Source organism: Myotis lucifugus, unplaced genomic scaffold (assembly GCF_000147115.1).
Source record: "Myotis lucifugus unplaced genomic scaffold, Myoluc2.0 scaffold_1305, whole genome shotgun sequence".
In the NCBI taxonomy this organism is placed as follows: Eukaryota; Metazoa; Chordata; class Mammalia; order Chiroptera; family Vespertilionidae; genus Myotis; species Myotis lucifugus.
The window spans coordinates 6,289-68,660 of record NW_005872353.1 but is presented as its reverse complement, the minus strand read 5'-3'; the positions used below and the strand labels follow the sequence as shown (position 1 = coordinate 68,660).

General features: G+C 58.3%; 2 protein-coding genes across 5 annotated transcripts; one reads left to right on the top strand and one right to left on the bottom strand.

Moving 5' to 3' along the window:
• Positions 1-1,846: 1,846 nt before the first annotated feature.
• LOC102418231 (WNT1-inducible-signaling pathway protein 1) lies at positions 1,847-6,148 on the top strand (the record flags this gene model as incomplete). The annotated part of the gene is made up of 4 exons (XM_023748353.1): positions 1,847-2,120; positions 4,206-4,399; positions 5,587-5,885; positions 6,052-6,148. Coding segments are annotated over 4 exons (864 nt in total), but the record flags the coding sequence as incomplete, so codon positions are not given.
• Positions 6,149-12,872: 6,724 nt separating this feature from the next.
• Positions 12,873-50,714, bottom strand: NDRG1 (N-myc downstream regulated 1). 4 transcript variants are annotated; one of them, XM_023748354.1, is made up of 17 exons: positions 50,567-50,714; positions 37,764-37,844; positions 35,539-35,574; positions 28,407-28,512; positions 26,533-26,571; positions 26,288-26,408; positions 25,723-25,785; positions 24,666-24,726; positions 24,109-24,195; positions 21,597-21,653; positions 21,288-21,391; positions 20,347-20,403; positions 19,516-19,567; positions 18,205-18,252; positions 17,282-17,317; positions 16,437-16,488; positions 12,873-14,562 (listed from the first exon to the last, which is right to left on the bottom strand). In XM_023748354.1, the coding sequence occupies exons 2-17, from the start codon at positions 37,824-37,826 to the stop codon at positions 14,321-14,323; spliced, it is 1,224 nt and encodes a 407-aa protein (XP_023604122.1). In that variant the 5' UTR covers positions 37,827-37,844; positions 50,567-50,714; the 3' UTR covers positions 12,873-14,320. The 4 variants fall into 4 exon arrangements, with proteins under 4 accessions (XP_023604122.1, XP_023604123.1, XP_006107684.1 ...); XM_023748355.1 differs by having other exon boundaries at positions 37,764-37,840; positions 50,567-50,704; XM_006107622.3 differs by lacking the exon at positions 26,533-26,571 and having other exon boundaries at positions 50,567-50,713.
• Positions 50,715-62,372: the final 11,658 nt, after the last annotated feature.

Genomic DNA, 62,372 nt, shown 5'->3' with positions numbered 1-62,372 from the left:
AGAAAAATCCAAAAAACCCGGAATGTGGGGTATAAATTTGTACATGTTTGCAACCGAGTTTCAGGGGAAAATTTTTGAAATTCCCCCGGGCCCAAACTAAAACCCGCCTCGAGCAAAGAACCCCCCCCGGGTGCTCTCTGGCTGTTTTTTTTTGTGCAAACACTGGGCCTTTGGATGTGTGCCCCCCCAAGGCCGGTGGGGATGGCTGCCCCCCCGGGATCGGAGGCCAAGGCAGACATGGGCTTTACGTCCTGGCTCCGGCTCGCCTGCTACGTGAGCTTGGGCACGTCCCTTGCGGAGCGTGTTCAAACCAGCCCGTGCGGCCCGTGAAGCCTCAGACGTGAGCGGCTGCGCCCCTGTTCACTGTGGTTTAACGCTCCCTGTGGCGGTCACTCAGCCCCGCCCCCGGTCACCCCCGGAGGAGGGGCCGGTTGGGGTCCAGGCTCAGACTCCCCGGTGCGAAGAGTGAGGGAGGAGAAGACTCGCCAGGCACGGTCTTTGGAGCTAGAGAACTTGAGTTCGAATTCCGGCACCAGAACTGACCGGGATGACGGGGTTAGGCTAGCCCCGTAACCTTGTAAGTGTTGCTCTCCAGGGAAAAGTGACAAATCGTGCCTCTCTCTTTAGGTGTCAAAACACGGAGTCCAGGCCACCCCCACCATCTGGCCATGGCATGGAAATCTGAATTTTATTTTCTCTCTCTTTTTTTTTCTTTTTTTCTCTATGTTTTTCTTTTGTTTGTATGTATTTTTTATTTTTATTTTTATTTTTATTTGTTGGGCATTCAAATTTTAAAGCGCTCCCCAGTGGGGCCTGGTGCAGTGCCGGGGAACCACAGTGCCAGGGCTCCTGGGCGCCCAGCACTGCCTCCTCCGTCCATGGCCCCTCACACAGGGCAGAGGCCCGGCAGCTCTTCCTTTCAAATGTCTCCAAAGCCGAGCCCTCCTCCTAGCGGCTCTCGGTCCCTCCCTGGCCCGAGCATCACCCCTGTCACCTGGATGGCTGGGGCGGCCTCCTGATACCCCCTTACCATCTCCCCTCTGTCCTCAGCTCCAGGGGTGCTCCCCACAAGTGGAACTCATCTCATGGAGTCAACAGTGGCCTGAGCCCCTCTGTGCACCAGGCACCGTTCTAGGCTCTAGGCTCTAACTGCTGTGCGCCTTCCAGTGCACCTGCAGGGAAGCTGCTCTCCCCTGTCTCTTGCCCCCGCCCCCCACAGGCCCCAGGCTGCCCCACCTCAGGAGGCTCCTCCCCCAGCGCCTGGACCGCTCACCCCGCACCTTCCTGCCTCTGGGAGGTCCTGCCTGCCCCCCTCATGTAACTCAGGCACTGCCCAGCTCCCACGCCCCCTCCTCCCTGGCACGATCCCCAGCGACGTTCTACGATCTGTTGGTTCTCCCTGGTCACCCCCCCACACACACAATGTCAGCTGCGGGAGGTGTGGGTTTCCTCTGTCTGGTTCACTCCTGGATCTTCAGCCGTCAATACACGTGGACTCAGTGGGACCTTTGTTTCCAAGTGTTCCGGATCGGTTCCCCCTGTCTGCCCCGCTGACAGCCATGAGCTCGGAGACACGTACGTGTCAGTACCAGGCTCGGTGCCATGTGCTGGGGGCAGGAGCGGGAGTGGCTGCCTGGATCCCCCCCCTTCCCCCATGCTTTACCCTCTGACATTGGCAGCAGGTGTGACTCAACCAGCAGCAGCTGAAGCTGTGACAGCACTGCCCGCCCTCTGCCCAGCCCCTCACGGGTTGGGCCTGGGCCCTGCCCCTGCGTTCTGCCCCACCGTGGGTTCAGGCGAGGAGCACCTTGGGAGGCGGCCTGGCGGGCCCTGGGCCTGACGGCGCCCTGTGTTCACAGAGGTGGTCGGCGTGGGCTGCGTCCTGGACGGGGTGCGCTACGGCAACGGCGAGTCCTTCCAGCCCAGCTGCAAGTTCAACTGCACGTGCGTGGACGGCGCGGTGGGCTGCACGCCCCTGTGCCTGCGGGTGCGCCCCCCACGCCTCTGGTGCCGCCACCCGCGGCGGGTCCGCCTGCCCGGCCGCTGCTGTGAGCAGTGGGTGTGTGACGACGGAGCCCGGAGGCTGCGCAAGACGGCACCGCGCCACACGGGGGACCTAGGTGGGTGCTGTGCGTGGGCGCGGGAGGGTGGGCCTGGGGGGAGCCGTCTCCTCTGGACCTGCCTCCCGGGGTAACCTGGGAACGGCCCTGGCTCTGCCGGTCCCACGGGGTCCTCGGAGACTGACATGAGGGAGGGCTTTGTGGAGAGCAAAACCAGGCAGGTGCGGCTCATGGCGATCCCACGTGCAGACCAGGTGAGGGTGCAGAGGGCAGACCAGGTGAGGGTGCAGAAGGCAGACCAGGTGAGGGTGCAGAGGGGAGGGGCGGGGGGCGAGGCCTTCGGCCCAGATCCTTCCTTGTGATGGGCTGCAGCCTTGTGCACTGTGCGATGCTAAGCAGCATCCCGACCCCTACCCACCAGATGCCCATGGCACCTGCCACTCAAGTGGTAACAGCCCCAAAGGCCAGCAGACCTGGGGGACACGGGGTTCCCTGAGCCACTGCCATGTGTGTGTGGCGAGGGGGAGAGAGGGAAGCTGAGGGCGGCAGATCCCAGAGGCAGGCGGGCACAGGAGGGTTTGCAGAGGCCAAGAGAAGAGAGTGTTCCAGAAGAGAACAAACGGGAAGCAGGAGAGCAACGGTGCAGAGGGGCCACCCCAGGAGGTCCCCCCCACCCCCTGCTGGGGTTCAGGATTGCACAGCCTCTGTGGGTGGGGCTGGGGTGCCCCAGGAAGGAGCAGTCCCTGTGGGGAGGATGTGACAGGAGCGCTGTGTCCCTGGCAAGCCCAGGGCAGCAGTCCCACCATGGGGGTAGGGGAGGGCGGCTGTCTGCCCGCTGTGTGTGGCCCAGTGACCCCATTCTGACCAAACACCAGCAGAGCCCCTGCCTGCCTAGCAGGTGACCCAGAAACCAAAGCCCTTTATCCTCTCAGGCAAATCCCTCCCCTCCGCCCCTCCCAGCCCAGCTCACCCAGACCCACCCCTCCTCTGTCCTCCTCTTTTCCTCCTCCCTCTCCCCTCCCCTCCTCTCCCCTTCCCTCCTCTCCCCATCCATCCCTCATTCATGCATCAATGTTCCCTGCACACCTTGGGCTGGGTATGAGGCCTCACCCTCCCCTTTCTGATCCTATTAGATGGCTTTTCTTTCCTATTTTTGTCTCTCCCTCCCCCATTTTTATCACCTTCCTCTCCCAGCCCCTTTCTCTCTCTCCCACCCCCCACTCTCTCTCCATCTGTCTTCCCCCCTCCCCTCTGCCTGCTCCTTTCTCTCCTGCTCCGCAGGGTGAGACTGGCTTCCTCCTGGGGTCTATTTGGGTACCTCTCGGCCCATCCTCTGTGCCCCGGCCTCCATCCCGAGCTCACGGCATTCTCCATTTCTCAGGCCGCCAGAGAGCATTCTAGATGCCAGGAGAGAAACATTAATGACCCACCCAAGAGCTGGTGTTTGTCGGCCGATGGTTAGGAAACCCTGTGAGCTCACATCGCCTGAGGGCTCACTGGCCTGGGGCGAGCCCACCTTTCCACCCACAGCCCAGGAGGGGGCGCTACCATCACCGCTTCCCCCCTGCCCCCCCCCCACCCCGCCCCGCTGCCCCGGGCAGGTGGGCCTGCTCAGAGCTGCACCCACCCGCTCCCTCTGAAGCCTGTGTGTCCCCTTGAGCACCGTGCCCTCAGCCTCACCCAGAGGAAATGCTGGGTCAGGGGTAGCCACTGGCCTTTGACCTTCCCCCAGATAAACGTGACCTCTGAGGACAGGAACAGCGTCCCCTGGCTTCTGTCCCAGCCCCAAGCAGACGCCGGACACTGCTCAGTCAGTGTCTAGGTTACCCTCAGGGCCGCCCAGCCCGCGAGGCCGCTGGTATTGTCTCAGTGAGGAGGCGGGGCCTGGCCGAGATGTCAAAGGTCACACAGTGGTAGGTGGCCGAGCGGGATTGAAACGCAGGTCCACCTGTCCCTGAAGATGGCCTTCCCTCCAGAGAAGAGGAGGGACTCGGAACAAGGCCTGCTGTCCCTGGGGACCCATGGCTGTTAGAAGCCGACTGGCCACCTCCGTCCTGGCCGAGTTTCAGGGACCTCGGGTGGCGGTGGTGGGGGTTGAGGTGACGGAGGCTGGAGACTCATGGGGGGTCTGGTGTCTGTCCGCAGCGGTCATGGGCGAGGCCGAGCCCTGGCACGGGAACTGCATAGCCCACACCAGCCCCTGGAGCCCCTGCTCCACCAGCTGCGGCCTGGGCATCTCCACACGGGTCTCCAACGCCAATGCCCGCTGCTGGCCGGAGCAGGAGAGCCGCCTCTGCGCCCTGCGGCCCTGTGACGTGGACATCCGCCCGCTCATCAAGGTGGGTCCCCTCCCCGGGCGGGCGGGGCGGGCGTCTCGCGCTCCACAGGGGAGCTGGGCTCTGAGCCGGGCTCCCCAGCTTCCTCAGGGGGCCGCTGTAAAATGGGGGTAAGTAAGCCCACCTCCTAACCGTTATCGGGGAAACGTGTGTCACCGGGTGGGCGTCTTGTGAATTTCACTGAACGGAGTGATCGTGGCGACTATGTTGTTAGCATCAGGGTCTCTCTGGAGAGAACCCAGGGACCCTCAGAACTGGTCCCCTGGTGATTCTGGGGGACCCTTGTGACCGCCATTCTCCTCTGCCCCTGTGCTCACACCACCTGTGTGCACCTCACGCCAGCCACGTGAGTGACAGAAGCACTAGACGGGGTCGGGGACACTGGCATCAAATGCCCGCCTGCTGCTGACTGCACGTGACGGTGCCCCAGGACCCACGTCCGTAACATATGGGGGCCTAGACCTCCCGTCCAGCGCCTGCCGTGTGCCAGGCACGGAATTAGACCGATGGCGCCCAGAAAGAGCCCTGCTCTTGAGTGGCCCGAGAGAGAGACAGAGCAACTTTTTTTAAAATACATTTTTATTGATTTCAGAGAGGAAGGGAGAAGGAGAGAGAGAGAGAAGCATCCATGATGAGAGAATCAGGCATAGGCTGCCTCCTGCCCGCCCCACACTGGGGATGGAGCCCGCAACCCCGGGCATGTGCCCTGACCGGGAATTGAACCGTGACCTCCTGGTTCATAAGTCGACGCTCAACCACACCGGCTGGGCGAGCTACTTTTAAATAACACCAACTCAGTTGAGTAAGTGGGTGTGAGAGGCTGTGGGGAGCAGAGGAAGGGGAGGGAGGGTAAAGCGCGTACCCGGTCACTAGTTAGCTGGGCACTTGGTTGATGGGGGAGCTGCAGGGGTGTCCTGTGGGTGGGGGGCAGGCAGAAATGGAGGGAAGAAGGGAAATTGCAGACTGCGAGGCATGACCTGAGCAAAGCCTTCCGGTCTGTGGGCCTCAGTTGACTCCTGCGTCGCACAGGGGGGTCTTGCTGGGTTGGGGGAGGGCCTCCCCAGCTTGAAGGTGCTGCGGATCTAAAAGAAAGAGGGTGAGAGGGGGTGAGAGAAAAGGGGCCGTGAGGCTGGGAGGGCAGAGGTGGTGGTTCGTCCCCTGAGCATCCCACCGACACCCCTTTCCCGCAGGAAGGGAAGAAGTGTCTGGCTGTGTACCAGCCGGAGGCGCCCGTGAACCTCACCCTGGCCGGCTGCGTCAGCACACGCGCCTACAGGCCCAAGTACTGCGGGGTCTGCACGGACAGCAGGTGCTGCATCCCCTACAAGTCCAAGACCATCGACGTCTCCTTCCAGTGCCCCGACGGCCCGGCTTCTCCCGCCGGGTCCTGTGGATCAACGCCTGCTTCTGCAACCTCAGCTGCAGAAACCCCAACGACATCTTTGCTGACCTGGACCTCTACCCCGACTTCTCAGAAATCGCCAATTAGGTGGGGACCACATGCAGGGCTCGGGCCTGGCCCAACGCGTGCCAAGCAGCCAGCCCTCGGAGGCCCACGGCTGGGCCCTCCCTAGTCCACTTCCCGTTCATTTCCGGTGACCCTGACCCAGACCCTTGGCCCCTTCCCTGTCTCTGACCACCCCATGGCCCACTAGGCTGCTGCTCCGGCCCCGGCTGTGGGTCCCGTCCTTGGCAGCGTCCTGCGTGCCCTCCACAGAAAGTGCCTTCTCCATCTGGTCTGGGCCTGTGTGAGTCACTGTGTGTCCTGAGTCCCATGGAGCGACTCAGCTGGTCCCCCCTTGAGATGCCAAACATGAGACTCCTTGGGTCCACGCAACAGGAGCGATGGGATTGAGGACAACGGATCAGTCTATTGCTCAGGCCCTGCCGAGGGGCCCTGTAATAGACAGTTCTGACCACAGCACCCCAAAGTAGCTCTGATCCCAAAGATTTACGTACCCCGAAGTCACCAGACATCTGCCACGGGAGGCCCATGGTTCCTGGGCTTGGATTTTTCACGGAGAATTGTGTCCATGAATCCGGGCCTTGCTGAGGCTAAGTTCCTCCTCACTCCTGCGCTGTGAGGGGTACACGTTGGGGTCATTTCCTTAGAAATGCCATTTGGTCAATTTCATTCTTGTTCCTGGGGAAAGTCCCCAGTCAGGACTCCAAGGGCAGAGCAAGGTCAGCCCATTTTCCGAAGGAGCGACGGACGCAGCACGCACCCGCTGCTGACCACCAGGACGTCCACGGGGGATGGGCCAGGCTCTTCCCCAAAGCCAGACCCCCACCGGCCTGGGGGCTCAGGGGAGGTGGGGGAGCCCCTGGATGGCCTCGCTCACCCCTGAGAGTGGTGTTCTGGGACATTCTTCTGCACTTAGGGACCTCAACTGACGTCCAGGCCAGACCCTCCTGCAGTGGCCGAGGTCCAGGCCGGGGGTGGGTCAGGCCAGGGGGTGGGTCCAGCCTGCATCAGCCTGGGTGGCAAGGGCCATCTCTTCCTGCCTCAGTGACCCATGTCACAGACTTCAGGTCTGCCGACCCACACGACCCCGTTCTGACCCACAAGACTGAGGTTTACCAGTTGGTTAGAAACAGAAACCTACTTCACAGGGATCAAGAGCCAATGGGGTTGCAGCAAATAGCACGACACGGCTGTCCCCGTGGCAAGGAGGCCAGTATTCATTTTGTTGGTGAACTAGAACTCTCTACTGTTACCTTCTTTCACTCTGTACCTGCCACGCGCCGTGTTCTCGGTGCCTCCCACGCGCTAGCTCACGGACACGTCAGGGTCGTGTTGAAAGGTACCCATTACGATTCCTGCTCTTACAAATGTGAAATGGAAGCTCAGAGCCGCGAGGAAACTGGGCCACAGCCGCCCAGCTGGTCCGTGGGGGTCGGGATTGCAACCCCCGCTGACTGGCCTGATCACCCCGATGTCTTTCCTCCTCTCAGAGCTCCCAAGCGCATCAGGGCAGGAGAACACATCGAAGTCAGCGACTCCTCACTCTCGTTTTTTTTTTTTTGCCCTTCCTCACTGTCTCTCTAGGGCAGTGGTTCTCAACCTTCTGGCCTTTTAAATACAGTTCCTCATGTTGTGACCCAACCATAAAATTATTTTCGTTGCTACTTCATAACTGTCATGTTGCTACTGTTATGAATCGTCATGTAGATATCTGATATGCAGGATGGTCTTAGGCGACCCCTGTGAAAGGGTCGTTCGACCGCCAAAGGGGTCGCGACCCACAGGTTGAGAACCGCTGCTCTAGGGCCTTTTCCAAGAGAGGGGAACCTGGCATTCAGGTCACTGAGGTGCCGAGTGCCCAGAAGCGTGCGAGATGGGCAGAATCCCACGCCTCCCCTGCGGACCGTCCCTCCTGCGGCCCAGAACCGGGCCCTGCACTCACAGGCGGCGTGGTTCGCCCAGCACTGCACACTGTGTGATGCGCGTGGCCTGCAGAGGGATTCCCCACCAGGACACAAGGGCCAGACTGTGTCCTCCGCACTGGGGCCTCCTGAGTGCCTGGGCCGTGCCAGGCGTCCTGTGGTGCGCACACAGCTGGTGAATAAAAGAAACGGCGTGTGTTCCTACCTTTACTCAGAAGCTCTCCTCTTCCACACGTGTGTGACGGTCTCATTTCTATCCGCTGACTCTTCCTTTAAGGGCCATAGGAACAGAGACATGGAAAATGGGTTATTGGGGGGGGAAATTATGTGTGAGGAGAACTGAGCCCATGAGTAATCTCTTCTAGTCTGTGTGGGCCGTGCCGGGTTTTCTCAGGGGGAACTCACCTGCCCTCTACCAATCACAGACTCCGTGACGGGGATCCCAATTCAGCCGAGACCCAAGAGCTCAGTTCTCCCTGAAGAGGCACTCCAGTTTGGGAAACGAATCGTAGCTCCCGGGGTCACAGGAAGCCTGGTGGGAGGAGTTGGGGGTTACCCCTGGAGTGGGTGGGAAGGGTTGGGTCTCCAGCTGCTGCCGAGACCCACGGATGAGGGCACGAAACCAAAACCGGCAGCCAGGAGAACAAAGGTGGAGCCCAGCTGGCAAAACAGCCTCCGGCCACCGACTCCAAATAGCAAACACCTGCACACGAGGGTCGCTCCCTCCCTCCGTGGAGGCCTGAGCCCGGGAGCTGGTGGAGGCAGGTCCAGGGTGTCTGTGCCGGCTCCGCCCCAAAGCTGGTGTGTGTCCCACTGCGCTGCCCAGCACTCGCTGGTGTTCCCGTCACCTGCCTTTCCTCTGCTCCGCTCAGGAGGGGACAGAGAGGCCCTTACTGTGAGTGCTGAATCCGCAGGAGCCTGCGCGCTGCCCACCTGGGCCTGGAGCCGGGCTTCCTCACCTGGGGCCTCCGACCAGGAATCCACGGAGGGAACTCAGGGGCCACGGACTGGACGGGAGAACATGCCTCCTGGTTCTCACTGACCTCTAGCTGCCATTGAGCATTTCGCTCTGTCTCCACACAGACACGAACCCTGACCTCACCAGCTGAGGTCACATCGGTTTTCCCAGCACAGCTGTGGTGGGAACCCCAGGTATTGTGCGCATCACCGCTTGGCAGTTCCACGGAGCCCGCCTCCTCGTTACTATCTAACTTGTTCGTAAAGAAGTACGTGTTGAGCCCAGCCGGTGTGGCTCGGTGGTGGAGCATCGACCTATGAACTAGGACCGTGGTCGGCAAACTGAAGCTCCAGAGCCACATGCGGCTCTTTGGCCCCCTTGAGTGTGGCTCTTCCACAAAATAACACGTGCGGGCGCACGTACAGTGCGATTGAAACTTCGTGGCCCATGCGCAGAAGTCGGTTTTCGGCCTGGGAGAGTCTACCGTGGGGCCTTGACTTACAAGTGTCCCGATTAACGAGTTTTTTGAGACACCAGCTGTCTCTCAGCCGATTTTTTGCATTGAGTTGATAGAGTAATTTGAGTTAACGAGCTCCTTAACGAGCTCGGTCTCGGAACGAATTAAATTTATAAGTCAAGGCCCACTGTGTTTTGAAGAAGTACTGTTGATATTTGGCTCTGTTGACTAATGAGTTTGCAGACCACTGAACTAGGACACCAAGGTTCAATTTCCAGTCAGCGCGCACGCCCAGGTTGTAGGCTCCCTCCCCAGTAGGGGGCGTGCAGGAGGCAGCCCATCAGTGATTCTCTCTCACCATTGACGATTCTCTCTCTCTCTCCCTCTCCCTTCCTCTCTGAAATAAAAATATTTAAAAGAAAAGAAAAACAAAAAGAAGTACGTGTTGCTGTGTCCCCCGATTGCCACACTTGGGCAGTTCTCCTTCCCTGTAAGTGGTTGCTTTTGTAATCCTAGGGGTTTTATTTTAGGCGTCTAACCCTCTCCCTGCCTGGCTTCTGGCCACATACAACACACACAGTCACCCGCCCGGGTCTGGACCACGGCTTTCTCAGGCAGGCACACGTCTCCCACCCTCCGTGCTGTTGTGCACGCGGCCCCCCGGCTGGGATGCTGTCTCACCCTCTGCACTGAGTCAGCAACTCCCAGACCCATTTCCTGAGCCACGGGCCCGACTGCAGCCCGTCCACTCCGCACCCCGCGGCCGGCTTTGTGTTTACCGCCGATGACCCACTCAGACACTCCTCAGGGCAAATGAAGAAAAACCAGAATGAGTGACAGCATGGCGCTGTTTAGGGGGGTGGGGGTGTGTGTGACTTGCCCGGCGGGTGTGGCTCAGTGGTTGAACACCAGGAAGTTGCTGGTTCGATTCCCCATCAGGGCACATGCCTGGATTTCAGGCTTGACTCCCCCAGCTGGGGTGTGTAGGAGGCAGCTGATAGATGATGTTTCTTTCTCATGGTATTTCTATCTCCCTGTCCCTCTCCTTTCCTCTCTTTCTAAAAATCAATTAAAAACACATTTAAAAATGAAATAAAAGGGAGGGCGTCTTAAGTGTGGGCTGTGTTTGGTGCCTTGCTTGGAAAGGGGAGTGGAAAAGGTAAGGACAGCGGAAAAACCTGGCAAAGGCTACCTGTGCCAGGTGATCAAGGTTAAGCTCATCGGCGATAAACGATGCTGACCCACCATGAGAAGGGCCTCCAGGGCCTTCAGTCCGAGGACGCAAACTCTAACGGAACCAGAGGAAAGCATGGTGCACACCTCCATGGAGGCCGCCCCACACAAAGCCTGGCCGGGCTTCTCACACTCTCCAGGTCACAACAGCGAGTGAGAAGCTGTTACAGGCCAGGCGCTAAGGCCGCGTGACTACAGGCCCTGGGTGTCCTGGGGCGGGTCTTGGGGCAGGAAGGGACGGTGGGGCAAAATTCGTGCAATCCCAATAAAGCGTGGAGCTTAGTCAATAATAATGTATCAGTGTCGGTTTCTTAGTCGTGACCGACGTGCCACAATAACCTAAGACATTAATAAGAACAAGGGGACTCTGGCCGAGTAGCTCGGTTGGTTAGAGCCGTGGTCGGCAAACCGCAGCTCGAGAGCCACATGCGGCTCTTGGCCCCTTCAGTGTGGCTCTTCCACAAAATATCACGTGCGCGCACGCAGGTACAGTGCGATTGAAACTTCGTGGCCCATGCACAGAAGTCGGTATTTTGTGGAAGAGCCACACTGAAGGGGCCAAAGAGCCGCATGTGGCTCGCGAGCCGCGGTTTGCCGAGCCACAGTTTGCCGACCACTAGAGCATCGGCCCAATGCACCAAGGTTGTGGGTTCCACCCCCGGTCAGGGCATATACGCGAAGCAGCCAAGGAATGCATGCGTCAGTGGAACAACAAATCAATGCTTCTCTCTCTCTCATCAATTTAAACATAAAAATAAAGTTAAAAATAATAAGGGAAACTGAGTGTGAGGCGTGGACTAAAACGGGCCACATGCGAACGTGACTAACTCAGGGGGGGCCTGCGGGCGGCCTTGCACACTCAGAGACCTAAAGGATGATCTGCCGTTAAAACTTTTGAAATTAAAAAGTTTATAGTGGGTAGTCATGTCCTAGGCCAGTATCTTCCCTGACAAAGACCAACTATGAGTCTATGGTCTTTCTGCATCTAAGGTAACATACCTGTGGAATGTCGGGGTAACTTGTAACTTCCCTTTTCCGGGGCCCCTCAGGGCACAGCCAAGGCGCTAGGGCGGGGACCACAAACTCCCTCCTGTTATCCTGTTCATTGTTGACTGTTAACTGTCCTGCACCCGAGTAAAGGAAGCATGTGTCCGTCATTTCACTTTTTATCCAATCCCAGAGGTTCCCTGCTTTGCTTTCTCCCGCCTCCCTATCCTATCACCAATGGAGTTCATCTCACCCACTAAGGTCTCCTCCTTCGATTGCAATGGATAGAACGTGGTGCAGAACCGCCCTTCTCCAGAACATTCTCTCAATGCAATGAGATTCTGCTTCCCAGCAATTGTCGACAGGTTGGCTCCAATAAACTCACAAAAACGTTTAATGTTTTAACATTTTGAATGTTTCTTACGTTAGCAGGGGTCTCCGGGAGCTCACCGTGCTATCTTTGTCACTGTTTTGTGAATTTTAAACTGATCTTAAGTTGAGACAAAAATGAGAGGTTGTACTAAAACCTGTTGGATTTACTTTTTCCTTTCTCAGTAGAAACACGCATTCGAGTGGTTGTGATTGGGTGTGAGGAAAGGAGTGGCCTTTCCACAGACATGTCTAAAAGGAAAAGAAACTGTACAAAGGCTATTTCCCTGTCTGTGCAGGTCGAGGAGCCGTACCCACTGCTGCTGTGCCCCCCAGGCTGCTGGGCACTGGCCTGGGGTTGCTGTGGTGTGAATTACACGCTGGTTTTGAGGCATAAAGAAAAGAATGACACCCCTGAATGACTGTTACACTGAGTCTACGCTGAAACGGGAGTATGCCAATTCCCTGGGTTACATGCATTGCTAAAGTTAAATTCACCTTTTCTTTCTTTCTTCATGTGGCCACCAGAAAATGGGACGCTGCCCGGCCGGCATGGCTCAGTGGTTGAGGGTCGACCTATGAACCGGGAGTTCACAGTTCGATTCCCGGTCAGGGGCACATGTCCGGGTTGCGGGCTCGATCCCCAATGGGGGTTGTGCAGGAGGCAGCCGATCCATGATTCTCTCATCATTGGTGTTTCTCTCTCTCTCCCTCTCCCTTTCTCTCTGAAATCAATAAAAAATATTTATCTTAAAAAGAAAATGGGAAGCTCACGTTGCATTTTTATTGGGCAGCGATGCTCTATGAAGCCACAGGCGAGGGACCAGTGGCCGGGGCCCAGGGAAGGAAAGGCCGCCCTTAAACCTCGGCGCCGCACGCACGCTCTCCGCAGAGAAAAAGGACACCTCACTGCAAAGTTACAAATTTATTGGTCTGGAAATAAATACAAATATCTCGTTAAGAAACTCCTCTGGAGAGACGTGTACACAGCAGTTTTCTGTCTGGATCCAGCCACTACCCTCTGCTCGAGGTCAGGGGACACCTCCCATAGAAGGCGGCAGGTGGATGGACTCGTTCATGACGGACTCGTTCATGACCCCTCATGCTGCCTGCAAGGCCTGATTACTCCCTTCCACCAACTCCAGGGTCCCAGCGGCCGATTCACAACGTCCCATTCCCTCTGACCAAACTCCCTAGCAGATGCATGGTTAGCCGGGATGAAAATCGAAAGGCAGTAGTATGGGAACGTGACCCAAACATGTCAGTGGTGCCGCCCCATTCAGAGAGGGGAGGTTAGGGGTGCAGGGAGGAGCGGGAGGCAGGAGAGGGAAGGAGATCCCAGGGGATACACATTCCAGAACCCTTACACCTGCTCCCCCACCCCCCGGAGTCCCCATCCCGTACAAAAGCCAACAGGTCTATCTGAAGATCCGGGAATGTAACCGGGTCAGAAAGGTTGGGCCGTCAAGCTCAGATTCAACCATGATTGAACTCAATCACAGAAGGTCTCGCTCGAAACCAGGAGGAGATCCACAGAAATCACAACTACCCTGGATTCCATCCCAACCACAGGAGTCTGTTATTTACATCTGGTGCCCAAACCCCGCCCCCGCCCTGCCCCGCAGCATGGACATTCCTGGCAGCGGGCACAGCTGTTGGGAATGTCCCATCTCCAGGAAAGCACCCCCATATTTAGAGGCTCTTCCCCGCGAAGGAAATAACCATTCGCTCCTGTCTTGGGGGTGGGAAGCAGGGGCTGAGGGGGAGGAGGAGAGAGCAGAGCCAAAGCTTTAAACCCATGATGCCAAGCACTTGCCGACGGGTTTTGTTGTTGTTGCAGCAAAGCCAGGAGGATCTGTCCCCGCCTTTGTGTTCATGAAAAACAAATGTCAGGAAAGCAGGTCTGCGTGCGCACGTCGGCATTGCAAAGTGTGTGCATGCGCGAACTTTAAAAATCGATTTCAGGTGAGCTATGTAGATTTGCTTTTCCAAACTCTCTGAGCCTCCCAGTAAGCTCCGCCTCTTTTCCCTCGGCCTGTTTTGCCTACACCAGCCCACCCCCCTGGGCTCGCTGCTCCCTCCTCCCCAAACCAGAGGAGGGTATTGTTTCCAGAAACTGGGTGGGTTTGTCTTTAGCAGGAGAGGAAACAGAAGCAGGTGGGCTGACTTCCCCCAAAGGCCCCTGAGAGCCCAGATGCCCCGGTCGGCCTAGGCCTGGATTAGGACCTATTTCCTGCTGTGTTTCTTGTTTGGGGCGGTTTGGCATCTCGGAGGGAGGGGAAGCCAGCGGCCACCAGGCCACTCTTCAATGCACAGGGGACACTGAGATGCTTTGGTCCACCCCGCCTGGCCCTGGAGGGGGCGCCCTGGACAAATCCCATCTAAAGTCATGGCCAGAGCTCCCTCGTACAAAACTAGCTTGGGGTTAATACCGAGTTGCGTGCGGTATGGCGGGCGGGGGCTGGGGAGGGCGGGAGGAGGGGGCAGCTACTATGGTCCCACAGTCCAGGGGGCGGCGGTGCTCGCAGGCCACCTAGCAGGACACCTCCATGGACTTGGGCCCGGCGTTGTTCCCAGTGGAGCCGGAGTTGGGGGTGATGTCCAGGCGGGCGCCCTCGCTGGTGTGGGAACGGCTCCGGGTGCCCTCGCTGGTGTGGGAGCGGCTGCGGGTGCCCTCGCTGGTGTGGGAGCGGCTGCGGGACCCCTCCAGGGACGTGACACTGGAGCCCGAGGCCGTGCGGGACCGCATCAGGCGGGTCATGCTGGCAGAGGGCACTGGGGAGAGAGGAGAGCGCCGTTAGGGTGGGAGGACGCTAGGAGCAGCCACACGCCAGCCTGGGGCCTGCTCTGTGCCCACCTGGCCGAGCATCTTTTTTTTTTCTATGTTTTTATTGATCTCAGAGAGGAAGGAAGAGGGAGAGAGAGAAACATCAATGATGAGAGAGAATCATTGATCGGCTGCCTCCTGCACGCCCCCTACTGGGGATCAAGCCCACAACCCAGGCATGTGCCCTTGACTAGAATCGAACCTGGGACCCTTTAGTCTGCAGGCCGATGCTCAATCCACTGAGCCAAACCAGCCAGGGCCAGAATTCACTTTCAGAGCAAAAATCTGAGCCCAGCGGAGGCCTAGGTAAAGAAGTCGGGCTCGCACCCTGCAAGGTGAGCAGGGCGGTGGCGCTATTCCCATGGGGAGAGTGGCTCAGGCCCGCGGGCAGCTGATTTCTGTTGGCAGAGGGCACCTGGGGACACGGACCCCACCCGCTCTCAGCCTCACAGACACCAAGCATGACTGAGGCCCGCCTGGGAGCTGCGGTCAGACGCACTGTGACTATTTTAAACGAGCAAACAGCTGAAGCCTCCGAGAAAAAAGTGAACGACATCAGACGTACAAAGACGCCCCTGTTCAGATGGGCACGTGGATTATAACCCGAGCAGTGGGCAGGAGAGCCAGAGACGCCACCTCGGGCCAGGCCACAGCCCATGCCCCTCCGAGCACCAGCCGCAGGACGGCCCGGTGGGGTGTTCGGCCTTGGCCTTGTCTGTCCGGGTCCTGGGCTGCCTTTCCAACAAGGACTGCACGTGTCTGATGAATACACGTGAACATGACACAGGAAGCAGCCGTTCTTGAATCATGCCACTGTGTTCCCGTCAACTCCCTAATCTAATGGGTTTTTTGCTGTTGTTAATTCTAACCGGAGGATATTTTTCCATTGGGTTTTTTTGTTTTGGGGGGTTTCTTGGGGGGCGATTGTGGAAGGGAGGGGGAGAGACACAGAGAGAGAAACATTGATGTGAGAGACACATCCATCGAACAGGCCCGGGATGGAGCCTGCAACCGAGGTAGGTGCCCTTGACCAGAATCGGACCCCGGGCCCTTCGAGGGCCAACGCTCTATCCAGTGAGCCAAACCGGCCAGGGCCCAAATGTAAAGTTTTAGCAAAGACACGCTCGGTCCTCATTAGCAGCAACTTGATCACCCACTTACTCAGAGCTTTATAGTGGTTTGTTTTTGTTTGGTTTTTTGAAGCTTTGTATTTTTTAAAGAACTTTCACAGATCCCTGCTCTGCCCCTTGCCTCCGTTTTGTCACTTGTAAATTAGAATTAGAGTATCTTGTGGGATTACTGGGATGGCTCAATGAGAAAAAAAAAATGAAGGATTCATTAATAATCCTTCATAACCATCAGCAGCAACAGCCTCATCATCACCATCATCGCGACAACGGAAAGTCCCTTAGGAAAGCAATAATCAGAACTAAAAAGGTTTCCATGGTCTGTCGCACTGTTTGTTGTCGTCTTGGTGCCTAGAAGGCTAGGCTTCCCCTAAAGCTAAAAACACCCCCTGGTGTGAGACAACTCTGCTCAAGCCTGGAGGGCGAAGGAGCCGCTGTGGGGCCAGGGAGACTGCCCAGCTCCCCTCCCTGCACCTCTCTCTCCCCGACCCGCCCGTGTGCAAGGAGCCGCTGTGGGGCCAGGGAGACTGCCCAGCTCCCCTCCCTGCACCCATCTCTCCCCGCCCCGCCCATGTGCCAGGAGCCGCCGCTGGCCAGGACGACACAGAATTCTCATCCGAACCCGGTTCGGGGCATCGCATTCCCAGCTCCCACCCGGCCCTGGCCCGGCGCCTGCCGGGAAATGCCATACTTACTGTATCCCATGCCCTGCACGAAGTACTTGAAGGCCTCCGCGAGCTTGGCTGGCTGCGAGAGAAAAGAGGGGACAGGGGAGTCAGTCCCCGGGGGTCCGGGTCACGGATGGCCACGTGAGCTGTGGCCGTGGTCACATTCATGAATGACCTGGGCCCAGCTAATTTCGGTCCCTACAATGACCGCACACAAAGTACAGGAAGGAGTATGGGTCATCGTAGGGACCGAAATGAGCTTTGACGAGGGAGGAAAAGTCAAATTCGCGGGGCTGAGGAGGGCCAGGGAGCTCTGCAGGGCCCAGGGGAGCAGGAGTGCGGGCTTGGAATGGGGGTGCCTGGGCCCAGACGGCTCCCCTGGGAGACCATGGGCAATCTCTCCCCTCTGCTGGTCTGATTTCCCTCTTCCTGACCTGGAATGGAACTGCCACCTCCTGGTTCATAGGTTGATGCTCAACCACTGAGCCACACCGGCCGGGCATGACTCTCCCTTTTCTATCTGACAGCCCTTGAAGTTAGCGGGGCCCCATGAATCGAAGAGCTGGTCCCTACCCCACAGGGTCACTCCTAGCTGCACGTGGCAACCTGTGGGCGCTGGGTCGGGCAGACCTAGACCCCGGCCCCCGACTGCCCAGCTGTGTCCTCTGGACGAATGCCTCACTCGGGGCCCCTGTCATCTCCTCCCAGGGGCTTCTGGGAGGTCAGTGAGTCCTCACATTCAAGCGCTGTGAACGGTAACGTGCGTCATCAGAGGACATGGGCGGGGGGGGGGGTGACCAGGCAAGGAGGGGAAGCAGCGACAGGTCTCAGGGGCACAGGCCTCCACCCGGGCGGTGGCAGGAGGGACTCACCTGGGAGATCTGCGGGAGGCCGCCACAGTCCGCCATCTGGGAGAGAGGAGGCTGGTTAGTGCGATCGCCCCCGTGGAGGCAATCCCCCTCTGCGAACCGGCTCCAAATGTGCAACGCCCTGCCTGCCTCCCTGCCCACCTCCCTGCCCGCGCCCTGTCTGCTGCCTGTGCTGCTGAGGGGGCTGGCGCAGTATGGGTGGCAAACGCCCAGCCCCACCCAGCAAGGCTGCTTTTACTTCTATCGGCCCCGGCACTGCCTTTCTTGGCCCGTGACGTGCACCTTCTAATATACCCATCGATCATTTTACTCTGTTCCCCGAGAACCCAGGGTGGGCACTGTCCCACCTGAGCGGCAGCAGCTGGGCCAGGCGGAGCTGGAGGAGGCCCCGGCACACGTGCCCTGCACAGACCCCCTCGGGAAGAGACTGCCAGGCTCGAGACCTCGGCCTCAGGGGGCTCCTGATGGGCCGCCCTGGGGAAACGTGCCCACTCCCCAAGTGGCTACAAAATCACCAAACCTAAAGCCCTGGGCACTTCTTAAAGCCACTCCAGTCACGTGTGGCATGTCCCCGGGAGGGGTGATGACGGGCCTGGCCCAGGGGCCCCCAGCAGCAGCGCACGGATGGCTTTGAGGGAAACGGGCCAGAAGGGGTCAGTGAGAGCCGGTGACTCGGGCCCACCCTACAGCCCAGGGTCAAGGTCAGATCCCAAGGGCAATAGACTCCTGGGGTCCCACGGAGGGGTCCTCTCCTCTGACCTCTCACCTTACCAGCCAGCACCCAGGAGAAGTGTGTGAACAGATAGTAAATCGTTATTTCTATCTTGTCTGACCCCCAGCTTTGCCTAAACCAGGCACAACTCAATTTTTGCAGAAAACCCATGAGTTTTAAGGGCACATGCCAACCCTCCTCACGTTCCCTGTACCTTGAGGAGGGTGGTCTTGGTTGGGTCCAGCTTTGAGTTGCACTCCACCTGGACAAGGAGAGGGAGGAGAAATCTGTTAATTTTCTACTGGAGCCCAAGTCACACCTTCTCCCCGGGCTCTGTTCCCCCTCCCCCCCCCCCCGGTTCCCTCCACCACCATCCTCAGGCACTCCAGTGTTCCCATGGGCACAGAAGAAAGAACGTGGGCTCTGAGATTAAACAGATGTGGCTTTTGCCCGGCCGGCATGGCTCAGTGTTTGAGCGTGGACCTATGAACCAGGAGGTCACAGTTGGATTCCTAGTCAGGGCACATGCCTGGGTTGTGGGCTCGATCCCAGCATGGGAAGTGCAGGAGGCAGCCCATCAATGATTCTCTCTCATTGATATTTCTCTCTCTCCCTCTCCCTTCCTCTCTGAAATTATATCTATAAAGTAAACAGATGTGGCTTTCAACTCCAGCCCTGCCATCACTAGCTGTGTGACAAGTTACGTAACTTCTTTGAGCCTCAGTCCCCGCATCGATAAAAGGAGGCTGCTATAGTTGAGGGGTGGTTAGGAAGACTCCCGAGTATGCAGAAGGTGCTCTAGAAATATTCACTAAATGACTGGCCTTCTTCAGCCACCTGAGGCCGGTGAGTCTCTAGGTCGGACACCCCAGGCCCAAACATCATTCTTCATACGTGACCCCCTGCACCAAGCTGCCCCCTGTCTTCCATGTCCCGGCCCCCCTAACAGCACATGGGCACCGGGCAGAAGGCCGGCTCGTGCCCTGTGATGTGCCAAGTGCCTGTGGGAGAGCCTCCTCTCCCCATATGTGAACAATACACCTCTATGGGCGCATCTGCCCCCGGGGCAATGACAACAAAGGCACGTCTCTGTGACATGAACCAGGGCGGATGCTGCTCTGCAGTCCCCTGGTGGGAATTAAAGGGTGACAGAAGCCGGAAAACCATGCCTAAGCCCAGCTCCCAGGTGCCCCTTGTCCTGCCAGACAGTCAGGCACCAGCCAGGCCTCCCAAATGGGAGGAAAGCGTCTTGGCCAGGAAGCCAAGTGGGAAACACGCTCATAGAAACAAGCCGGCAGGAGGCAGATGGGCAGGGAGGGGGCCTGGGAGGGGAGGCGGAGGGCCCATGGCCAGGCACCCAGGCTGACAGTCGCCAGGGAAAGAGGCTGGTGGCTGGGCCTCTGCCCAAAGGCCAGGGTGGCATTTAGAAGATGTCACCTGCCCGGGTGGGTGGAGGAAAGGAGAGAGATGGGGAGGGTGTGGATGCTGAATTAAGCACAAAAACCAGTGGTTGGTGTCTACGTACCACAGCATCCACGGCGGGAGAACTGTCCCCAACCACCAGCAACACAGGACACCTGGGGGCAGGGGAAGAGGGGGGTTAACACACGGTTCATTGAAAGACCCGCACACTCCCAGGCCTGCCAAGGTCCTCACAACATTATTTTGTTTTCTCCAGGGCCCTTGGCTCATTTCCCTCCATCCTCTGCTTTGTTCTTAGAATAAAATCGATCGGTAAGTCATTGACACTTTAGAATGAATTTCACCAGAGAATTTCTATGCTCTGATGTTCTTCTATTTTAAACACCCTCTCCTCAAGGAAGGCTGAGTAGGATGTGGTCAGCAATCAAGCTCAGAGACACCAAGGACAAAGCTGACAGGGAAATGGCATGTGTCGAGTGCAGGTGTGGGATAACACGGCCCCCTCAAGGGACCAAACAATGACAGTCACTTTCGGGGGGACACAGCTGCTTGTTTCCGAGACTGTCTTCTCCCCCTGGCTTAGGAGGGCTCTTAGGGTGGGTCCCGTGCCCCCTTCATCCCCAGGCGCTGTGAGGCAAGGCAGGCACAGTATTCAACGTCAAGTAGGTGCTTAATGAATTCTGTCCAAAGTGCAGTCAGCACTTCTCTGAGCCCCAAGCTCCACCCTGGGTCTTGGGGCCACCCGGGAGCTGAGCACCTGCACAGGGAGAAGAGTGAGACTGGGCGTGCCCTGCCCTGGGGGGAGGGGGCACATCCGGTTCTCACTGCTGGCGATGTCCTGGCACAGGGCAGTCCTGCCAAACTCGGAAAGAAGGCCGTGCGGGCACCTGGGCGCCAAGCAAACCAGACAGAGACGGGGGAGAAAACAACTCACTGCAGGGTGACTGTGTGCACTCCCGGCATCGGCCGCTCGATCTCCAGGTCCCGCCGGCTACAGAGGGCGGACGAAAGCACCATTAATTACATCAGCAGGGCCGCCCCATCCACCGGGGAAGCCCTCCCACTGAGCCAAAGCCAGGAGGTCCTGCCATGGGCCATTCGAGGAGGAGACAGAGCCCGTGAGCTCACTCCTGGCCCCTCTGAGGGGCCGGGTAGCGCTCGCTCCGCAGGCTGAGCGAGCTCCCCAAGTTCCAGAACTTCGGGCTCGCACCCGTGGCCCCGAGCTGCCCCTCCTCCAGTGAGCTCCGGACAGGCACCCAGTTACGGATAAGAGGCCTGCGTTCTTGCCAGAGGCCGTGTGCAGGCGTTACGTATCGTGGCAATGACTCACCCCCTCCCAGCAGCCTCCCTGGATTCCTCCCACCCCCATTGCTTTGCTTCTCTCGCAGCTCTCCCTCACATCTGTGCCCACATCTGTGCTCACACCTGTCCTCACATCTGTTCTCACACCTTCCTCACACCTGTCCCCACACCTGTTCCCACACCTGTCCCCACACCTGTCCTCACATCTGTGCTCACACCTGTCCTCACACCTGTCCCCACACCTGTCCTCACACCTGTCCCCACACCTGTCCCCACACCTGTCCTTTCCTAGGGTCACCATGGGCGCAGGCACGTACTCCCAACTCTGAGGGTGTGACTGGGTCCCACTCACGTTGGCTTCCCCCGGGTGTGGAGTGGTAGCCCGGCTCCTGGCCTAGGGCTCAGCACTCCAGGAGACACCTGGCTAAGGGCACCCCGTCCTGTTGCTCCATGTGCTCAAATTCAGGGGCTGCCTCTCCTACAGTTACTACAGCCCCCTCTGCCTCACCCCACGCTCCAGCCCTACGGAGGGAGCCCGGCAGGCATGGCCGTGCGGGGCCGCGGCCCCCGTACCTGTTGTAGGCGTTGATGAACAGGTGCAGGTTGCCCGGGTTCATGTCGTTAAGGATGTGCTGGCGGTAGGTGTGCACCACCTCCACGTTGTTCTGCATTTCCTCCTGCAGCGAGAGGAGACGTGTCTGTCATGGACCCCGCGATCAGAGGCGGCCCGAGCCCGAGTGGGAAGAAGGGGGCCGATGTCAAGCCCGAGCTGTTGTCAAAACCGCTCTCGAGCATTTAAGCGACAAAGAGGCCAACTGGCTGTTCAAAGAAAAGATCAGCCAAAGAACCTGGAGAACTGACCGAGTCCAGGCCCCTACTCACCTTCCCGAAGAGGTGGGACACCACCATGTCCGGAAGGGCCTGGGTCCATCCGGAGATCTGGGGAGGACAACAGGGGGATTAGGAGGAAGGCGTTGCAGGGGCGAGACAGGCCAGCCCAGCCCCGTGCCCTCGGGGCTCCAGCACTCCGTCTGAGGATGCCCCAGGGACGGGAACTGGTCACAGCCTCTGGTTACCTTCCAGACCTGCAGCCCCCAGAAGGCAGGGCCTGGCTCTCCACCCATCACTCTGCTCGGAGCCTGGGCGCAGAAGGTGCACGCACAGCTGTGCTGAACGCACCCGCCTGCTCCCAGCTTTCCCTGCGCCGGAGCGCACTAGTCGTCAGCAGGAAGGACCCCGTGCATTTGCTCTCAACACAGGCTCCCGAGTCCACACCTCAGATCTGCGCCTCTCTCCGAATACACTGCGGTTACTAAAGAAATCAATGACCTTCCTTCTATCTCTCTAACAACAGTGCTAGGCTTTCTATCTCTCTAACAACAGTGCTAGGCTAGGTACACAGGAGGAGCTCCATAAATGCTAGATATACAGTAGGCGATCCATAAAATCTAGGCACACAGAAGGAGTTCCATAAATGCTATGCATACAGCAGGAGATCCATAAATGCTAGATATACAGCAGGAGATCCATAAATGCTAGGCACACAGCAGGAGATCCATAAATGCTAGGCACACAGCACAAGCTCCATAAATGCTAGGCACACAGCAGGAGAACCATAAATGCTAGGCATATCACAGGGGCTCCCTAAGTGCTAGACAGACAGCAGCAGCTCCATAAATGCGTGCTGACTACCAGGGCCCCACTGTGTGGCCCAGGGCAGCTGCAAAGCCTCTGGACCTCCGACTGCCGATCGGTAGCTGGGGCTGCCAGGAACTTCAAAGTGCCCGGCCACGATGAGGATTATGGGAGCGGCCGCACATGTCACAGGATCTGACCCCAGTGCCTGACTTACAGTAGACCTCTGATGTAGGTCTTTTTTCTCCAGGGCTGGGGTCGAAAAGGAAGGATATGGTGCAGATACTAAAACCCCACAAACATTCCTCAGGCTGCACGCAGCCAATGGCTGATGTCCCCAGCCCTCCACGTCTGGCTCAGAGCAGTTACCCAGGAGCCAAACTGGCTGAGTAGAATGTCACTTCCTTTGCTGGAAAATAAAATAAAAAACAGGGAGTGTGTTCCGCTCCCAAATGTCACGCAGGCCGGAGGGAAGGGCTCCCGCCTGCTGGCCCAGTGCTCCAGGGAGAAATGCAGTCTCAGGCCGGCCGGCCAGGACGCGGTGGGAGGGGGGGAGGCGCACGACCCCTTTCATCTTCCTGTCCCCGCCGGCCACCCCAACATTGGCAAAAATACACGGTCAAAATGAGACGCCAGGATCACCCCTGGTTAAAAGGCTCTGTCCTGCTTCAATTAGAGCGGTTTCCCCATCTCCTTGGCAAATACAGGGGCTTTTATGAAAAAAACAATCATCATTTTTAAATAAACAAGGAACCCTAGGCCACCAGCCAGAGCAGAGCTTCCCGAGACAATGAGGGCCCCTCGTGTCCAGGAAGGGACATGCCCAGCCCTTCTATGCCCAGCCCGGCGGCACTGGGGTGGGGGTGGGCCTTGGACACCTGCTGCCTGGGAGCTGTGAGCACAGCCCTGGGGAGGAGGCGGGGAGGCCCAGGGCTCTCCAGTCAGCCAGTTCTCTTTCTGCACAGCCTCCTTACCCACGGGGAGCCTCAGTTTCCCCCTCTGTGAATGGCATGACAGCCCCACCTCCTGACGGTCCCAGGAGGATTCAACAGGCCAAGCACACATAGCAACAGGGAGCAGAACTAGCACCTGGTAACCATCCAGGGGCGGGGCCCTTTCCCTGCCAAGGGCCATTGGGATATGCATAGCGTCATTCACAGGCCACACAAAATTATTAACTTAAAAACTAGCCTGCGATCCAGGGTCCAACATTTAATTAACTCACCCCTGATGCCTTGGCAGGGCCCGACCGAACGATTTCGGGGGCCTTACAGGGCCGGCGGGCCGGAGGTTCCCCACCCCTGCTACATGCTAGCTAATTATTATTGTCGTCACACTGAGTGGCATAGGGTCAGTACCAAATGCACATCTGGTACCAAATGCACATCTGTTTCATTAGGAATAGGAGGGTCCTGGGCTGAGAGGCGTTGGTCTTGCTCATCTTTCCATTCCCAGCCGATGCTCCGTCCCCGGCAAAGACTCCTACCCAGATGATGCTGGTACGAGCCGGCCCGGGGACCCTGACCCTGTGGCCCTGACCCTGCTGGCTTGGCCCGCACTGTCTACGGGTGCCCAATGGCAGATGTCTGGGGTCACGCACTGTTCTAAGCAAAGCAGAGGAACCTGCTCTCTTTCTGGGGGTGGGGAGTCGCAGAAAAGGGTGCCACTAGGCAGGGTCTCAGTCCCACAGTCCTCAGGGGAGGGGGGAGGGCTCCCAGCCCCTGTGTTTCGGGACCCCACCGGCCCGGCCCAGGCTCACCTTGGAGGCCGCCCAGTCCATCCAGCCCTCGGCACAGGGGTTCACGTTGATGAGCACCAGGCCCTCCACCATCTCGGGGTTGTTCAGCTGCAATTCAGACACGAGGTGAGAGACAGCCCGGCAACCTGAGACAGCATGAACTTCACACATCAAAGCAGAGAGGGAGCAGGACTGGGAGAGGACTCGCGTGGCCCCAGAGCACGTGCTGCTCTCAGAGTCTCCAGCCCCCAAGGAGGCGCATAAGGGGACCTGCCACAGCCGGCTGCTGAGTGAGCAAAGCCGACGATGGAAGAATACGACTTGGATGGCAGGTCAGTGCAGGAAAAAGCTCACACACACACACACGTGCACGCACACACACATGCACGCACACATGCATGCACACCACACACGCATGCACAACTCTGGACCACACAACTATGGTTCTCCCTTGGGAAATGGAATGATGGATCATTCTTTTTCCCTCTGGGGATTTTTGATGCTTGTCCAATTTTCCTCCTTCACCTTGAATTAATTTTACCTAAAACGTAATTTTTTAGAAATGCCCAGGAACTCACAGCGAATCGAGTGAGGATGTAGGCGCCAGCCCCGGTCCCCATGCCAATGACGCTCTTCACCCTGGAAGCAGAAATTGAAAGCTGATGTCACGGAAGATGTGAGCGCCAGGAGCCCTGCGCACCCTCACCCCTCCCCCACGCCCTGTCCCCGGGGAACCTCGGCTCCCCCAGGGTCTGTCCGGGTTGCCACTGAGGAAGGCTAGCCGGCGAGACAACGTGGGGACCGCCGGCCTGCTGGGCCCTCCAGACCTAAAATGCATCACGCCTTATGGACTCACAGAAGGCCGTGACCTTGAGGGACTCGTCCCACTTCCCCCCTTCTCTCCTGACTGCCCGGCATTTACGGGAAGGCCTTCCCGCTTCTTCCCGCTCCTAAGCTTTATTTTGGATTCGAAAACTTGGCATGAAAATAAACCGGGCAAGAAGTCTGAGGTGTCATCATCACACCAAAGGCTCACGTAAGAAGGAAATGAGCACTGGAGGAAGAAGGGCCTGGGGAGAGAGGAGCTGAGGGCTCAGGCAACCCAGAACGTTCCATGGGAAAGAGAAAACAATGAAAGAAGAGAAAGCAGGAAAGGATGGGGGGAGCCTGGCATCGGGTGATGTCATCACTCAAGGAGAAAAGCCCTGCTCGCAGGAAGCAGTGGGAATAAAGAGGAAGCAGAAATCAGCGAGGACAGTGAGCCAAGAGCATTTCTTCCCTGAGCTTTAAACTGCAGCCTGGCCCAGCTGGCATGGCCCAGTGGTTGAGCATCGACCTATGAACAGGAGGTCATGGTTCGATTCCCAGTCGGGGCACATGCCCAGGTTGCAGGCTCGATCCCCAGTGTTTCTATCTCTCTCTTCCTCTCCCTTCCTCCCTCTCATCATTGGTGTTTCTATCTCTCTCTTCCTCTCCCTTCCTCTCTAACATCAATAAAAATATATTTAAACTGCAGCCTATGTCGGGGTCAGGCCAGATGGAGGCTAGAGGAAAAGCAGATGCGGGAAGCCGCTCTCCCTGCAGGCTGGGGTGGAGGAAGTGGGGGGCGGGGGGGAGCGGATCCCTCACTCTTACCCAAACTGGTGGAGGACTCCCGGCAGCATCTCGGCCAGCTGGTCCATGGACGGGTACATGTACCTTGGGAGAAGCCACACAGAGGAGTTAGTGAGAGCCCGGACCCGAGGAAATTAACAATGTCAACAGGAACAGGCCGGAAGGGGAGGGACCATGGGCAACCTGGCCCAGGTGTGCCGACGCCCCACAGCGCCCCCCTGTGGCCCTCACTGCGAACACCCCTCAGGGTACACAGCCTTTTCTGATGAGCAAGAATGTCTCCATCCCTCTTTCTCCACCTTCCTCTTTGTAAAGTAAGCCTTTACGACAGCTTCCTGTGTGCCAGGCCCCACCCCAAGCATTTGGTGAGCTTTGTAAGCTCCTTTAATCCCTGCGACAACTCGATGGGGTTGCTATGCTCTCCCCCCATATAAAGATTATAACTGTCACTGAGGCTTGGCTCCACGGAAGAGTATATATTTTATCGCAATAAAAAAATGAAGAGCCAGTCTAGCGCCTCCCCCACCACCTGCTTCCACCCTGTAAGGCTTCCTCCCCCTCCTGGGGCACCAGGCTCCCCACTCACCCCACGGGGAAGGACGCCGCGCTGTCCTGCTGGCCAGGGGCGTCCACGTGGCAGACGGCGAAGTGCTGGGTGATCTCCTGCATGTCCTCGGAGTTGAAGAGGGGGTTGTAGCAGGTTTTGTCTGCGGGGGGGGGGGGGGGGGACAGGAGAGGGGTGAGTGAGGATGGAATGAGCTGGCTTGCTCCCTGCAAAGCGCGTGCATGTTTGCTTGTTTCGCTCCTATTCAGCAGAAGGAAACGGCTCACAGCACGGACGCCCATCTTTTGTTCCCCTGTCCCACTTTCCTGTGGCGATAAAAGGCAAGAACAGGCCACGGCAAGGGAGTGCTCGGGGAGGTGGAGATGGTCCATAAACCGTACTGTACCCCCTGGTGGATGAGCTTCCAGTTTAACCCCAGAAGGGGCCTCCTGCTTCTTCCCAGTCACTCATGGCCATCATGGCCCCAGCAGGAGGGGGGGTTACTCCACTGACATTCTCTCTCCCTGGGTTCCCTAAACTCTCACATCGGGGACACTGGCCAGGGCACAGGAGCTGGAGCATAGGCGATAAAGCACAGATCTCCCACTTCCTATAGACCGTGGATGAGTCTCCTAACTGTTGAGAGTCTGAAGCAAAGATGGCCAGTTTTTCTTCCTGGGCCACACAGATGGACTACATTTCCCAGCCTCCCTTGTAATTAGAGGCGGTCACGTGATCGGGTTCTGGCCAATAGCCTGTGATGCTTGCTGCTTCCCTGGAACACCTGCTCCCCAATCCTCTGGGTTTCTCTCCCTTCTGTCATCTGCCTGCCAGATGCAGAGGAGCCAGCAGAAGCCTCTGGGGCTCCGGGGGATGGCAGAGCCGCAGCTGGAAGGAGCCTGGGCCCCCGAACCACCACGTGGAAGGGGCCACAGCGAACGCCCACTGACTCGTTAAGTGAGGGAGAAATATCGTATATGGGATGAAGCCGCAGAAGTTCCGGGTCGTTTGCTACAGCCATTGGCTTACTCTACCCCTGAGCCTCTCTAAAACGGGGTGCATCACACCACATGCAGTTCCATCCCCTCATTGGGGTGCGGTGAACGGAGGTGACCTCTATCAAAGTACCTAGCAAGCAGCTGATACATAATGGCCCCGGGGGACACCCGGAAAGAAGAGAGGTAAGAGACGTGAGGGTGAAGAACATCAATGGTTTTCAGGGACTGCCATCAGCTCCAGCCTCAAGGGTATGAATAAACTGTAGGGGGAGGTACATTAGGCCGTCTGTCAATCAAACATCGAGCACGTGTTCGGCTTGCCACGTGCAAGTTTACAGAGATGACTGGGCCAGGACAGCCTGCAAGTGCCTTCCGAACCATCACAGGACGTCTCACCGTCATCTGCATCACGTTAACACAGAGTCGCTCTACTCTGCGTCACTGCCATGCCCGTCTGTGGAACATGGGGAGCCCAGATGGGTAACATCTTGGAAATTCAGTCTAAACATTCACAGCCACACTATTCACACGGCCAAGCCAAGGAAGCAACGATGTCCACTGACTGAAGAGTGGGCAACAAACGCGGCCTCTCCGCACAATGGAAGGTCACTCGGCAAAAGACACGCCGTCCTGGCATGTGCTACGTGTGGATGAGCCGTGAGAACAGCGTGCAAGGAGCCAGTCACGGAGGACCACATGTTGTGTGACTCCATTGCTCTAAAATGACAGGACGGGCAGATGCTTCCAGACAGGAAGTAGACAGTGGTGGCCAGGGGCTGGGGGTGTTGGAAATTGGGGTGAAAGGTAAGACGACAGGATTTTTTTTTGAGTAATACTGTGCATAAATGGATTGTGATGATGGTTGCACAACTCTTCAAACACTGAAAACCATTGTATTCCTTCATTAAAAGAGGTCACTGTCACACAGATGGACGGTGGGGGGCTCCCTGAGTTCCCAGCAGCTCCTGGCACACAGACAACTCCGGGCCTCTGGGCACTGCATTCTAGAATCTTCTAGTCTGTGGCAAGAGTTCTTCCCAGAATAGCTCCGGGAAGGCCCAGCAAGAGGGAGGCAGCCGGGCTCCCTGCCACCCGCCCTTCCTAGCCCCCCGCCCCCACCTGGGCGGGAGCGGCCCTCTGGCAGTACAGGGCCCGGAACGTACGGTTCATGCCAATGTCGTGGTACGTGAGGATGACGGGCCGGCTTCCCTTGGGGGTCCCGCACAGCGTGACGTGGATGGAGCCATGCAGAGTCTCGATGTCCTGCTCCTGGGGAAAGATAGCAGGCGGAGGGGTTGTCACACGAGGCGTGCAGGTCGGCGTGGCTTAAACCTGATGGGACACCAGCGTCCCGGCCTAGAACACGGCTTCTGAGGATGCGCCCAGGGCCTTGCCCTTGGTCAGGAGAGCACTGGGCTTCAGGCGGCAAAGCAAGGTCCAGAGAGCCCTGCCCAAGGGTCAGGGAGAGAGGGGGAGGGGCAGTAGCCAATGGAGAGCAAGAGGTTTAACCCGAGAGAGGCCGCAGGGCTGGGCTGAGGGGACCAGGTAGGCTCCCATCCTGTGGAAGCCATGGCTGTCCATCTGAGGGACATGGGGAAAGGAAGGAAGGAAGGAAGGAAGGAAAGGAAAGGAAGGGAGGGAGGGAAGGAGGGAGGGAGGAGGGAGGGAGGGAGGCAACCCCAATTCCCAGGCTCCGCCCCACCCCCTTCCAGAGCAGGAAGGGAGATCATCTCTGTTTTTACAAGAACCCACTTTCTTCAAGTCCCAGGCAGAGTGACGGGCTCCCTGGCCCGCCCTGTGAGGCCCCAAGGCAAGCAGGCCTGACGCTGGTAAAGGGGGCACCTCTCCCCGGGCCCTTGCCTGTGGGAAGTGGGCCATAGGGAGCCTCGCAGTGTGGCAGGGGAAGCGTGCGTGCTTATGACCTGATGTTGATGGGGGTAAACAGGGCACAGCATGGGGAACCCCAGCTCCCCAGCCCAGGGGTGCTCCTGGGCCACTGAGCTCGGAGCCTGCCAGATGCCCTGACCCGCCCTGACCGCCTCGCATCTCCTCCGTGTCCAGCCCTGCACTCCTGCTGTGGAAACACTGGAAAAACCCAGACCCTGGAGCAAAGGCCCAGCCCCAGTGGGGGCCGGGGATCATCTGCCCGCCCAGCCCAGCCCTGAAGCTGCTGCAGGAACAATGGTCCATTGTGGGGGCCACACTCTCCATTGTCTCCCCAGCTGACCCAGGCGCCCTCTAACAATAGGCCTGGCCAGGCAGGCCCCCACCAGCCTGGGACACCAGGGTTCAAACCCAATGCCACCTTCCCCCAGCCCTGAGCCTGGGTCAGCACCTGTAACAGGACAGTGAGCCACGCCCCCTCCTACCCCCCAGGTTCCTGAGCGGAGGAGGTGAGCTTGGGGCCTGGCGGGAAGGGCATTCTCAGTACGTGGTGGCCTGGGCACCATCTTGGTGGCAGGTACGGGACGCCCAGCCCAGGCTGGCATCAAGGATGCCTGTCCCTGGCAGCCCCCAGGGGTGGGGGTGAGTAACAGATGTTGACTCATCACTTGGGAGGCCTTGAACTTATACAGCTGTGGAGCCCGAAGCGACTCTCCGAGAGGCTGGGCTGCCTCGGCCTGCTCAGTTACACACACACCCCCTCCCCCCACACCCCCACCCCCCCTCGGGCCTGGCAAAGCCTCCTGCTCACAGCAGGTGCTCAGGATCCATTCGGTATTGACTGTCCCCAGGAGACGGAAGTCCAGAGAGGGTAAGCAACTTTCCCCAGGCCACACAGCTGGATGGTGCAGCAGGGGCTGAACCTGAGACCGCCCAAGTCCAGAGCCTGTGCCTTTAAAAAGTATGTATTTTTATTGATTTCAGAGAGGAAGGGAGAGGGAGAGAGAGATAGAAACATCATTGGTTTCTATCCCCACACACAGGGGATCGAGCCCTCAACCCGAGCATGTGCCCTGACCGAGAATTGAACCATGACCTCCTGGTTCATAGGTCAACGCTCAATCGCTGAGCCACACTGGCTGGGCAAAGCCTGGGCCTTTGACATCTGTTTCGCACACTGTGCCGGGTGCCCGGGAAGACAGGGGACCTTTAATGAGTCCCGTGCACTGTGACTCCCTAGAGAGGGACGCACTGAGGCAGGTCCCCCCGATGGGGCTGTGGATGGCTCTGTGTCTCCCCAGCGTCCCCGTGAAGCTGCTAGCCCCGGGCACGCCCTGGGGTACACGGGCACACAGGGTAGAGGCCTAGCCTCCGCTGCTCCCCAAACCTGCCTCTGGCCCACGCTGCGGAACGTGCCACAGGTGTGCCGGACAAGGACACAGGACACCGCGGAGCAGGGCAGAGGCGGCACAGCTGGTTTCACCTTGGCCCAGATGAGCGCCACCCCCATCGGCCACGGGGTTCGTTCTAAGTCCCAGCGACTTCCTAGGAAGCGGGGCTGGGGGAGAGGGCGCGGAGGGGGGGCCGGGAAAGGGTGGGTTGAGGATGCCCAGGCCTCTGACTCCTGCCCCGCTTCAGCCAGGGGGGCGGGAAAACAAGCAGCGACTGTGTGGAAAGCGAGGAATTAGGAAAAGGTCACCGTTGCCCTTTTCCCCGGGAGCGGATCTGCTTCCAAGTGAAGGGAAGGACATCAGCCTCCCCACCCCACCCGGCCCCCAAAGGGATCAGGTGGCCCCCTGGCCCAGTTCCGCCAGGCAGGGCTATCCAGAGAGGCGCCAGACCTCCGCGGACACTGCCCACCGCCCTCCTGCCCCAGCCCCTCCGCTCGCTCCCTCCACCGCAGGAACTCCGCTCCCTGCCAGCAGGGCCCTGGTGAGATGCAAACAGATTCCATGGAAACCAAATCAAATCAGACCATCAGAACACGGAGAGATCCAGGTGGAAGGAATTAGAAGCAGCCACTGCACCGGGAGAGTGACGGATGCTGTTCTCCGCGCTGCTGCCCCGCCCCCCATTGGTTACATGGACTTTGGCTCCGGCCGCTGAGACCGGGTCCGATTGCATCATCTGTCTCCTCGTTGAGTGACACTGAGCAAATCCCTTAAGCCCTCTCTGGGCCTGGCTCTTCAGCTATAACATGAAGACAGCAGTAATTCCTCCCGTGAAGGGCGGTTACAGATTACAGGAGACGATGCAGGAAGAGAGGTCAGGCCGGTTTCTGGGGCACAGACACCAGCTAAAGGGCTCCCGTGTTTATTGCAGATTTAGGAGTCAGAGGAGCCGAAATGGAGGACTAGCTCGACAGATCCTCTTGGCAAGTTTCTCCAAACGGGTCTGGCACCTCCCGCTTGGCAGGCAAGGCCTGAGGGATGAGTGGGATGCAAATATTCCCTCGCTCCCTCCCTCCCTTGGGGGCCTTCCACAAAGCCCTCCACCTGGAGCAGAGGGGGAGGGCTGAGTCACACAGCACCTGCCAGCTCGGGGACGCTTGGATTCTAGAATTCCAACCGAAGAAAAAAAGCCGGAACCCAAATACTCCCACCGACTCCCCTCATCAAATTGGCAAACACAACTGCCCAGAACCTGACGCCAGATGGTCTCGGCAAAACCAGATCACAGGCGTCCTTCCTGCGGCCACGGCACCCCTGGCCAGCAGCCCACCCAGGCCCGCGCTCCCAGGGCTCCGGAGCCTCTCCCAGGGGCCAAGGCAGGGTCCTGGGAGCAACCGGCAGAACTCACAGGTCCGGGCACCAATCGATTCGCCTTAAACCGTCACCCAGGCCAAAACAAACAGCCCACCCCACCGTGATGTCAGCCGGGAGCGATAAGGCGAGAGGCCATCTGCTCCGGCGGTTGTGCCGTCTCCTGAGACGGGCCACCCAGCCACTGGGCGCAGACCCGCCCGCAGCGCCCCGCTGCCGCTGGGCTGTGGGCTACCATATGTTGTCTGTTCTGAGTCATGTGTCCGTCCATCCTCGACTACTCTGGGGAAGGAAGAACGAGTCCGCCTGCGTCGGCACCAAATATTTTTCAAGAAGTAACGTTGGCTGCTTTCAGACACACCCAGTGAGGCCACTCTGACTCCTTAAACTCGACTCCCAAGGCACGGGCCAGACGGGGCCGTCTCCATGGGCCGTGAGAAGCTACTGAAGGAACAGATGTAAGCAGGTCCCCATGAAGGTGTCTGGACTCCAGTCCATCCGAGTTCCGTGCAGGGGGCCTGCCTGGGCAGGGGGGCTTTGATAGGAAGAGCAGAGGTGAGCTGAGGTCTGGCCCTCAGGCCCAGCTGGGCCCTCCCGTGTCGCACTGCAGTGACGCATCGTGGGTGAGAGAACAGGGTGGGTCAGGCAGAGCAGGGTGCCACGAACCCTTCACTGAGGCCATGCGTGAGCCTCAGTTTCCCCATCAGTAAAGGAGGGATGATGGTACAAGTCCCGAATGACTCAGCAGGAGAGCCGGGGAAAGCCTGGCCTGACGCATCAGAGGACGCCGACGTCCTAGCGGGCAGGCCACTGTCATTTTGTCCCTGGGCTGGCGGCCCTCGCTGCCTCCCTTGACCAGGGCTCTGCCCTTCTCTGCCCCCAGCGCTGTGAGCACACCAGTCGTCACATGGTGCAGCATCTTCCGAGGGAAACCCTACGTGACCCACAGGCGAGATGTTGGAAACTCCTGGAAATCCGGGGGAACTTCCACAAATATCATGAGTCAGCCCGATCTGGGAGCCAAACCCGAAGCAACACTGTTTTATACAAAGATGGGACTGGCGTTGACAAGGCGTCCCTCAGCAGCCACGTTCAGCTCAAAGCTGTGACTCCTCGGGAAGGCTGCGCCCATGAACAGCTGCAGGGAGAGCTCACTCCCCACCCGCCCCCCAGGCTGGCTCCAAACCCAGCGAGGGCCTTTCCATGCTGTAGCCTCTGCATGGACCGACCATCCCTAATCTTCTTGGGTCACCTGCCTGGCTCCATCTGTCATTCAGGTCTCAGTTCAATGTCACCTCCTCCAGAAGCCTTTCCCGACCCTCAACCTAAGGCCACCAGCACCACATCAGCCCCTCTGTCACCTTCCATGCCCTACGGGAGCTGGAATTGTCTTGTTCACTTAATTTTTCATGTGTGTGTCTGCCTCCCCCTCCTAGGGAGTCAGAGGAGTGATTTCAGCCAAGCACACAGCTTGTTCACACCCCAGCCCTACCCCTTCCCAACCCTGAGACCTCAGGCCAGTGACTTGACCTCTCTGTGCCTCAGGTTCTCACCTGTAAAATGGGGATAAGATTCATTTCAAGCAAAAGGTGTCACACACTCAGAATGAAGCTTGGAGTACGTTCCATGCTCACTAACGCTGAGCTCTCAGTCTAGAAAGTAGGTTAAAGCAGACATTTATTAAAGGGACAAAAATGTCCCCAACTTCACAGGACGGTGCTGGGATTAACTGAGAGGGCTCAGCCCAGGCTGGTACCCAATGTGGGCAGACCTCATCCTGACTCTTCCCTGCCCCGGGAGGCCAACCTGAAGGCTGGTCTCTGCTTACCAGCTACCTGTGCCCGAGGACAGGAACTCAGAGCTGGGCTTTGCAAACCGTCAAGAACAACACAAAAGTGAGGAACGATCTTCCCAGGGAACAGAAAAACGAAGTGTTCCAGTTTCCAAATCAATAACCAAGATGGCAAGAATCGACACTAACCCCATGACCCAGCAATTCCACTTCCCGGCGTGTACCCAAGGGAATTAGAAGCAGGGACTCATCGAGGTACTTGTCCACCCATTAGCCACAGCAGCCAGAAGGTGGAAGCAGCCCGAGTGCCCACTGACAGAGGAGCGGATGACCCCTTGTGGCCCATCCACACGGTGAAGTGTCGCCCAGCCTCTGAGGAAAGGAAGCTCTGACCCGTACTGCGGTCCGATGGGCCCTGAAGGCACTGCGTTAAGTGAAAGGAGCCAACCACAAAGTGATAAATGGCGTGGGATTCCACTTACGTGAGACACTTAAAGTCTCAACATCATAGCGACAGACAGCAGCATGGCGGTTGCCAGGGACTGCAGGGAAAGACACTTGGACTTAGTGTCTAATGGGGACTTAGCTTCAGGTTTCACAAGATGAAGGGTCTGGAGCTGGGTGGTGGTGACAGCTGCCCCAAATGTGAGCATATTGAATGCCACCCACTGAAGTCTACACTGAACGATGGTTCAGACGGTACACTTTATATGTACTTAACTGCACACACACACACACACATACACAAAGGAAAAAGACAGTCACAGAGTTAGTAGACAGGGGGTGTTACTGACCCAGCACTGATGTGGGAAACATCATATCTGGGTCCCCGCTGTCACTGTCCTGTCTCCACCGCCACGTAAACAAGATTGGAGTGACTCGCCCCATTTCACAGGTGAGGAAACTGAGGCCAAGGGGAGGTGAAGCAACTTGCTCTGCATCAAAGAGCCAAGAAAGGGCAGACCCATACTTGCCTGAACGTCAAACTCAGGTAGACACTTGTACACCCATTATTCACAGCAGCCAACGTTCCCAAACCCTCTGCCACTCGTTCCCCTTCACCCAAGGGCAATGCCCAGACGCCCCGCCTCTGGACACGGGGGGTGGGCCAGTCACTGAAATATGGGATCCAGGAGGAAGAGGGGAGTTGTCTGGGGGAAAGGGAGCAGAATGGATGGTGGAGACGCAGCGCTCAGAGGGGCTGGAGGCGGGAGACTGAGTGATGTGCATCCACCTGCATCTGCTCCTGACCTCCCTCTTCTCCAGGAAGCCCACAGGGCCCCGCTGTGCCCAGGCTTCCTGTCCCATCCCCAGGGCCCAGCACGGCCTGGGGCCCCCAAACTCTGGGATCACTAATGAGTCTAGGAATTACAGGTCCTGAGGTTCTGAGCCGCCCCTCAGCCAAGAGAGCCAGCCCACTGTCCTGAACGTTTGTTCTTAGACAACACTCAAGAGGCAGCCGTTCCCACCGCCTGAGGCCCGCCCTGAGCAGCGATGGAGCCAGTGAGCCACGAAGAAGCCAGGTTCGTTTTCCCAGGCAGAGCTGAGAACATCGAGCCTGCTTCTGCTCCCTCCCATCACAGGGTCCCAAACCCACCCACTGCTCCCCATCCCCCCGCCCCCCACAGCTCTGCCCAGATCGACAGTGTCCAGGGGGGCGTGGGGAGTTGTTGCCACAGGCTTCCCTGGCCAGAACTCCAACCAGCTGCTCTGCAGGGAGGAGCCAAGTGTGAGAAACTAGCTCCCCCTCTCCCCTCGCCCCCAGTGTCTGAACCATGATCTACTTCGCACCATTGGGAGGAGGAGGGAGAGAGAACACAGAGTGGGAAGGGGAGGGCGTCCACAGCCTCTACTTGCCTGAACATCAAACTCCTGCAGGAGGCCGGTGATGGTCTGTGGAGAGAAGAGAGAGATGGTCAGTTTCATCAAGGTTCCTTGCTTCTCCAAGCCCTGAGCCTGGATCTACCCTCCCTCCTCTGCGGAGCCTCCCTAATTCCTCACAAAGGGTGACTTTTCATCTCAAAGAACAGTCCGGCAGGAAAGGAGACGCATTAGCTGGGTTCCTTTTTAACTACTGCCTCGGTGTGAAAAAGATCTGAAGGTCTCAGCTGACCACAAGCTTGTGGGAGACAAGACTGTAATTACCTATGACCTGGTCTCCTGACCTCCGCCCATGTGCTACACTTTTAAATCTCTCCTCACATTTCTTCCCTGGCTGCCCGTCTTCTGGATTAAAATTCAGTCTCTCGTGAGTGGACACGGAGAACAGAGACCTCTATGCATTTCCCTCAGTCCTACAATTCTGTTTCCAGCCCAAAGCCCATCTTGCACCAGAGCTATCCGGATGTGGAGCATGCACGGTGAACAGCATGGGCCAGCAGACGAAGGCCCACCAGCTGCTTTTGTAAATAAAGTTTTATTGGAACACAGCAAGCCCGTTCACTTCCATGTTGCTATGGCTGCCTTCATGCCGTAATCGTGAAGCTGAGTGGTTGCCACGACGGTATGGCCCGCAGAGCCTACGGTAGTTCCTATGTGGCCCTTCACAGAACACGCTTGCAGACCCTGAATGTACAATCTTAACAAGGGTTTGGCGGCTTCTAAACGCAGCTGCCACCCACGCGGGCGGCTCCCCTCCCGTCAGAGATGAGTGTCTGTGTCTGTAAAACTCAGAAGGGAAAGTCTGTGACGCGACCGAGCTAAACCAGAGCGGCCACACCCAGCGTCACCGAGGAGCCCGATGAGCAGTCATTCACCACGGGCAGCTGGTCTGGCTTGGCTCCAGGCCCCGCCCACAGTGTGACTACGTGACCGAGGACATATTACGCTCCACGAGACTCAACTTCCTCTCTGTCAAACGGGAACAATCCCAGAACCCAGTTCCCATCCTGCTGTTAGCACGAGAGAACCCGAGGGACGCAGTGGCCCAGGCTCGCAGGACCTGGTCTTCGTGCTGATTCCTACTTGGAAAGCACTTGGCTGACCTTAGAACAGGGGTGGGGAACGTCCGGCCCACGGGCCGTGTAAGGCCCTTGAAATCATGGTGTCTGGCCCTGCCAAGGTGTTAGGGGTGAGTTCATGAAATGCTTGACCAAATACAGCAGGCTAGTTTTTAAGTTGATAATTTTGTATGGCCTGCGAATGATGTGATAAATATCCAAGTGGCCTTTGGCAAAAAAAATGGTTCCCACCCGCCTTAGGGTAACTTCACTTTTGAGCCTGAACTTTACATTTTTGAAAAGAGGCATCATCACAGGCAGTGTTGCCTCTCAGTGAGAGCTGGGAAGGGAACATGGTTTAAAATACGACGTCACTTCCACAGCAAATGTGAAGGCTCGTCGCATTTCCATAATGTAAAGCCAACGTCAGAAAGGCCAGGCCAGGAGGGACCTGCCTGCTGGGCCGCAGGGCAGGGCCGGCTCTTTCCCAGGGAGGCCTGGCTGACATGAAAGGCTTGGCCGACAAGATGATAAGAGCTGTGGCAGCAGGAGCTCAGGCGCACAGCTTATCTCCTCGGCGCCAGGCGGCAGCAGCCCACTCCGTCCTCACTGTGGCCCCAGGACATGAGTCCCAGTGTCACTGGTGTAAAGCTAGGGAACTGGAGCATGAAGGTTGGCGCATTTGCCAGCGGTGGACACAGAGCTGCCGAGTGTCACGGCCAGGATCTGAAGCCAGGCAGGCGGGCCCCAGGGGATGTGTGTGACCTTCACCTCGAAACGAGGGGGTAGACAGAGCCTGTGGGCAGTGGGCTTCCGGTCGCATGTTCCAGAACCACAGATGTCAGAGGTGGGGGGCGCCTAGAGGAGCTCTAGTTCAATGCCCTCCTTTGCATATGGGATCAGGGAGGTGTGGGCAGAGAAGCCCAGATTGTGGGCAGGGGCCCGGCCCACAGTGCCAGAGCACGTAGTGGCCACGCTGGGCCTGGAACAGGTACCTTTGTGCCTCTGCACACCTGGACAAGGAGACCCGTGGAAACAAGGAAGTAGTGGACACATGTGTGTGTATGTGTTCATGTTGTGCACACACGTGTGTCCTTGTATGACTGTGCATGTGATGGGGGGACCAGGAGCATCTCCACTCACCTCCCCTTTCTCCACCAAAGGCTTCACCTCGGCCAGGTCCACGTCCTGCAGCTCCCGAGACATGTCCCTGCTGTCACCTGCCTGGGAGGGGACAAAGGCCAGGAGGTTAGCACTTCCTGCTGAGAGATGGTTCCTGAAGGAAGCAGATCCGAGGCTCGAAAACAAGCCCTCACTCTACCCCGCAGCTTCTACCTTCTGCACCTGTCACCAGGCCCCTCCTACAGGTCATCAGACCCCTCCTACAGGTCACCAGGCCCCTCCTACAGGCAATAAGGCCTCTCCTACAGGTCACCAGGCCCCTCCTACAGGTCACCAGGCCCCTCCTACAGGCCACAAGGGCCCTCATACCCACATCACCATCCCAGCCTTGCCCCTGAGACAGGAACTGAGGCTCATGGACGCAACCACGTTGCTAATGAAACAGACAGATTGATTCTCAGAACCAGTCCAGACCCCCCACCACCCAGGACATTTCTCGCTGCATTTTAGGAGAACTGTATCCCCAGGTTGACAGGCAAAAGGGGACAGGAGGTCACGGGAGGCCCGCCATGTGCAGGCATGGCACACACTTCCTCCTCCTTCACCCTCCGAGTGTCCCCAGCAGGGGCAGCCTCCAGCCCGGGGCCTGCCAGGCTGGAGGTGGGATTTTCAAACAAAAGGAGCCAAAGCAGCTGGGGTTGGGGGCAGAGGAGGCCCGCTGGCTGTGGCGCGGCAGGAGCAGAGGACAGAGGCGAGGAACAGGGTCCCAGAGGGCGGATCTGCCGTCACCCACTCCCCAGGAGCCGGGCTTGGGCGGGGCGTGTACTGAGCACACGCCCGGGAGCTTGGTCTGGGAGCTGGAGATATAAATATTTATTCTCAGATAAAGGCAAGTGAAGCCCCCACCAACACTGGGGCGAGGCACACAGTCCCAGAGTGAGGGTGAGCGCCACAGCCGGCGGCAGGGACAGGGAGGAAGCCGCAGGCGTCCAGGTCCCCGCTCACAGACCCGGCCCCCTGCATCCTGGACAGACCAGGCAACCTGCTGAAGACCAGGCCAGCGAGGCCCTCCATTGTCATGCTCCGGAGCAGAAACCCAGGCCCCCAGCTCCCCAGGGCCCCACGGACGCCACGCCGGAGAGAGCGCAGCCTCTGAAATCCCACCAGGTGGGCTGGTCCAAGGCCCGGCTCCCGGAATCCCCAGGACCCTCCTGGCGAGGCCTCTCAGAGGTCAGCCGGCAGCACAGCCCGGCCGCCTCCTTCCGCCCCGGCGCTGACACATGGCATTCTGGGGGCAGATCCCCTCCCGTGCGACGCTCTGGTCTGGGCCCCATATAATTCCCCCCAGTCGATAACCAGCCCCACAGGAATGCCTTTATGCAGCCTCTGGAGTCCAGGTTCCAGAACATTCTGAAAACAAAGTCGGTTTTATATTTGCCAGCATTCCTGGGCAGCAGCCAGCCCGGAGGCCGAAGGCATGAAAAGCCGAGGTCGGACAGCCTTGCTAACTCAGCGTGTTCATGGTCCCGAGACTCTGGCCCCACGGCCACATCGCCTACACAGCCTAGAGAGCCTTCCAGAAGCCCAGGCAGTGCCACCCCCCTGCAGAGAGTGACAGGACCCAGGGTGAGAGTGGGGTCTGCCACTGTGCCCTGGCCGGGCTCAGACAGCCCCCCTCCCAACCCCCAGGTCTTCTTCAGCCCCCCGCCCCCACAACTCCCAGGCCTTCTTCAGCCCCCACCCCCACCCTCGTGGGCTCCGAGGAGGGGAAGCCTAATTGTATGACCACCTGGCCCACCTGTGGCTCCTGCCATTACACCAGGGGCAAAGTGGGGCCACCACTCGCTTGCTGAATAGATGAATAGGGTTTATGCAGCTTAATAGCAAGGCCTGTGTTTAAATTTACTCTTTTTTAAAATATATATTTTGGTTGATTTCAGAGAGGAAGGGAGAGGGAGAGAGAGAGAAACATCAATAATGAAAGAGAATCTTTGATCAGCTGCCTCCTGCATGCCGCCTACTGGGGATAGAGCCACAACCCAGGCATGTACCCCTGACAGGAATCAAACCCAGGACCCTTCAGTCCGCAGGCTGATGCTCTAGCCACTGAGCAAAACCACCTAGGGCTAAACTCAGAGGCTGAAAACTGGCCAGTCTCCCTTAAATATTTGAGAATTGCTGAGTATGGAGCCGGAGGGGGCTCAGGGAGCCCAGCCTTGAGCTGGAGATATTTTAAAAAAATATTTTTTTATTGATTTCAGAGAGGAAGAGAGAGACAGAACATCCATGGTGAGAGAGAATCACTCATCGGCTGCCTCCTGCACACTCCACACTGGGGATCGAGCCCACAACCCAGGCACATACCCTGACCGACCAGGAATCGAACCGTGACCTCCTGGTTCATAGGTCACCGCTCACCACTGAGCCATGCCGGCCGGGCTGGAGACACTTGTGTCATGACTGGGAGATGCTACTGGCGTCCAGTGGGTGGAGACCACGATGCTGATGGTCAGCTAATCATCCAACGGGGCACAGCACAGTCCCCGAGCAGAGTCCTCTGGCCCCTACAGCTGAGGCTGACACCCTGGTTACACCGGGAAGCGCCCCAGGACCCCGAGCCTGCAGGGACACAAAGCACAGCAGAGGCAGCCTCTGCACTCTTTGTCCCTGGGGGTGGGGGCGCTGCAGGCCTGGGACGGCCTGCCTTTAATGAGTGCAAATGCCCGGCAGGGAGGGCGGAGCCTGGCCCTCCATCTAGGTCACTGCCCGAATGCCCAAGGCTGCCCACTCCGGGGCAATGGGCAGGGAGACAGCTGGCTGCCCCATCCTGCCAACCTGGGCCGGTTGAAGGCCAACACCTGCCCTATCTCTGTTGCCTTGAACTCTGCAAACGTGTATTTCTGAGGCTGTTTGTCTAAAGCAAATCTTATAAGGAAGTTCAATATAAAAAAACAGATTTACATACACCCTTCCCCCCAAAAAAGAGGGGGGAGGGAAACAGACATGCTTTGGATGAAGCCAGGGAAAAAAGCTTGACCCCCCCCCCAGCAGCCCCGGGTTCCCCCTCCCTCCCACCTGCCCCTACCCCATGAGGCAAGACCTGGCCTCAAAGACCCCTGGGGTTCAGGAAGCTCAGTTCCAAACGGTGACTCATCCGGACGTGGCTTCCTGGGCCAGGCCCTCATGTGCCCAGCACGGAGTGAAGCACCCGTAACAGCCTTGTGGACGGGGCCCTACCATGTGACAAGGGGGGGCATGGCCACGAACCAGCAGACCCGGTCCTGGCCCGCGGAGCCCCCATCTCATGGGGCAGGTAGGCCCCAGGGTCCCCCAGCACCGCCCACTCATCGGGCCAGTCCTGACGGGCCTGCCCCACGAGGCCGCGCTGTCCTGCAGGCTGGGGCGGAGGTGGCCTCCGTGACCGCCGTATCTCCAGGGCACAGTTCCCCACCCCGACCTGCCCACCCGGGGCCTGGGTGGGTCATCGTTGGTGGTGGAGGCTGGCGCTACACAGCAGGTCAGCAGCCCCCTGGCCTCGCCCCCAGATGCCAATAGCACACACCCACCTTCCCTTCCCCCGGTGAGAACTGAAAACATCTGTGCACTTTGCCAAATGCCCTCTGGGGGCAAAACCGCCCTGGTTAGGAACCACTGGCCTAGGGCGGTTCCTGTATGAATGCAGAGTATCTGGTAGATCTGACTCTTATTCTATCTCCTGTGCCCACACACCCACTCACACACTCACACACTCACTCTCACACACTCACACTCACACACACTCTCACTCACACTCTCACACACACTCACTCTCACACTCTCACACTCACATTCTCACACACACTCACATTCTCACACACACACTCACTCTCACACTGACACACTCATTCTCACACACACTCTCACACACTCACATTCTCACACACACACACACTCACACACTCTCACACTCACACTCTCACACTCACACTCTCACACTCACACACACACTCACATTCTCACACATACACACTCACATTCTCACACACACACACACTCTCACACTCACACTCACACACACACTCACATTCTCACACTCACACTCACACACACACTCACACTCTCACACACTCATTCTCACACTCACACGCACTCACACTCTCACTCACACTCTCACATACTCACACACTGGCCAGCTGTAGGTTTCTGAGGACGAGGCTGAAGTCCCAGGGGTTGGAGGCACATCCTGAGATGGGTCAGCACAGATGGGTGGCCGGGACAAGAGGCCGCTATGCTGTGTCACACTCCTACTGCTTCATCTCACTCTCCCTCCAGAAGTTTCGCTGTGGGTTCAAATGCACAACCCCAAGACCAGGAGGCCCACAGGAAGGAGCAGGTCCCGCGTGGACACTGCCTTGTAGGCAACGCTGACCTTCGCTGGGAGGGAGGGGCGGTGGGGGGTTACCTGGTTGGGGCTGCTCTACTGATGCCCCCCCACCCACACCAGGGGTCACCCCCCACCGCTCAAGGCCCTGCTTGGCTCAGCAGGTTCTCCCCTGGGCTTGAGGCCGAGCGCTGGATGCCAGTGCCCGCCCCCCTCTGCCGCCTCCTGGAAAGTCCCAGCCCAGAATGTCGGGCTGAAAAGGGCCAAGGTCATCATTCAACAGACCGAGTGCAGGGCAAGGCCACCTGCGGCGCCGTGGGTAGGAGCCCAGATGTCCCTCCTGGGCCTCCCGCTCCATCGGGCAGGAGGGTGGATGGTGCGGTCCCTCCAGGAAGCGCAGGCGGGAGGCCCTCCAGACAGGGAGTTAGTCGGACCGGGCTCCTTCCGCTAAAACCCACTCGGTGCCAAGACCGGGGCCCACGTCACCCGCCAGCTGCCAGACGGGTTCCTATCACCACGTCTTCCTTTCGCTCTGCCCTCCCAGAAGGAATTCAGAGAAAACCAACGTCAGATAAGCGGCAGGTGGCCAGGAGCTAGGGGAAGACTGGAGGGTCAGACCTGGCCGTCATCATGTATCAGATCTGTGATTCCCAACAAGTTATCTAACCTCTTAGCCTCGGTTTGCTCACCTGTAAAATGGGCATAAATAATCCTGCTCCCGGTGAGTACCAGTGGGGCTTAAACTCTGGCACATAGAACCTGCTAAATAGCTGCTTAATCAACCAGTGCAGTTTCCCTTCCTGGTTGCCTCAGAGACCAGGGACATCTATGAGGACACAGCCTGTGTTTTATACGCCGTTAGCCTCACAGCGATCCAGCAAGGATCGGGGGGCGGGGGTGGGGGTGGGGAGACACAGAAGACGCCTGGCAAACACCACATGAGTTTTCAACGATCAGACCCAACGTGCCACCTCGGGGGTCTCCTCTCCATTAGCGACGCTGGTCCCTGAGTAAGGAAGGCCCAGGGGCTAGGCAGATCCCTTTCCAGTCCAACAGGCCCAGGGGACAGTCAGCAAGGAGCTGGGCCTCCTGGCTTCCAGGGGAAGCCAAGCCTGGGATTTGCCGGGAGAAGGCAAGACCGTGACCCCGAGGACCGGAGGGCAGCGGGCAGAGGCACCTCAGGCACGCTGAGGCCGCCTGAGAGCTGAAGAACTGTGAAGAGAGGGACACAGCCCGCCATTCTCAAAAGCTGCGGCGGAGCCGCAGGAACCCTGGCTTATGAGTCGGGCGTGGGAATGCCGCCACCCTCTCGCCACATGACTTTGACCACGGCATTCATCCCCCATCTGTAAAACAGGCAGCCTGTGCTCCATGCGCATCACATGGTCCATGAGAAACTTGGGCGGATGGGAACCGAGGCGGGACAGGGCTGTGCAGAGGCCACGGACACAGGCGTCTCACCAGGGCGTGGCCCAGCTCAGCGCTGCCTGGGTCTGCCTGGGAGTCCCTGTCCTGCTTCTGACGCAGGCCCCTCGCTGTCTGAGACGGGAGCCTCCCTCCAGCTCGGGCATCCACCTAGGGCACTTCGGGGCACACACCCTCTTCAGCAAGCCCTCCTGGGCCTCTGGAACTTCCACGATGGGGGCAGAGGTGGTGTCTGGCCGAGAAACATCCCCGACACGCGCAGGGGTCTCCGGGATGCGGCCACCCCAGCAGGACTGGCCCAGGAGCAACCCACACGGACGCCCATGATCCCAGCAACAGGGGCGACTTCTGTGGGGCTTGCTGGGCTCCGAACTCTGCCCTCCCTTTGAGCAACCCTAGCAAATAGGCACCATTTCATGGATGGGGAAACTGAGGCACAGAGACGGTAGGAAATGTGCCCCGGGTCACTGAGCGTCACGCTGGCGCAGGTGAAAACAACCCTCACAGCTCAGATGACCATGACCTCCGCTCGCAGTAAATGTGCACACACACTGTGCGCCCACCTTAGCCGAGGTAGGATGCTCTAAGGAAGGGAGCTGGGGGGAGCCTTGGGGGGGGGGAGCTCACCAGCATCTCCCCCCACCCTCCAAAGTCCCCAGGGTGCTGCCACGAGGAGGCCAGGCTTCGGGCAAAGTCCACCGCTTATATTTTCCTCTTCTCCCTTCGAAGGACTCAGAGGGCTCCTGGAACTGCCAACTCCACACTTTGAAAGAGCGGCCACGGCTTCATTCTGCAAGGAGGCCCGGGAGGGTGGGTGTCATCATCCCAGCTCACAGGGGCAGGACCTGAGGCTCAAGAGCAAAGGCCCACGTGACTCCCTAAAGGCCTGACTGCTCCCCACGGGGAAAGATGGAAAACTGCCCCAAGGATGTGGGTGCAGGTGTGTGTGTGTGTGAGGGGGAGGTTGGGGGGAGAGGGGGGGATCACGGCCTCCTGGAGTCCTTTAATGAGGCAGAGAGAGATTGCTGACAACTGGCATCGACTGTGACTGGCAGCACCAGCCCGGCTGCTGTCCGCTCCGCAGCACGCGGCTTCCAGCCACAGTTCTTTCCAGCTCACTGGGCGCTGCTAGGAGGAGCGGGAGAGGGGCTCAGCATCTTCCCGGAAGGTTCCAGAGAACAGGCCGGGGTCCCATGGGCCTCATGGAAAGCAGCCTTGGGGTACGCCCTGGACACCCCACCTTGCTGTGGATATGTTCTCCGGTCCTTTCTTTGCCAAAGAGGTTTTGGCGACAAGCTGCAGGGCCGTTCACGGGTTTCTGGATGCTTTCTGCACATTTGAAACTCGGGGCCTTCACGCTCAAGATCTTTTTCTTTCTTTTTTAAATAATATGTTTTTTATTGATTTCAGAGAAGAAGGGAGAGAGAGATAGAAACATCAATGATGAGAGAGAATCATGGATCGGCTGCCTCCCACAAACCCCACACTGGAGGTCAAGCCCGCAACCCGGGCATGCGCTCTGACCAGGAATGGAACGGGGACCTCCTGGTTCATAGGGCGACGCACAACCACTGAGCCCTGCCAGCCGGGCCCTCAATGTTTTTTCTTATGTAATCAACCTCGTCAACAATTAGGACCTTCGAGAACGCCCTCCAGTTTCGGGGAAGGAAGGTGGAGAATGATAGTTGAGAAGACAACCAGACCAGGAATTCCCGGGGCGCCCGGTGCTTTGCACGGAGCCTGCAACTCGGCAGCATTCAAGGAATGCTCTGGTGTGGCAAGAACGGAGCAGGAACGCTGCACAGCAGGCCGCCCCGCCGGCACGCGTCCCCCGGGTGCAAGGCTGGAGCTGGCACGGCATTCCTCTGCGCTCCCCGGAGCCCAGGCCTGCAGAGAGGCGGGGAGAGGGTCTGGGCCCAGGTAGCAAGAAGCAGAGGGTCAGTGGTCATCACTGCCCACCCCCTTCTCTGTAGCGCCACCCCGAAACCTGCAGGCAGCTGCTCGGTGGAGTTTTGGCAGCTGGAACAATTTTTTCTAAAATATCTTTTTATCAATTTTAGAGAGAGAGAGAAAGGGAGAGGGAGAGAGAGATAGAAACATCTATGCAAGAAGAACATCGATCGGCTGCCTCCTGCACACCCCCTATTGGAGACTGAGTGGGCAACCCAGGCATGTGCCCCGACCGGGAATTGAACCCGTGACCTCTTGGTGCATGGGCCAGAGCTCAACCCACTGAGCCACACTGGCCAGGAGGCAGCAGGAGCGATTTGTTTGGCAGACTGTCTGAGGCAGGGGTGGGGAACGTCCAACCAGCCAGCCACATAAGGCCCACGAAACCATGTGGTCTGGCCCTGCCAAGGCACTAGGGGTGAGTTAATGCGATGTTTGACCAAATATCGCAGGCTGCTTTTTAAGGGGATCATTTTGTATGGCCTGCGAATGAAGTTATAAACATCCCAATGGCCCTCCCCGCCCCTGGTCTGAGGGGACGCGTGTAATAACCAGAAGCCGAGGCCACGGGTCAGGCTACAGGGTTTTTCTGCAAATCTGGGGGACAAGGCTGAGCTCGCTGGACGGCCCGGGAGGTAGTGTGTTGAACGCACACAAACGGGGCCAGTGTTCGCGGAGGAAGTGGAACCAGATTCTTCCTACAAACCCTGTGACCCGAGATGGGATGCTCGCCACGGCGACAGTGCCCTCCCCGCCACGGCCCTTCCACCCTCCATCCGGGGGGCATTCGGACCTTTCCTAACACTGTGGCCTGAGGCCTCTCCTTCTCGAATGGAGGTTTCCTTCTGACCCACCCGGAGTGCCTGCTCAGCGCCAGGCCCTCGGGCCCCAGGGGGTGAGGAGAGAAACACAGTCCAGAATGGTCCAAGGAGGGCAACATGGGGACCCGGAGGGCGCCCAACCCCGCCTGCAGGACAGACAGCGTCTGGAGAGAGCAGGGAGCCGGGCGATGGCGTGGACGGGGGCAGGGTGAGGGTCCCGGGCTGGAGCCTTACAAAGACCTCATCCTCAAGAATGCCTCTTGTACCCACACTCAGAGGGGCTGCCTAGAACCTTCTCAAAGCCAATGGGGTGGAGCCGGGCTCAGGATGGGGCAACAGGATGAAAGCCCGGTCCCCACCACCTCTGTAAGCGGAGCTGCCCCTGGGTGTACATGTGAGACTTGTTTAGAGGTCTCCACCGCCTTAAGGAGGCGGGAGTATAAAGTGGATGAACTCTCGCAGGGGCATTCCAGACGGCTACGGAGTCTCCTTTGCTCCCACCTCAGTTGGAGGAACGCCCCCTGAAGCTGTAAGTCTCCAGAAGGGTCCCCAGAGGTGGGCGGGGTGGGCAGGAATTGTCAGGAAGGAAAGTCAAAGACCGGATCCCACACAGACCTGCCGGTGGCCCCGAATTCTGTAATCTGTTCCATTCCGTGTTGCCAACACAGGCACCCAGGGGTCCAGGTCTCTCCTCGCAGGACACCCACCCGGAGCATCATTGGGCTCCACTGGCACCCAAGCCCCCCCCTCCTCTGTGCACACCCCCTTCAGCAAGCCTGCGCCGGCCCAGTGGGAGGCCGGGCAGCGTTCGAGAACTCATCCTCGGGTCTGCAACAGAGCCTGACACACAGCAGTCCCTGTCGTCAGCTGCAGAGAGAAGGGACAAATAGGAGGGGCAGGCTCGGGACCAGACTGAGACCAGGAGGCAGGAAGGGCAGCTTGCAATGAACCAGGACCCCAGGTCCCTAGCCCTGACGGCCGGCCGAGGAGATGCCTTGAGAAGGTCATGTGTGCGAATTACTGGCAGAAACCTACGTGGTGTTCCCACAGACTGAGCCCTATTCTCAACTCTTGAACATGAATTAACTTAGTTAATACTACACGTCCTCATGAGGCCAAGGGTATGATTCTCATTTTCCAGGGGAAGAAACTGAGGCACTGAGCCCCTAATTGCCTGTCTACGCCTCTCACCCCGGCAGCTCTCCAATCACCCCAACGTGTCAGGGAAAAGAACACCGGTTTTCAAGTCTGACTCTCTGGGTTCAAAGCCTGGCTCTCCCACTCTGAGCCCCGTGGCTACAGGCGAGTCCCTTCAAAGCCCTGGCCTCAGTTTGCTCATCCATTCAGTGGAGCCAACGCGGCTGAGGCAGAACCAGAGCTGTTTCGAGGATGTTAGGGGTGAGGGGATGTGGCAGCTGACCTGGAGAGAGATGTCCTGCCCCTCCCCTGACCCCTCCCACTGGAATCTTAGATGCTGAGTCATCGCCCTGGCTTCCTTTGGGAGGCTCAGGGAACTTGAGTCATGCCTTGGATGGGGTTCCCTGGAGCTGGGTCCCATCAGAGAAGCACAATGGAACCCTTCCTTCCCATCCACACCAAGGCAGTTCAGGCCGGGAGGTTCCAGGCACCCCAGGGGCCCCAGCTCAGATCAGATCTTCAGTCCAACCTGGAGGGGGCAGCCTGAACCCAGCAGCCACCCCTGGGCGGTAGCGAGGGAGGAGGGAGGAGGGAGGAGGGAGGAGGGAGGAGGGAGGAGGGAGGCATGCAGCGCTCTTTCTCGCCAGACTGCTTCTGTTCGTGACTCAAGAACACCTGCTGTACACTAAACACACGTAAACACACGAAACCCGCCCGCATACTGTCCAGGACGTTTCCTCACCAGAAACTCCTCGAGATCGATTGACTTCTACCCTCTGATAGCATCTCCAATCCCTCCAATCCCCACAGGAGCGGGGTCTGGAGAGGCGGGTTCCAGTGCTACCTGGGCCTTGGCGAGTTGCTCCCTGTCCCTGGGCCTCAGTCCCCAACTGTAAAACGGGAAGAGGGGGGACCAGCCAGGTGTGCGAATGTGTAGCTCCATCCATTCCAAGTGATCCAAGCAACGGCCGGCAGACCTGGCCTTGCCGGCTGCCCCAGGAGAAGCCAAACCCTGTGCTGTCCTGTCTGCGGAGACCACCTGGGCATCCAGTGCCCGAGCTCCTCCCCCGTGCCAGGCCCTGGGCCAGGCGCCAGGTGACGGGGCGCGGCCGGCACAGCCTTCCTCCTCACCCTCCTGCAGCTCATCCTGGAGGTCACAGGTCAGGGGCACCCCGGCTCTCGCTCCTGATACCAGATCCCTGTTCCTCTGGAGGTGTCTCACAATTCCTGACTCTGCCTACCCCGTCCCCAGCCTGTGCCACCCCAGCCCTGGGCACCCAGGCCTGTGGTCTGTGCCTCCCCCACTTCTCCCCTGGCTGGTGAGCCCCTTGCTGGCAGGCTCTGGGCTTGCTCTCTCTGTGCCTTGCTTATTTCTATTCGCCTTCGGGAAACTCAGTAAAGACGCCAACAGGAGCAGGCGGAGCTGGACGGTGTGCCCTGAAACCGGGTTTTCATAGCACGAAGGTTTGCATTTAGACGTTTGTTCCTTCGAGGTGGCTGAGAAGCCTGGTACGGCGGGTGGGTGGTACGAGGGGACTGAAGCCCTCCCCTTGGCCACCGGCCGGGTTCTCTTAGAACAGCGGTTCTCAACCTGTGGGTCGCGACCCCTTTGGCCCTTTCACAGGGGTCGCCTAAGACCATCCTGCATATCAGATATTTACATGACGATTCCTAACAGTAGCAACATTACAGTTATGAAGTAGCAACAAAAATAATTTTATGGTTGGGTCACAACATGAGGAACTGTATTTAAAGGGCCAGGAGGTTGAGAACCACTGTCTTAGAACATTCCATCTTTCCCAGGAACCTAATGGCACCCAACAACCTCAAGTGCCCAGGACATCTGTGAAGAGCTGGTCTTGGCCATGATAACCTCTGCCCCACACCGGCTGCCAGGCACCTCCCCCTCCCCCGCCACAGATGGGGGCTGCCGCTGCCCGCAGGGGTGTCTGACAACAGAGGCAGAGGCGACAGACAGCAGAATTGGGCGGGCGGGGGGAGCTTGTATGTTGGGGGTGAGGGTAGAGGGATGGGGTGGGGGGTGGGTTAAGAGAACCAGCCACTAAACCCAGCTTCAGCTACTCATTTGACAGAGGCGGGGACGGTGCCTCTCCCCTGACCCCACCACGCTGCGCACGCCCTGCCCAGGGCTGAATCAGAGACCGCGGAGGCGCTCCCGGGATGGCCGAGCCATTCCAGCTGTTCTCTCCCCTGGAGAGCAGGCCGGGCAGGCCAGGCAGGGACAAGGAGGAAAGCGGGGGAGGGTGGGTGGAGGCGAAAATGACGCCATTCATAACCCAGCGGGCGCAGGGCCACCAGGGGCCCGCAGGACCCCTCCGGGCCAGGTCACCTATCACCGCAGCCAGAGCGCCAACCCCGGCCACCTCTGGGGGCGCACCCTGCCCAGCAGCGCACGCACACACTGGCTCCTGCGCATGTTGTGGGAGCTGTGACACACCTTGTTCTCTTTCTCTCTCTCTCTCTCTCTCTCTCTCTCTCTCTCTCTCTCTCTCCCTCTCACACACACACACACACACACACACACACACACACACACACACCACCCTGGCGTCCAGGCTAAATCGGCCCCCGTTTTGCAGAGACATATCCTTTCCGGCTCAGTCAGTTTGGGAACCAGACACAGCCACACCCCTTCTCCAGCCTCATCTCCAGCGTCTACCCACCTCCTTTCTACACACGCGCGCGCAATCCCTCCTTCCCCAGACACCCCTCTCCAGCGACACAGCCTCGACCCCCACAGCCCCCTCCACACACACGCGTTCACACCCCCCAGGCTCTCCTCCTGCTCCCACTTCAGCGCGGCCAGCGGTGGTTCTGGGAGAACCTTGGGAAGGGGGATCCAGGTGTTCCCCGCCGGCTCTCCCCGACCCCCAGGACCCCGCATCCGCAGCTACAGGAAAGAAGCGCGGGGACTCGTCTTTTTTCCTCCTCTTCCCTAGTCGAAGCCTCCCGCTCCTGAGGTGCGCGCACCCCACAGCCCTCCACACACCCGCGCCCGGGGTCGCCGCGCACTCGCAGCTCCTGGGACCACAAAGCTCGGTCCAGGGGCTGCAGCAGCGCCCACAGGCGACAGACCCCCTCTGCCCGGCGAGAGGAGGGCATGGGCTTACCCAAGGGAGAGGGAGAGGCAACAGGCGCTGGAGCGAGGCTGGCGGTGCCAGGCGAGAACGGAGAGGAACAGCGAGGATGGGCGTGCGCGCACTCCGGAGACCAAGCGGAGAGCCAGGCGAGGTTTGTTTATGTCCCGGAGGAGGGAGATTTTATAGGCGCCGGGGCCCCGCCCCGCGCCTCGCCCCGCCCCGCCCCGCCCGGGCCCCTCGCGGCGGGGACACACCCCTCGCCCGCGCTCGGCTCCCGGCCGCTCCTCCCGCTCGCGCCCGCGCCCACCTCGGCTCCGCTCCGGCAGCTCGGCCAGCGCCCGCCGGATCCGCCGCCTGTTGCGCAAGCCCGAGCAGGGGCGCGGCGGGGCGGGGCGGGACCTCTGGCTCTGCCGTCCCCTCCCTCTCCCGCAAGGCCGGGACCTCTCCGATTGCAGCGGGCGTACGTGCACGGGGATGCGTTTGTGTGCTTGTGCGTGTGCGCGCTCATGTATGTGCATGTGGACTTCCGTGTGTCCCTGTGTGACAGAGTGGCCCCCATCTCGGCCTCAGAGTTCCTTCTTCTGAGTCCCGTCGCGCTACCCGCTGACATCCCTTTGGGGCGACTCCCGGACTTCTTCCAGGTCTCAGCTCCCAAGCCCCACGTGGCGGCTTTCCTGCCCTGCTGCCTCCTGTGCTCCCCGCCCCCACCAGCGCCCTGCCATTCTCACTCCAGGCCCCTCCTTGTTGCATCAGCTCTCCGCTGAAATCCTCCATCCCATGTCATCTCACCCCTCCTGCCCGCCCCATCCTACTGCCTGGCCAGCCCCTTCCTCTCCGCCTCCCCTTCTAAACCCACCTGCCCCTCTGCCCCCAAGGCCTTCTCCCCTTCCCCCCAGCCTGGCTGGGAAGTCTCAAGGCTCCTCTCCTGGTTCCTGGAACTTCTCCAGCACCTTTCCAGCCTTAGCCCGCCTCTGCGGGGTTGTTGTTTAACAGCTGCCTCTGTGTGCTCAACCTGCACCACATACTGGAATCCCCAGCGGATCTTCTTTAACAAGGTAGGAAGGGGAGCGCCTCAGGGAGTGCAGAGCAGGCATTGGGGGTGTTTTAAAAGCTCCCCAGGTCATTCTAATGTGCAGCCCTGGGGAGAGACACGGCGCTGGAGGAACATCATTGAAGAGGAAAGGGATGTCACCAACAGTCCTTGTCCCCAGCCCCCTGCTCGCCTGGCATGTGCAGGCTCCTGTGCCCTCACCACCCACCCTCCTCTGGCATTTGGGAACCTCCTCCCTCTGCTCAGAGCTGGGGACTTGGCTCTCCCCTGGGCGCCCCATTACCTCCCTGGGCCCTGACATCTACTTTCCCTGTCATTCATTCCACAAATATTTTTTTAATATACGTTTCTTGATCTCAGAGAGGAAGGGAGAGGGAGAGAGAGGTAGAAACATCAATGATGAGAATCACTGATCGGCTGCCTCCTGCACGCCCCCCTACTGGGGATCAAGCCCACAACCTGAGCATGTGCCCTTGACCAGAATCGAACCTGGGGCCTTCCAGTCCGCAGTCCAATGCTCTATCCACTGAGCCAAACCAGCTAGGGCTCCACAAATATTTATGGAGCCTCTGCTGAGCCAGGCTCTGTGCTCAGCCACTGGGAAAAACACCTAAAAGGCAAAGTCCTGTCCTTCCTGGGCACAGCCGAGAGCCTGGTTCTCAATGCCCCACTCACAGAAAGGGCCGCCACGCCGCTTCACTCGGGAACTGGATGGGCACCCACGCTGGCCAGGCGCCATGCAGGACCTGGGGGCAGGGCGGTGACGGGAAGCGTGCCTCCTCCACAGCCACCTGCTGTCTACAGACCCTCCCATGCCTAGCCATCTCTCTAGCAGCGTGCTCGTACCCCCTCACATTCATCCATCGCACTGACCTCCACTGCTTGGGCTTCCAGCAACCATGTCTTGAGCACCTGTGGGTTGCTACCTGCCCAAGGTACAGAGCGTGGAGTTCAAACGCCTACTCCTTCAGGAACGCGTGCAAACCCCGTGTGGGGGCTGGCGCAGGGCGCTCTGCCTGGCGAGGTCATTTCCTGCCCTTTTGAGGAAGTCTCTGGGGCAGAGCACGCACAGAACTGCAGCCAGGGGCCCCCAAGTTGCCCAATGGGAGTCTGTGTTTGTGCTGAGGAGCCCCAGATTTCCAAAAGACAATGAGCAGAGAACTTAGGGGTAAGGGGGGGAGGGGTGGTTCCAGGAGCACGGGGAGGAGAAAAGAATTAAAACAGTGAAGGAGGATTTTCTAAAACCAGGGTAGCCCCAGCCGGTTTGGCTCAGTGGATAGAGCGGTGGCCTGTGGACCAAAGGGTCCCCGGTTCGATTCCAGTCAAGGGCATGTACCTTGGTTGCAGGCTTGATCCCCGGCCCTGGTTGGGGCGCATGCAGGAGGCAAACAATCGATGTGTCTCTCTATGTCTCTCCCCCTCCCTTCCACTCTCTCTAAAAATCAATGGGAAAATATCCTTGGGTGAGAATTAAAAAATAATAATAATATAAAATAAAACCCAGGTGAAAAGGGGACCCTTGCAGAGTCCAAATCAGCTTGGAAAAGTGCTATGGACGGTGCCCTCGGACCCCACACGCCCTCCCCTAGGCCCCGCCCAGCCAGCTTCTTCCCGTTGGGATGGATTGTGGCTTCTCCCACCTAGTGCTGCATGCCCCCATCTTTGTGTGGAGATGCTCCAGGAAAGACTGGCTTCGGGGCAACCCTGGGTGCACACCCAGGTGTAGGATGCTCACTCAATGGAGTGGCCCCCCCACCCTGGGAACTGAGAGGCGCCCATACCTCAGGTCCCCAGCCCAGGCCGGTGGAGGCATCGAAAGCTCTTGGAGCCCGATGCAGGCGCAGTTGCACTGAGCTGTTTAATTACTTCATTCTCACTGGTCAGCAATGGAATTAGATCGCTTAGTACATGTGCATGTGCTGCAAATCCACCACAGGTGAGACTGAGTTTTCTGGACCAATGTCCCCCAGAAATTTTTATTTAGCAACACCTCTGCTTCTGTCTTAGGATGTTTGACCTGAAAGGACCAGAGGGGTCAGCGATTCCCAACCCTCTTCCTCGGAATGTGTGAGTACGCCGGGCGGAGGGAGACACGAGGGGCAGCTGGAGTTCAGGGGGAAGAACATCTATTTCAGCACCTGGGGGCTGTGGTCCCCTCGGCGGCTACCCCACCTCTCTGTGCATCCACCTCCTCCACGTGCCCACGGAGGACGTGGGTGAGTGGAACCATCAAACTTTGTTTGTTTGTTTTTAATGTATTTTTACTTGATTTCAGAGAGGAAGGGAGAAGGAGAGAGAGAGAGAGAGAAACATCAATGATGAGAGAGAGTCATTGATCAGCTGGCCCCTGCACACCTCACACGGGATGGAGCCCGCAACCCGGGCCTGTGCCCTGACCGGGAATCGAACCGTGATCTCCTGGTTCATAGGTCAATGCTCAGCCACTGAGCCATGCGCCGGGCTGGTTAATACGTATTGAACAAATCTTTGTAGCACATCCACAGAGGGACCTACTTACTGGCCTGCTCCCGCAGCCCTTGCCTGGCCCCCAGCAGGCTGCCCCATTTTCTCAGCGGCCCTCTCCAATTCTCCCCATCCATGCTTGGCTGTCACCTTGAACCACCGCGCTCACAGGTCCTGCCCGACTACACCTGCCATTGCTCCTGTCGCCCGCCAAGTTGCCCACGCCCTCCCGTGTGGCCATGGAGATGGCCTCGCACGTGTCCAGACTCCTCTCCGCCCAGTCACCGGGTTACTCACCGCTTTCCCTTGAATACACCCTCACGCCTTCACTGCTGAATCTCTGGCCAGGCTTTGTTCTCCTTCTAGAAAGCCCTCCACACCTCCTTCACCTACAGAGATCTCACTCCTCAGGGCAGCCCCAGGCTCGCAGGCCACCCACCCCAGCTCCTCGCTGCCCGCCCCTCCTCCTAAGGGGAGGCATATCTGCGGGACTTGCATTGACCATGAATGGGGAGTGGGGGTGATCTGTGTCACGTCCGGATGGGAACGTGAACAGCCAGCCTGTCATTCACCCCACACTCCTCGAGCCTGCCACAGCCACTAGCCCAGTGATGGCGAACCTCTGACACGCGTGTCAGAGGTGACACGCGAACTCATTTTTTTGGTTGATTTTTCTTTGTTAAATGGCATTTAAATATATAAAATAAATATCAAAAATATACATCTTTGTTTTACTATGGTTGCAAATATCAAAAAATTTCTATATGTGACACGGCACCAGAGTTAAGTTAGGGTTTTTCAAAATGCTGACACGCCGAGCTCAAAAGGTTCGCCATCACTGACCTAGCCACACTCGGATGGCATGGCGGGGGCTCCATCCGCCGGGACCTGAAGGGAGGAAACCTGGGCAGAGTCCCCGCTGACCCCAGAAGGACCTGGGACCTGGGGAAGAAAGAAACCGTCTGCCCTGGGGATCAGAGGGTGTTGTGGCGGCAGCCTGACCTGGCCCATCCTGCCTGAGTCACTGTCCCTGGCCAGGCCCCAGGTCATCTCCTGCAGGAAAGCCCCCTGGTTCTCTGCCAGCTGCATTCATCTTGTTTTCTTTCAATACCTCGTCAGCATTTTCAATCCATCACACACTGTGTGAGGTGCTAAGAATTAAAAAATGGCACGACTGTCCAGCCGGCGTGGCTGCGTGGTTGAGCATCGACTTATGAACCAGGAGGTCACGGTTTGATTCCTGGTCAGGGCCCAGGCCCAGGCTGTAGGCTCGATCCCCAGTGTGGGGGTGTGCAGGAGGCAGCCAATCAATGATTGTCTCTCTCATCATTGATGTTTCTCTCCCATTATTGATGTTTCTATCTCTCTCTCCCTCTCCCTTCCTCTCTCTGAAATCAATTTTTTTTAAAAGCATGACCACATAATTGCAATTGTTGCAAATGTTAAGTAAGAAGATTGGGTCCTAGAGGACCCTATGACCCAAACTCTAACCAATTCTGGAGGGTATGGAAAGGCCTCCTGAAAAGATATATTGGAAGCAGGGAGCATTTAGATTAGGCACGAGGTTAGATTAGGGTGACCGTGACCTCGCTGAGTTCTGATCCCCAGCGCACTGCATGCTTTCCTGTCTATTAGTGAGAACTCTGTCGTGTGCGTGTGGCACAGATACAATTCCAAATGGCTTAAGCAATAAAAGGCAAGGCATACCTACAGGTTCACGCCACAGTGAAGTCCAGAGGAGGATGGCTTCAGGCACGGCTGGATCCAGGGCCTGGTGTCCCGGGCCTCCATCTCTCTGTCTCTCTAGCTCTCGGTCTCTCCCAGATAAGTTTCATTCCACGTTGGCTTTGTTCTCAGCTGTCCTTTCAAGATTAAATCAGAGGCCAGCAGGTCATCCCAGGGCAGTTAGCGAGAGACTCCTCATCTCTGAGGGCAAAGCCCGAGGAAATGTCCCTCATTTTCTCCGAGAGGCTGTGCGTGGGCGCTTTGAGGAGCCCGCAGGCCTGCCTGACAGCCTCCCATTGGGAAATCACTGGCCCCTCATGGTCCGCCTACCTCCCTGGCTTAACTGTGTCTCCACCACCACCACCAACTGCACCTCCAGCTGAACCTGCCTGCCCGCCTGCCCTGTCCCACCGGCGCCTCCCTGCCTCCAGGCTCTGCAGGGAGAGCTCCCTATAGACAGGGCCAGCAGCGCCTCTGTCTTGGGTGTTTGCTAAGTGAACAGAAGAAAGGAGGGAGAAAGGGAAGGAAGGGCGAAGATTTGAACTTCTCCTTAGACCATCTGCTTAAGGCTACTGTGGCTCATCAGGCTCAGGAGACAGATGGCTCTCGGCATTTCCCAAGATTGACCTGCTCCTTTCTCCTCTGAGGCGACAGGCGCTTTCTGAGCAGACCCTTGTCCTTGTCGGGAGAGAAATTAGACTTGAATCTGAGTAGATCTCCCCCCGGCCCTCAGGCTCTTGACATCAGCTCTGGTCCACCCTCGCCGGGGACCTGGCTGGAGAAATGCACAAGGATTCTGTGGCCACCAAGACATTTACCTCCCAACCCGGTCAGAGAAGGGCTGTCGCCTGACTTTGCATTTCTTGTGTTAAGTTAAATCGACATCAGCCCTCCTCTGCTGGACCTGGTGGAAAATTCTGTCGTAGTTTATAAATTATCCTGCCCAATAGGAAGGCAAGGCTACATCATCATCATTATTATTATCACTATCATTATCATTATCATTATCATTATTCTCTCTGAAGCTAAACCCTTGCTGGGAGCCTCCTAAGCCACAGCACAGTGACAGCACAGGTTCTGCAGGGGCTGCTGCTCCCTCTCTCTGGACGGAGACTGAAATTGTCACCCCACAAGGCATTCTAGCAGCCTGTGCCTTTGCCCACCACCAGCATCAAATGCAGGAGGAGGGGGCGTTGCAATCGACACCCCCCCCCCCCCCGGCGGGGAACAGGGCACAAGCATTTACCCTGCAAGCTACAGGGCACCAGACCACAGACCTGCATATATTTACAGGGCAGGGCGGGCTGGGTCAGGAGGAGTTTGTGCTATTTGCAAGGTCCAAGAAGATCAAGGCATAGCTGCGCTGATCCGCAGCCAACAAGGGAGGGGTGGGAGGGGAGACCAACAAGCCCGTGCTTAAAACCCGGCCCGGTTCAGAGAGTTCACCTGGCAGGTCGGAAGGCGTGTGTGTGATGTCCTCTCCTACCCGTGCAGGGCACAGGTACTTTGCAGAGGGAGGTCCCACCTGTTCTGTGGGCAGTGTGGGTGCCTTTAGGCCCATTTCACAGATGAGGAAGCTGAGGCCCAGGCTTGGCTAATACCACAAAGCAACCCAACCCTTGGCCCAGGCCTGGCAAAGCTACCGCATTATTCATTACGATTATTGTTGTTATTATTATTTTACTTGTGACACTTTCTGAAGCTAAATGGACCCACAGACTGCGTGTTAGCTGGACAGGGGGTACTGGTGACATGACAAGGCTGTTGGACCTCATGGGAACATCCAAGTAGTGGCCATCTCCTCAGAGGAGGAGGCACTAGCCAGGGAGTGCCAGGAGAAGAGGGAACCTGGCTGCCACAGTCCCCCCAGCCTGCCAGGTGACACGGGACACGGGACAGAGCCCCCACTGCCCCACCTGGGGCAGGTAGAGCCTCAGTCCCCCGTCTGCCTAAAACACACAGGCAACCAGCCCCGGGCGCCCACCAGGTTGAAATGTATGTTTGCCCAGGTAGCCGGCGACTTTCCCTTTAGTGTCATTTAGCGTCAGCAGGACCTGGTTCCATCTTGAGCGTGGTCTACACTAGGAAATGTTCTAGAAATGGTTGTACCTCACATAATAAAAACATAAAAATGTTTCAGAAGTAACTATCCCCTGTAGAACTAGGAGACAATTCAGAATTGCACTAACTCCATAGATACATCCATCCATTCAAGAAAAGTCCCTCTCCTGTCCTCTCTGAAATCAATAAAAATATATTAGAAAAAAGAAAGAAAAGAATGGGGCAGTGCCCAGCCTTTGGCACCTGTCCTCGTCTCTGCCCCTGCCCTGCTGTCACCACCTCCCTCACCTCCTTCTCGCCCTGAGCTCCCCCTGCCCAGGGAGCCCTCCTGGGTGGACACTCAGCATGTCTCACCGAGGGCTCCTGGGAGGAGAGGCTGAGGGGCGGGGCTTGCAGTGCCTGAACATCTATCCACAGAGAAGTGGTTCTGCCCCCACGTTGCAGATGGGGAAGCTGAGCCTGGCAGGGGCCCGTGGCTAATGAGAAAGGCCGATGCTTATTGAGTCCATAGGTACTAGGAATTCTTGTAAGCCATGTGCGTGTAACAATCATAACCTTCCCCACATCTCCAAGATGCAAGGCACTATTGTTAGCATCCCTGCTGTATAAATAGAAACACCAAGGCAGAAGCACATTAAGTCATTTGCGCAAGACGGGCCGGCGAGGAAGTGGTGGGGCTGGGACTCCAACCCAGGCAGCCCGCCTTCCCAGTCTGTCCTCAACCACCATGTCTGGATGGGCCCCAAACCCACATTCTTTCTTCGGAAGGACCAAGTCACTTCTGAATGCAAGTAACTTCTATAGGCGAGTAACCTCTTAGCCCTGGCCAGTTTGGCTCAGTGGATAGAGCATCGGCCCGTGGACTGAAGGGTCCCAGGTTCGATTCTGATGAAGGGCACATGTCCGGGTTTGGGGCTCCATCCCCAGTGTGGGGCGTGCAGGAGGCCGCCGATCAATGATTGTCTCTCATCATTGATGTTTCTCTCTCTCTCCTTCTCCCTTCCTCTCTGAAATCAATAAAAAATATTTAAAATACTAATAATTATAATAAATGCACTCATTATGTCATGTGGGACGAAGCTGGGAGCCAGCCCTCCCTGTGGTCAGAGGACCTTGACCGCCAGAGAGCGAGCACCTGGCCCCGGGTCCCAGGTCTTGTGACTCTGAATCCAGTCTTACCACAGTCCTGTCTCCCAGGGAAAGGGGGCGTTGCTGGTGATGTCACTCACACCCCCCCCCACCCGCCACCCCCCCAGGGCAGTGGGCTGAATTCCCTGGAAGAGAGATAATGTGTTTACTCATTAACTGGGAAAGGCTTCCTGTGGCTAATTATTAATCGGAGCTGGGAAGGTGCTTGTTCAGCGACAGGCCAGGGCTTCGGGATGCCTGGCGGCCCTGGTCTCCTGATTTTTGGAGTCACCTGGATGACTCAGAGTCTAGGCGGGGGTTACCCAGGTGAATCCTTGACTCATCCCCGGGCGGAGGGCTTGGCCTCTCCTGTCTGGGTCACCCCTGTTTCCCAAGGCCAATGGCTGCCTCACCTCCCTCCTCGCTCCTCACCTGTGGGGCTGGCTGTGGGAACGGAAGCTCCTAGTGCCTGAGGCCAGGTTTCAATCCCAGGAGACCTTGGCCCAACTGTCCCACCTCTGGAAACCTCAGTTTTCTCCTCTGCGAATTGGGCGTGATGACGTCACGCGTTGGGATGATGGCGGGACGCATGCTCAGTGAGTCGCCACCACTAGCATTAGCGGCTCTGAGCCTGCCAGCCTGGCAGCCGGTGGCCTCCGGGCTTAGTGGCCTCCGTCCCTTTGCACATGCTGTTCCCTTGGGCGCAAGTGTCTTTCCTGGCCTCTCGCTCTCTTCTCCCCGTGGGGAGGGACGGTTGTGTGGGGAAGGGTACTTCACTGCGGTGTTAAATGGTGGGGTTCTGCTCTGTTTTCTCAGCAGTCCTCTAGATAACAATCCCCGCCATTCTGAGCCCTCTCGACCCAGCGGTAGGGCTCCTGGGCCCAAAGCGAGACAGACCCCTCGCCGGCTTCTGTTTGGGGAAAGCCTAAAGCAAGACCGATTTTCTGCCAAGAATATTGGTGAGAAGGAGAGAAGCTTGAAGGTGGAAAGGAAGACCGGCCTGCCTGGGGTGGGGCAGGGTCTCGGGTTCTGTTAGAAGCTGGGACCCTTGACCCCGTGCCTGGAGGAGGGGGAGGGGCTGTAGTATCCTAAACCCGCCCTCTCCGGAGGGTTCTGGGGCCAGGCAGCACCCCTGCCAGGAGGAAGCTTGCATTGCCCAATGCCTGGCTGCTCCCTACGACCCTGGGCACGCTGCGTGGCCTGGTCTGGGGGGTGAGGGGTGCCCCACTCACACTGAGCCCGGATTCCTGCAGCGCCATCCCACAGAGCTGGCAAAATGGGGCCTGCGCGTCAGGTTTCATTGGATTTCGAGAAAATAAGGAAATGGGTATTTTTCCTGTGTCTGCACACCTGCATGGGTGCAGCCCCGGCTCCTGGGGACAGCGCCCCTTAAGGACAGACGTGTCGGGAAACGGAGTGGACGTGGGTCTGATGGGGCGGCCTCCTTGGTGCTGAGGCCCGCGCTGTCGAATCCCCAGGGAATGAGATGAAAAATCAGCCACCTTCCCTGCAGTCAGTAGTCCCGTGTGCCCAGTGACAGCTGCAGTAGCCGGCACACGGTTCCAGCATCCGGGACACAGGACAGCTCCCTGGGCACACGGGGAAACAGATGTTCTCCTCACTGCCCGGCAGCAGGAAGACCGCATGGGTCCTCAGGGACCTCGGCCATGACCTCCAGCGTCAGCAGGAAAAGGCATCAGGGAATTCAGCTTTGGACAGAGGAGTGTTCAGGCAAATAAATGCCTTCTATGCGGCCCCAGGAGGGATCTTGTGGTCACTTGGGGACCCATCAGTGGGTCCCTCCTTCTGGGGCCTTCCAGGGTGCCGTCTGGGGTAGTGTCCCCTTGCCCACGTCCCCCCGTGGTGCCCGGAGGTCACCTGGGATGGCAAGGTCACACTGAAGCTTTATTTGCTGTGTGGCTATCCGTCTCTTCTCTTTGGGGGCTGCCTCTTTGAGAAAAATCTCCTGGTCACCGGGGTGTCCCCGCCACCCTGGGCCTGGCTGGCACACAGGAGACGCTTAATATAAAGGTTGACCAGATGGGTGGATGCCCCGCCAGATGGCAGGCTGGCTGGGGTGGCCAACTTGGATCGCCCACATTAACCGGGTTTCAGCCTGGTCATTTCCAGGAAATCTTTGCCCTCAATCTCCGGCTGTGAGCTGATCGTATGGATTTAAGCGCCAGAGGGCCCTCTGCAGTGACGCAAGATTTCTCCTTTGCTCTCTTGGATTCGAGACTGGCTTTGGTGGAACAGGGAGGAAGGCTGAGAGATCAGGGACCTGAAATGGGGGGTTGGGGGGAGGGGGGACTTGAGCAGGGGAGGAGAGGCCTGGAGAAGGGGAGGGTTGACAGTCAATAGACAAAAGAGAAGGGAAAAGACCGATGAGGGCGGGGCATCTGGGGTTGACCGGCGTGTAGGTCTGTTCCTGGGGTGGTCCACCTGGACGGGTGTCTCCCCGCCTCTGCCATGACGTCTCCACCCTGCCCGCGCTTGTCCGCATGCTGGGTCACGTCCCCCTCGTCCTCCACATCCTCCACGAACTCTGCGTCAGCCTCGCGAGAGGCAGGTAAGCCTCTGGCCCCGAGCCAGGTGTGTCTGGCAAAGCTCACCTGCGGGGTGGGGCCGGCCGTTCGCATCCCGGCCCCTCCTCCCCCTGAGTAAAGAAATCCCCATTTTCACACGTGGGCGCTGACTTTGTCTGTAAGCATTTCCAACGAGACGTTGGAGGGGTGTCCTCTGACACATACCTTTATGGCTTTTAAAAAATATGTATGTTTTTCTTGATTTCAGAGAGGAGAAGGGAGAGGGAGAGAGAGAGAGAAACATCAGTGATGAGAGAGAAGCATGGATCGGCTGCCCCCTGCACACCCCCTACTGGGGATGGAGCCCGCAACCCGGGCATGTGCCCTGACCAGAAATCGATCCGTGACCTCCTGGTTCGTGGGTCGACGCTCAACCACCGAGCCATGTCAGCCAGGCCCCTTCATGGCATTTTAATCCTGCCTCCTCCTAAGAAACATGAAACAGCGCTCCTTCATTCATTCACCCATTTGTCCATCAAGATGCCCCACTGTGAGCAAACTACACTGCTCTTGCACTGAATGCTACGGGTGAGGAAGGGAGGAAGACCCTCTGCCCTCGAGGCCGGGTGGGGAAGTTGTCGCAGGCACAGCGCACACTCGCTGAGTGCCAACTCCGGGCCTGGCCCCGTTCTAAGGGCTTTGTCTACTGGAAGCCTCAGAACACACTTATGAGAGAGAGATTCTCATCGCCCGTTTTACCAATAAAAACAACGGGCACAGAGAGTTCAAGTGGGAAAAGGTCGCACAGCGTGCATCAGGGCTGGGCTGCCATCACAACGCACCCCGGGCGGAGGCTTACACCACAGCCGTTCATGTTCTCCCT

Bases quoted from the DNA above. Each gene is read 5' to 3' on its own strand.
- NDRG1 (XM_023748354.1), bottom strand. From the start codon at position 37,826: ATGTCTCGGGAGCTGCAGGACGTGGACCTGGCCGAGGTGAAGCCTTTG. The intron at 35,575-37,763 runs GTGAGTGGAGAT...TTCTCTCCACAG, and splicing joins CTTTGGTGGAGAAAGGGGAG to ACCATCACCGGCCTCCTGCA. The intron at 25,786-26,287 runs GTGAGTGGGGAG...GCTTCTCCCAAG, and splicing joins GCGGCGTCCTTCCCCGTGGG to GTACATGTACCCGTCCATGG.